General features: G+C 39.4%; 1 protein-coding gene and 1 long non-coding RNA gene across 3 annotated transcripts; both read left to right on the top strand.

The window, feature by feature from the left end:
• Positions 1-31,966: 31,966 nt before the first annotated feature.
• On the top strand, positions 31,967-70,519 carry LOC131255504 (uncharacterized). Of its 2 annotated transcripts, none has more exons than XM_058256245.1 (7): positions 31,967-32,206; positions 32,311-32,391; positions 32,635-32,811; positions 34,037-34,207; positions 66,996-67,208; positions 67,305-67,393; positions 69,617-70,519. In XM_058256245.1, exons 1-7 carry the CDS (start codon positions 32,113-32,115, stop codon positions 70,280-70,282), a joined length of 1,491 nt encoding a protein of 496 aa, XP_058112228.1. In that variant the 5' UTR covers positions 31,967-32,112; the 3' UTR covers positions 70,283-70,519. The 2 variants fall into 2 exon arrangements, with proteins under 2 accessions (XP_058112228.1, XP_058112227.1); XM_058256244.1 differs by having other exon boundaries at positions 32,308-32,391.
• LOC131255505 (uncharacterized) lies at positions 40,913-41,312 on the top strand. Its single transcript, XR_009176106.1, has 2 exons — positions 40,913-41,049; positions 41,117-41,312. It is a non-coding gene; the product is annotated as an uncharacterized LOC131255505 (long non-coding RNA).
• Positions 70,520-72,089: the final 1,570 nt, after the last annotated feature.

Below are 72,089 nucleotides of genomic sequence, written 5' to 3'. Positions count from 1 at the left end.
CATAAATTCCTCACAAACACCATAGTGGGCCCAGCCTAGCTTCTAGAGTAGAAACTTCTTTAGGCAATTCACGTCCAGGCCAAACATATATTCTAAATGTTTTTGATGTCTTAAATCTGTAAATAACAAGGTTTGACAGGCCACTGAATGCCATCAAATTTTTTTTTAAAAATCCATATTTTATTGCTAAAACGTTTTGATGTTTTACTCGATAACATCGAAGGTATTTGATGCCATTGAAGTCCCATCGAAGACGCCATTGAGCGTGCGCATAAAATTGTGTAAAGTACGGAATTTGTTTCGAATCGGTAACTCTCTGATCGGGTGTTGAAACTCCTTAGTGTTACACCCCAAACTCAGAAACCGGACTCACAAAATTTCTGATCGCCAAATCCGACACCAATAGCCTCCGTAATATCTCCATTCTTGGCTCCTAGCACCCATATACCAGGTTCCAATCGTGGGATCCAATAAGAAGGATTTCTGATGTAGATTTATCTCGTAAGAAGCATAACCATAAACATAACCCATAACAAACATCAAACAACATCACAAAATCCACTATAATAAAAAAAACTTTAAGTACAATGCATAAGGGAAATACAATATCAAATCAAAAACTCCAGAAAATAATTACACGCTCCAATCTCAATGTTGTTGCGGCGTCTTAATGTCACCTGCACGCAATGATCGTGCATACACTGCTACAAAGCTTTGAGGGTGGTGTAAGTGTGTGCGCAAGGTAAGTGTCAAGTTTGTAATATCAGAGCAATACGGAAACATGCTGGTAAGTCCATGAATGCTATCAGTTGTACCAAGGCTATGCGATGCAAGGCATAAATGCTATCGGTCATACCAAGGTCATGCGATGCGAGGCCTACGTAGCCAAATGTCATATGCGAGATGCAACGTAAGCATGTCGGCCCTCATCTGAATCTACATAACAGTACAACTCATCTCTAGAATATCACCGGGGTCTAGTACACTCCAAACCAGATTGTCGCCTCATCGCGCGCAATAAGGTGAGTGGAAGAGACCTCACTATCTGCCTACCAATATTGGGCCCGGTTCGTCGATAGCGGACTCATTCCTCGAGCTAGTCAAACTCAGCCTAGCTTTGCCGCCTCCTCTCAGGCAAGTAAGTTCCCCTTTAACCAACCACAACACAGTGGGAAGCGTGACCTCCTGGTATTCAGCACTCAGCGCTCATGCATCTACTCGGTCCGGACATTGAAGCAACCTCCTGGTACCATAAGGGTTTAAGAAATTTTACTCAGGGACATATATCGCGCCTCATGTAGAGAAAAAGATTTTTGGTGTCCAATCTTGTCATCCACGATATATTTGTGGAGGCTACAGCTCTACCGTCGCTAGGGCATGCAGTTGTCATGTCATATAATGCGACATGCATGAATCACACTATCCAGTCATACAGCAATCCTTCCCGTACCGCACGCTTATGTGGGGCAACTTCGCCTATCAGGGAGTCCCATAAACAATCTGCCCAATGACATATGCTATGATCAATCATTCCTCGTATCAAGCATACATATGATGCGTATGGGCATGTATTATGAAGTCATACTAAGCATGTTATACGATGATGAACTCTCCTTATAACAAGGATGAGCTTAGATGGCCTACTCATATTAAAAATGGGCCTAAAAATTATGAGGGCTCAATGATTTGGGTTAGCCCACTAAGGGAAGATGAGAATGGGCCTAACAACGGGCCTTACGGAGGGTTACAATGCAGACATTTAACCACAATTGCCCTTACAATATGGACATTTAACTATCATTGCTCCCAAGACATGACCCATTATAATATCAACTGGGAAGATAAATGAGCATCATGAGCATGATGGTGGAATCACATATCACAATTGGGCCTCATATACATCACATTGGGCCTCACACAAGAGCCTCACTGTAACATCCTGAATTTTCACTGTTTTGAAAATCCAAAATTCCTTAAATTTTTTTATTTAATTAACTTATAATATTACTTATTAACAATTAACACTCAATGTTAGTGCATATAGGGGTGGTACCAGTAAAGAACCGCACCAGTCCAATTAATCAGCCATAGGAAGCCCAGGAATCCGCCCGATCACTTGAACATCAGGTGTAGTGTAACGTCCCGCCCAACCAGAACAGTGTCCTGGGGCGTCCACGTAGGATTTGCCATAAGACCGTTCATTTAAGCTACTCGTAGTGAGGTATCACAAATAAATTAGACCAAGATTTGCCCAATTGATTAGGCCAGACAGGTCCTGATAGAACCTGGTGCGGGCCTCCAAGCCAGATGGCTGTTTACACCTAGCGACAGCCCATGCGGGCTGTACCGCGACGCGGGAAGGTCAGAAAAATCTAAAAATTTAGGGAACCATAGAGCTCACTGGGCTTGTGAACCATCGCGGACCACGGACCCAGTGGACACCCAGAAGTGGGATCTGGCACTGACTAAATGCACCTCACTTATGCAGGACCAAAATCTGGCGCTCGCAAATGAAGCTGAGATATAAAGCTATCCAGCCGTCGGATCTCTTCTACATTTTCAGAGGAGGTTTAATGAATTTTTCTACACCCGTCCACGAACTCTGGGACCCGATCGTGGAACGGTGACCATTGATCTCAAATCGGGCCCGTGCGACCAAACTCCAGATCCGATTATCTCCAAATTTTGCGTGGCCCTTCATCGGGCCATGGAGCACCCATCCTATTAGTTTCATGGCCAGAGGGCCACCAGAACTGCCCCGGTTATCCAAACAAGCTCTAGACCGCTCGTTGGTGGACCACTAGTTCCAAAACTATAGAATAATGTCCGTCTCATTGGGCTTGATGTCCATCGCGGGAATCGGACCTGGGTAGTGTCCAGAACCGCTCAACTTGAGCCGAAGGATGAGTGTATGAGAAGCGCAAATACCCTAAAGAAAGGAATTGGAACTTAAGTGAATTGAGTCATCCACTCTTATGCAAAGTTGAGAATTTCGGACCGTCGGTTTGCGACCAAACTTCACACGTGGAGTACGGATATTTCCCTGCTCATATCCGTATAGTCATGGCCCCGATCGACGATCGGTGACCGTTGAATAGATTTCTAATCATATCTGTCGATCGGCGCATCCAAATGGCGGGCCGATCGTGTTCATACGTAGATCATCATTAGGGCTAACTATCCTACGGTGTATATCAATATGTATACCCTATAATGGGCCCTAGATCTTGAAAAGACCCTCCCATAGGTCTAGTATAGTAAAAATCCAACACTTGGGCCCATTTCCACCAAATCTGACATTATAAAAGGGCCTCATTTGGGCTCTCTCTCCCCATACGATTTTGCCCTAGAGAAGGAAAGAGAGAAGAGAGAAAAAGGAAAAGAGAAAGAGGAGAAAGGAGGAGAAAGAGGGAGGAAGAAGAGAGTGAAGGAGGGTGTTGTTGATGGTGGGGCCCAAGGAAGCTCAACCTTGCAACTCTCTACCCTTTCTCCAAAGAAATCCCTCCACCACAACCACACATTCGCTCCGTTGATCGTTTAGGTAAAATCTCTCACCCCTTTTTCTTGAAATCCATGTATTGAGGAGAGATTAGCATGGATTCTAACATACAAATACTTGCTTTAGGGATTCCGGTCGTTCAACCCCAAAAATCCCCGCTCCTAGGTCGTTCCCAAGCCTCCAACTAATTCGAAGGTGCGGACTATTACTCTTAGGTGACCTAGCACCAATTTTAATACGAGATTAACGATTTTGATTGCTTGGATGTTATATTTGAAAGCCTAAGAAAATCTTAGGAATTGTATGTTGGTTGGAATGGTATGGATTTATATGTTTGGCTCTCTCTCTCATGATGTCATTTATGTTTCTCACATGATTTGATGTATGGTTGACAATATGCCCATAGTTGCTTGATTCTTTTCCTCACATGTGGTGTTGCTTTATGTGTATGATTCATGACCTTGTGCACATGATCTCTTGGGATGGAGGAAGTGTTTAACTTCCTCACACCCTCACACACTCACACACTCACACGCACCTTAGTTATTAACAATGTATATTTGCTTGCGAGGATGTCCGTATTGTATGGATGGAATGCATAAGTATAGGATACTATTATGCTTGATGATTTTTGGATAGTTGGCATGCTATGAATCCTCTCACCCTCCTTGGGTTGGTCAGGAATTTGAGAAGTGACGGTAGTCCCATCGGTTGGACTATGCTATGGCTAAACCCATGCGTATGGACGGGTGTGTTCGGGTGGCTGTAGTTCGACTACATGGGTCCTTTGTGCCCGATGTCACTCGCCTCATGCTCGCCCGACTCGGGTGGTCTAGCCTACTATCTGACTAACCTTGTTTGTTAACCCTGTTTGCTCACACATGTATGGAACCTGGAACACCCTACAACCGTTGTCGCTCATCAATAACCCACTTGAAATTTGGTCCACAGCCTCGTGAGCCGGGCATGGTGGAATGGGACACTATGTCCGAGCTGTCGGCCTATGCTGCGGTACCGCGCCTCCCCATAGTGATCGCGAGCGATCCCTTTCTCATGGCACTCCTCATGTGCTTGAAGTCGGGGATGAGGAACCCGACGAGATCACGGACCGCGAGGTCTCGGCCTCATGCATTGGGGAGTCTTGGCCTCGCAACCCGTTTAGGGCATTGATACGTGGGGTGTACCAGATTCTCAAATCTGCTGGATGAATGGACCTAACTAAACACACGGCTAACATGATCATTGCATCGCACTAGTTAGGTGGCGACTGGGCAGTCGAGGTCGCACTGAGGGAGTGTTGGCATTGGCGATCGTTAGATGGTGTCGCACGAGGGAGCGTTGTGGTGAGGGCATGCATCATGTCATACTGCATACATGCGCATTTATAAGATTACTTAGACGTATGTGATTGTCTGCTTTTCATTAAGATCATATTATAATTGATGCCTGTGATAACTTAAGACTAATAGCACCCACTGAGTTGATCACTCACTCCCACTCTGGGACGGTGTTTTAAAACACCAACCAGACCCATTCATAGATGCAGGTGACTCGGGACTGGAGGAGCCTGGCGAGACGAGCCTGGACGAGGAGGACGAGTTATCATACTTCCAGCTGATGGAGGGTTCTCCGCTAGCTTGATTGGCGGGATTAGGTCACTGAGCAGGGGGGCTCAGTCCTATTCTTTTGGTTACTATTCTTTTGCGATTTTGTTGGGTAGCATCTTATGCGACCCATGTATTCTTTTGGACATGTATATGTATATTTATATTTGTATTCAGTCTCTTTCATTTCAGTGGACTTGTGTGGATGTACTTCATGTTCCAGGAGATTCCAGGCTGCGCATTTAGACTGGATCGCATATTAATGAAAATTAGCTATAAGTGACCCCCGGGAACTCGGGAGTCGAGTATATGCACGACCCCCGATTTTTAGGGCGTTACACTCACATACATCTCAATGGGTCTCGCTCAAGGGCCTCATACACATCACAATGGGCCTCATATGTACATCACATTGGGCCACATCTCATGGGCCTCAAATATATCACAAGGGGCCACATCCCATGGGCCTCAAATACATCATAATGGTCACATCCATGGCCTCAAATACATCACAATGGGCCTCAAATACATCACAATGGGTCACATACAAGGGCCTCATATGCATCACATTGGGCCTCACCAAATGGGCCACATATACATCATGTTGGGCCTCATACAAGGGCCACAAATACATCATATTGGGCCTCACATAAGGGCCCATGGGCTAAGCACAAGGGATGGATGGTGAGTGCATCACATACATCATAGTGGGCCTGATGGGGCATCCCATATAGTCCAAAAATAAATGGGTAGCATGAGTATTAGAACACACACAACATAATGGCCTGTAAAATGGGCCTAAGTTGGGCAGCTTGGATACAACATACATCATGGTGGGCCTATTGCATCACAAAAATGGGCCCCACCACTGATTACCAACGTGGATATGGAACACATACATCGGGGTGAGTCCCACCACCCTGAGATGGTCAGACGGACAGTGTGGATGTACAATACATATATCATGGTGGCCACACGTCCTTCCTAGACGGTTTGGATTAAACACCTACATCAAGTGGGGTCCATGGGCGGACGGAGTGGATACAACACTTACATCATGTGGGTCCCACCATCCAGGGACTGGACGGTGCGGATACACACATATCATCAAGGTAGGCCCCACATATCACCGTCCAGGGATGGACGGTGTGAATATACAACACATACCTCAAGGTGGGCCCCACCCCCCACACATGCAGGGTGGATCCCATGTCCTGAAAACGGACAGATAGCGTGGCTAAAACACATACATGAGGTGGGTCCCACCATCAGGAGATTGGACGGTGTGGATATACACATATACATCATGGTGGGGTCCCATTGTCCTTGCTGGACGGTGCTGGACTCCACACGTGTATGTGGGTCCCACCGTTCAGTCAAGTGGACGATGCAGATATAACACATACCTCATGATCAGACCCACAGAACTTGTTGACGTCCATACAGCAGCTATATAGCCGCTGTAAGGTACACCAGCCAATCCGCTTCCACAGCATGGTGGGTCCCACGTGCTGGATGCAGCATGTCATTAAGGTGGGCCCCACATCCAGTGGACCACATGATCGGACAGTGTGGATCTAATCCATTCATCAATGTGGGCCGCAACAGGGAAAGAGAGAGAGAGAGAGAGAGACGGCGTGCGATGGAGGGGGAGGGGCTCCACCACAATGAGCCCTCCCTAAGTGGGCCATGTAAATACAATACATACATCAAAATGGGTCCCAAATCATGTGGGCCCTAAATCGTAAAAATCAACGGTGGAGATCTCTTTTCCACCAAAAATGCAAGATATAGATGACCTTTTCATAATGGGAAAAATAAACATCATGAAGGGGTCCATGGAGAATGGCTCCATCATGGGATGAACATATAAATCATGGTGGGCTATTGGCCACACCTAGAGTCTAAAGTGAGATCCATACCATCAATCGGTAGGCTTCACTTGGCTCATCATCAAAAATATAATCTAATCTTACAAATCACCCACCAATTCCACTTCTTCTAGGCTCCTTGGAATGCTAAGCTTCTTGGCTTCAACTCATACAGAGGATGATGAAGATTGAAGGGCTAGGATGAGAGGTTAGGGGATAGGAAGTGGGCCACACTTGGCTCTCCTTGGGGAAATGCTTGGACGTCCACTCCTTTGATAGCTTGGAATGGTAGAGAGAATGAGAGGGAGAGATAATGTGATGGGATGTGTGTAAGAAAAGGATGGGTGTGTATAAGAAAGGGATGGGTGGAGAGAGAGAGTTGACTTAGGGGATGGCTTGCGTAAGAGAGGGATGGGTTTGTACTTAACTAGTACTAGATTGATTGATGTGATGGATGGTAGAGATTCTTTCGAGATTCACAATGCGTGAGATTTTTCTCGAAATAAACACGGGCCCACAGCTCCTAACCTGGATATCGCATCGGTGTGCAAGTCGCTGTGTTGGAACGGCGGTGACGGCGCAGTCGCAATAGTAAAGGTCTCGGGTCGAGTTAACTTAGATTTACAGGAAGCGACTTAGGGTCGCATACAAATACTGATTATAGATCGCGGGTTGTCAGAATTCGACGGGAAGGATCGTGGAAGTCTAAGGAACGGTACGGACTAGGATACGGGCCTTACAGTTAAAGTCAACCACCAGTGCAAGAGTAAAGATCGATACATAAATTATCTAATTTTCACATAAATTAAAACATTCATAAAGGGGACCCATCAAATGCATAGTATTGATGTTCAGCCCCACTGTGATGTGTGTCGAACATATACTATATCAGTCAGATGCACCATTCAAAGGTGGGCCACAGGTTTAAAAATCAACTCAATCCATCACTTGGGTGGGCCACACCACATACAACAGTTGACAAGGGTTATCCTCCCATTAAAACATTTATAATTATTTATTAGGCTCACCTAGATGTGGTTCACAAATCCAACCCCATCCATTGTATGTGTCCCACTTGGATGAGGGGTCAGACCAAGTTTCAGCCGCATTCAAAACTCACCAAGTGCTTTTTATGTTTTAGGCATGTCTTCACATGGTTTTAAATGGTATGGCCCACCTGAGTTTTGTGTATGGTTGATTTTTGAGATATCCCAATACCTAAAGGGGACCTATAAAATTCACGGTGTTGATGTTAAACATACATCACGTGGTGCCCACAAAGCTCGACCTTAGAGGTCGAGCTTTGCGGGCCTACTGTGATGTGTGTCGAACATCTACCCCATCAACTAGATGCACCATTCCATGGTGGGCCACGAGCTTAAAAATCAAGTTAATTCATGACTTGGGTGGGCCACGTCACATACAACATTTGAGAGGAGTAACCCTCCCATTAAAACATTCATAATCATTTATTAGGCCCACTGAGATGTGGTTCACAAATCCAATCCATCCATTATGTGTGTCCCACTTGGATGAGGGGTCAAACCAAGTTTTAGCCGCATCCAAAACTAAGGTGAGCCCCACCAAGTGCTTTTATATGTTTTAGGCATGTCTTCATATGATTTTAGATGATATGGCCCATCTGAATTCCATATACGGCTGATTTTTAGGATATCCCATGACCTAAATGGGACCAATCAAATGCACGATGTTGATGTTCGACACACATCATGGATGGGTCCACACAGCTCGACCTTATGGGAACTTCCCATGAGGTCGACCTCTTATACCATTTCCCATTGGTGCATTGGGCCTCACTGGGCATGGGGCGGCCCTGACTGTGAGGCCCACCTTGATATATGTATGGTATATGAAAAGGCTGAGCTAAATGTCCTGGGGAGGCGGGGGGTGAATAGGACTATGCCAAATTAAAAAATAAATGCGGAATAAATAGAAAGATAGCACAATCAAATAATCAAGAAGTGCAAGTAAATAACAACCTCAAATGTACTAGTCTTAAGAGGTTAATACAAACTTAGTTCTAAGGACAACCTAATACTAAAAACCAAAGGCTTATGGCAAGACAACCTTACTAGAACGTTATGTTCAATGTCTAGTCTTACAGATGAAAATGTTCTAGTTCTAAATGATTTTTAATTAAATCAACCTGGGCTAGCTTGATTTGATTTTGATCTCAAGAAAGGAGAAAACACAAATCCCTTCTTAATATAAGATTGGAATAAAGATCACAAAATCAAATTACAAAAGCTAACAAAAGAGAATCTAAAATGAGCACAATATAGCTTAATAAATTCACAAACTTATCTCTCAGAGTGGTGTCTTGATTTCGCTTTTATGAATGAATAAACTTTAAAATTAGTGCTCTATTTATAAGTGAAAATATTGTTCACTCGACTGGTCTAAGAGTCGGTTCGACTGTTCGAAGGACCAACAAAATTTCAAATTTTCTGGCGCGATAAGATAAGGTCGTTACTCGACTGGTCGAGTGGCTTGCTTAACTATGCTCGAGCAATGCACTTGACTAGTCGAGTGGGACTAGATACTGTTGCTGGATTTTGAGTCGAGCCTGCTTAACTGGTCGAGCACTGTTCACTCGACTCATCGAGCAGTCTCCAGGACTGGTTGAGAGTCCAATAGAAAATTCCAAAAATTCATAACAAACCTTGGACTGGTCTTGAAAACTCTTTAGATTGGTCGAGCCAGTACTTGGACTATTCAAGTAAGGACTAAGACTAGTATAGAAAAAGACCTATAAACTTACGAAATGACCCACAAACAATATGCAAAGAATATGACACAACCTATGGTCAATCTAGGGCCATCCATACCTTGCTTGTGAGTTGGAACAATTAAAACATCATTTGCTTCAGAATCTTGATTACTTGTAATATGTAAAGCTTGAGTTCGATCTCTTAAACTTGAGCTTGAGTTACGCTTGAGTTCTTGAGTCTTTACCGTACAGTATTTGAACTTCAAACTTGAACTTGAGTTCTTGAGCCTTAGTTCTTGAATTTGAGCTTAAAACCATGAATTTAAGTAATCTTCACTTCAACTTGAAAATATAGACAAGTTCGACGAAGATACAGACAACTTTAAAATGCACGAACCTGATTAATTCAACTCAAAGCATGATACTAATTCTAAATGGTTTGGCACAACAAAATTTGACAACTCTTCGGGTGCTACATTTACACAATAGCATTTACAATCTCCCCCTTTGTCAAATTTGTGACGAAACCAAATAAAGAATTATGCACAAGTTATAAAAAAAAACATGCACAGTAAAGAATCATGCACCATATGAGCAATAAGGAATGAACAGTCACGTCTCTCCCTCATTCCATCTCCCCCTCATTCCATTACTCCCCCTCAATCTAAGAGAGGTGATTTGTAGAACCTGTGTAAAAAAATTTACATACTACTACTACTACCACAATCACACAATCATCTCCACAATTTCTCCCCCCTTTTTGTCACAACATGACAAAGGAAAGACATATAAAAATAAGAGAAGTACATGAAATAAGATAGGAAAGAGCATCACCATAATAATCATAATATCAACTGAAGGCATAATATCATGTCCACGTATCAAGAAGTAAAAGTATGTCCAAGAATTATCTAAATACACAGAGTAGAAAGAGTTAATACATGTCCAGAATAAAATAGAAAGCTAATCAAATCCAGATGATGGAGCAGGAATAGATGAATCTATCTGATGTAGTCCCTTGTTAATGCGGCTAAGATATTTGCGCATTTATTTGAATTGATTTTCCTGGGACACATGCAGACCTTCCACCTTTTCCTCAAGGGATCGCAATCGCTCATCAAAGTCAGAAGGCTAAAAGTTTGGATTAGCTGCAGAATCTGACTCAATCTCATCAAACAAGTCGTCCATATTAACATCAGCATAAGGCAAAGCATCTTCCTCTCCAGTTTCTTCAGCAGCTCCTCCAGCACCCACATCAACTTGGCCAGGAGCCAACCTCAGATTCATCTTATTTATGTTTGAATTGTTGAAGGAAAGATGGTGTATGGGAGCTTCTCCAACAGGCATAGCCACAAGATAATGGGTATCTAAGACAGTCATAAGATAGGCAAATCGAATATCACTATGACCCGATGGAGACGAAACTGAATGATAATGTAAAAAATAAATGATGGAAGACATATAGGAACACCAACAACAATAGAGTGAAGGATGCGAGCCACGAAAGAAATAAGCTCAGTCTTGTTATCAGACCTAGGATACACATTAGAGATGAAAATACGATGGAGAATCCTGTATTTGGATAACATATATTTGGAACTGAACGCAATACCAAAGTTCCAATCAGCATTCATGTTACATAACACTCTAGTTAGCATTCTTTTTTCAAACTCAGAAGGTCTTGCTACTAAAGTAAAAATAGGAATTCCGTCATCATTTACTGGAATATCCATTAGTCCAGATATCAAGCGATAGTCTACATCAATGAACCTTCTTTTATTGAAATAGTAAAAGTTAAATTCTCAAAAGAAAAGTCACTTATACAAGCAAACATAGCATGCGCAAATGGAACCGTATGCAAGACCGCCCCAATTTAATATGTTAGCCCATCCTACAGTTTGAAGGAGGGGAACAATGTCTAACAGTTCTAAATGATTTGAGTTGACCATCAGCTCAACAATCACGTTGCGGAGTCGAATATTCGTCATATATTCGGGATCTTCTTCGGGTGAACGAAGATGACGTACTGTGATTGAAGCGGAACGAGAAGAAGAGGGACCACGAGAGGTTCTCTTTTTATTTTTACCTTCCATAGCACAAAGAATACAAGAAATACAAACAATGCAAGAAAGGAAAGATGAGTTTCAAGGAAATCAGATTTTTAGCAAGAAAGCCTAATAAACCACCAAAACCTTGAAATAAACTACAAAATCAAGGAAATAGAAGTGTAAAGAACTTAAATCCACAAAGAAAATGAAAAAGATGCACTAACCATGAAGGAATCGAAGGTGGGTTCGACTGGTCGTGTTAAGGCTGGTCGGGGAAGATGAAAAAAATGGAGAAAAAGTGCTTTTTGCACAATAAAAAGCCTCAAACCCGAGTGGGTCAACTGGTCGAGTATATACTCGACTGGTCGTGCCACGACTGGTTGAGTATGCACTCGACAGGTTGTGCAACCCAAAGATTTTACAATTTTTCAATAATTTTTTAAATTTAATAATTTTATAAAAATAAATTAAATAAAAATATGCAATATAGTACAAATAAACATAAGCACTTCAAATCATATTGCATATACCCATATCCAATTTTAACTTAGCAAACCTGTTTCTGTCAAGCAATTTTATAAAAATGTCTGCATGTTGATTTTCAGTCTGAATATAATCCAAAGAAATAATCTTATCTTCTACTAATTCACGAATATAATGATATCTAATGTCAATATACTTAGTTCGTGAATGCTGAATTGGATTTTTTGAAATGTTAATTATGCTAGAATTGTCACAATACAATACCATAGAATTATGCGTAAATCCGTAATCACTTAATATCCTCTTCATTCACACGAGCTGGGTGCATGCATTACCAGCTGCAATATACTCAGCCTCAATTGTGGAAAGTGATACGGAACTCTATTTCTTACTATGCCAAGAAATTAGACAGTTCCCGATATAAAAACATTCACCGCTGGTAGACTTGCAGTCATCAATATTACCAGCCCAAATCAGCATCCGAATATTGGCTAATTGAACACTAGTATCATGTGGATACCAAAGGCCGAGTTTGGCCAAACTTGCGACATATCTCAAAATGTGCTTTACAGTAATTAGGTGAGACTCTTTAGGGTCCGATTGATATCTAGCACAAATTTCTACGCTAAATGCAATATCAGGTCGGCTCGTAGTTAAATATAATAAACTACCTATCATACTGTGATACAACTTAGGACCTACACTTTTACCTATCGAATCCTTAAAGAGTTTAAGTGTCGTACTCATAGGATTATCGAAATTTTTTCCGCTCCCAAAACCAAACTTTTTAACCAAATTTATAGCATATTTGGTTTAAGAGATAAAGAACCCATCAGCAAGCTGTTTTACTTGCAAACCTAAGAAATAGTTCAATTCTCCAATCATGCTCATTTCAAATTTGGACTTCATTAAATCTACAAACTCAACAGTCATGTTAGAACAGGTAGATCCATAGATAATGTTATCAACATATATCTGTAGTATCAGTATGTGATCATTATGTTTCTTTACAAAAAGTGTCTTATCAACACTCTCCATTATAAAGTTACGACTTAGTAAAAACTTATTCAATTTCTCGTATCATGCCTTGGGAGCTTGTTTTAATCCATAGAGTGTCTTTTTCAGGTGATAAACATGATCAGTATGTTTAAGGTCTTCAAAATCCTTACGTTGTTCAACATATACTTCCTCATGCAGATCACCATTCAAGAAAGCACTCTTAACATCCATTTGATAAATTTTTATTTAGTAATAAGCAATGGATATAAATAGTCTAATAGATTCAAGACGAGCAATTAAGACAAAGGTTTCATTATAATCGATGCCTTCTATCTGAGTGTACTCTTGTACAACCAGTCTAGCCTTATTTCTTATAATATTACCAAGTTCATCAGACTTATTTTTAAAGATACATTTAGTTTCAATAATGTATTTATCATTAGGTCTAAGAACTAAGTACCATATATCATTCCTTACGAATTGATTAAGTTCATCTTGCATAGCTACTATCTAGTTTTCATTAGCAAGAGCTTTTTTTACATTGGAGGGCTCAATCTGGGATGTGAAGCACACATAATTACAAATGTTTTCTAATTGTCTACGAGTGCGCACACCAATGAGAGGATTCCCAAGAATTTGATCAGTTAAATAGTCTTTAACTGACTGCAGTTAAGTGTTATTTTGACTGGATAAAGAGTCGGGTTTATTAAATAAAGAGACTTCATCATCTTCTGAACTTAAGACAGGTGTATTCAAGTGATCATATATAACAACATTAATGGATTCTTAAATTACACCGGTCCTTTTGTTAAGAACACGATACGCTCGACTCGACTATGTAGCGCATATCCTAAGAATATCCCTTCATCACTTTTAGTGTCGAATTTTCTCAGATTTTTCCGGTCATGCAGAATGTAACACTTGCCGCCAAAAACTCGAAAGTATTTGACAGTAGGCTTCTTATTGAACCATAGTTCATATGCAGTCTTATTATTAGATTTTCTAGTATAAACATGATTAGTGATATAACACGTTGTATTCACTGCTTCAATCCAAAAATTTTTAGAAAGTTTTATGCTATTTAACATCACATTAGCTATTTCTTGAAGTACCCGATTTTTTTCTTTTAACTACCCTATTCTGTTAAGGTGTCCTGGGTGTAGAATACTCATGAAATATTGCATGATCGCTACAGAACTTCTCAAAACTACTATTATCAAATTCACAACCATGATCACTTCAGATTTTAGAAACATGTGATTCCTTCTCAGTTTGGATACGCTTGAGTACCCTTTTTACTTCATCGAGAGTTTCAGATTTTCCTCTCATGAAAACTACCCATGCATACCTAGTAAAATCATCTACTATTACCAGTATATATTTCTTACCACATCGACTCTCTGTTCTAGTCGGTCCAACAAGATCCATGTGGAGGAGTTTAAGGGGTTTGAATGTGGCATTGGAGTTCACTTTCTTGTGAGCACTCCTAGTTTATTTTTCAATTTAACATTTGCCACAAATTTTATCCACTTTTTTTAACTTGGGTAAACCTCTTATTACTTCATTTTTGTTCAGTCTATAAAAATTATAGTAGTGTACATGTCCTAGGCATTTATGCTATAGTTCGGTCTCATCGGTTTGGACCGTCTAACACGATAACTTAAACGAGCTTTAATCACTCACTATATAGCAGTTCTCAGATATTTTGCGACCAGTTAATATTACAAAACCGTTCTCATTAGAAATCTCATACCCTTGGTTGGTGAATTTGACGCTATGTTTATTATCACAAATTTGAGAAATGTTTAAGAGATTATGCTTAAGGCTCCCTACAAACAACACATTCTCAAATGGAGGAAGATTATAGAGTTGAATCGTACCTTGGCCAATAATCCTGCAGTTGCTACGATCACCAAATGTGACTGAGCCATCAGTCATATCTTTAAGATTGGTGAACAAATCTTTATCACCTGTCATGTGTTTAGAACAACTACTATCTAGGTACCACTTTGATTGACTCGAAGCCTTGAAAGCGGTGTAGGCAACTACACAAGCAACCTTAATGACCCATTTCAATACCGTTTTGGGTTTTGGATTATAGTTGATTTTTCTACATTTATAATTGTTATATATTCTACCATTTGAGTTAGATTTTGGAAGCTCCTTGAGTAAATCCACAATTTTCTCAGCTAATGGGTTATGATTCTGATTAATATGGTTGCTTTTAGGTTTCATAGACTGAAAAGTTTTAGGATTTTTAAAACTATTTTGATTCAGACTTTTTCCTTTTGAGTTAGAGGACTCCCCTTTAACAAATTTAGGTGGAGTGGACTTATTTTTAGGAGGTGTATTCTTATCATAACCCATACCAGATCTATCACCACATTTTCTTGATCTGGTTAGTAGTCTTTCTAGTTTAGAATCACCCTGGGCATACCTCTAAGTATCCTTCAAACTCAAGAGAGAAGAGACTTCTAGTTTTAGTTTTTCATTTTCTGATTTAAGGTCTTCAACTTAGGATGTTTTGCAATCTAAATCACACTTAGCTTTTTCAAAATAATTAGAAAAATACAATTTTTCTAAAACTAAGTTATCAAAATTTTCTTTTAACTTTAAAAACTTTTCTTTTTGAAGTTTTAGTTTTACAATTATCTTGCAACTTTCCCTATAGAGGGCATTATAAGCATCTTGTAAATCATCATCATTTTCAGGGTCGCTTCTCAGATTTTCATCATAAGTTGAATTACAACTGTTTAAGGAAGTAACTCTGGCTAGAGTCATTAAGGCCTTGACCTCATTAGTAGACTCGGGTTCAGAATCATCTGACTTAGAAGAAGCTTCGGATTAAGACGATTCTTCCTATGTGGCTAACATGCCTTTCTTTTGAGATTTGTCCCTCTTTGGACATTTGTTTGCCAGATGCTCATATTTATGGTAGTTGAAACATTGACTGTCTTTAATAAATTTTCATAATTTACATCTAGTCCTTTTCTTTTCTGAAGGTTTTTGAAAATCTACCCTCTTTTTACTTTTGAAAAATTTATAAAACTTCTTAGCTAATAATGCAATATCATCTTCAAAGTTTTCATAATCAGAATTACTAGCATTTTCATGAGAAATATTTTTAGAAGACTTACGGGCGATGGACTTACCTTTAGGAGTCTTAAAGTTTAACTCGTAGGCTTGTAAAGAACTAACCAGCTCTTCAACCCTTATATTATCTGTATCACAAAGTTCCTAAATGACAGTGACCTTAGAAATGAACCTATCAGGCAATGAGCGCAACATCTTTGCACAATCTTTGCTTTCTGAGATACTATCACTAAGACCCCACATAGAGTTGACTATGTCATTTAACTTAGTATAGAAGTCCATGAAAGTTTTATTTTCTTCCGTATTTATTTTCTCAAACCGAGTGGTGAGGATTTGAAGTTTGAATTTCTTGATTATAGTCGTACCCTCGTGTGTCATTTCTAGAATGTCACAGGCTTGTTTTGCAGTATCACAAGATATAATTCTTTTGAATTCATTCGGTGATAGTACGCAAGTGATTGCATTTAAAGCATTTGCATTAGTACTACTCTCATTTTTTTAAAGTGTGATCCATGAAAAATAAGGTGTAACTTTCATAGTTTTAGTTCCATCAGTGCCTAGAATTTCAGTAGTAGAAGGGGTCCATCTAGTCACTGTGGCTTGTCACACACTCTCATCTATGGATCTTAAAAAGATCCCCATTCTGGCTTTCCAATAGGCATAATTGGAGCCATCAAAAGATGGAGGTCTAGTGATAGAGAGACTATCAAAATCTGACATCGTATAAGCTTAAATCGGTTAGCTCAGGAAATGAATCCAAATAAAAAGAAGCTATTAGGCTTTGATACCACTTGAAAAGGGCGAGCTAAACGTCCTAGAGGGGAGGGTGAATAGGACTATACCAAATTAAATAATAAATGCGAAATAGATAGAAAGATAGCACAATCAAATAATCAAGAAGCACAAGTAAATAACAACCTCAGATATACTAGTCTTGAGAGGTTGATACAAACTTAGTTCTAAGGACAACCTAACACCAAAAACCAAAGGCTTATGGTAGGACAACCTTACTAGAACGTTTGTAAGTATCAAACATTCAAACCAATAAAGAGGCAAAGGAAATAGTAAAGGAAATAAACTAAGTTATTACAACATTCCCACAAGTGCATAAAATAAATTACACCATTTACCACAAATGCTTAAAATAAATTATAAAGTGATACTAGATTGACTGAGTGGCTGCCACATCTACAAGTCAGTGGGCCCAACAGAATTGAGGTGTTTTAGCCTCTGCTTACAATAACCAAACTGGTCATGTTTCCTATCAATCATAACCATCAAAATTACGACTATCAAATAGGTGATTAATGATAAAAGATTGATTTGCTTTGATATAAAGGTTAAATTGGTCCATGAATCAGGTGGGGCACACTTGAGGGTTGGATATAAACCAAAGATCATTCTTTTTAAACTGTCCATTTGAATTTGAACTACAATTCCCTTTAAGTTTATAGCCCATCAAATACGTAAATTCTACCTGAATTTCAATTAGAAGTTGGTATGAAACAAAAACATATAATAGTGTATGTATAAGCACCAATTTCCTTTTAATACAATCATAAACAATATCAATAATTTATAAGCATCCAAAAACATGTTGAGGAAAAAGTAACCTTGTTAAATAGAGTTAGAATTAATGCATCATCAACTAAGTAAAACAAGGCACAAACAAAACAAAGAAAATTAAAACATTTCTCCAACTTAAACCCCAAATTCAAATTCCCAAATTAAAAATCCTAAACCATAACCCCAAATCAAATCCCGTATCTTTTTTTTTTTTTTTTTAATCCCCAATTCAACCAAGCTAGGTAAGGCTAAATGTTACTAATAAAGAACAAATGAGATTAAAAAATGCCACTGATTTATTTTTCATTATTTTAAATTACTTTTCAAAAACAGCAATAGACGGATAAAAAACAAAATAAATATTGTAATACTCCAAAATAAATCACATATTTAATATGCCATCAATTCATTAAATATAACAAGTTGGTTGCACACGTTCATATCTGCCGTTACCAACATAGCACATTATCATAGGCATTATAACAAACATCCTAACATCAATGCATAGAGCGATTTTAGTGTATAAAAACCTAAAATGATTAACACCATCATCATATTTCCTCCTCTCCTAGAAATATAGGATGGGTTTTAAATATAAGGTGATTTATAAATACATCGGCAGTATGCGTTGGCCGCCGCTTTACATAAAAGGGCTTTTTCAGTTTCCCCAACAATGCATGGGTACAGATTTCCATTAAAAAAAATAAAAATCCAAAGATTGTAAAATAGAGCAAATTCATATGTATTATTCTGAATTCCAAAATTGGGCACTTATGTATTGTACTGGCAAGGAGCTATTTCACATCCATGTGACAAACCATTGAAATACTTCAAAGATCCAAGTTCAGGCTTGAATCCTACTTTAAGTTCTTGAATATCATTGACAACAGATTAAGACCACATACAGTGAAGAGTAGAAACAAGAAACTATATGCAGAAAACTGTTTTGTGCTTTGTACAATTTACCAGTAAGAGACATATGCTCAGCTACAAATAGTAATCAATCAGTTCCTTCAATCAAGTCAAAGATAACCCCTCAATCTATTTCACAAAGCAAGGAGTGAGAGTGGGTGGGAGAGAGAGAGAGAGAGAGAGAGATGTGAAGAAGTGTGGAGAGGATTGAGGAAGAAGCAATGAGTGAGAGTGGGAGGGAGGGAGAGGGAGAGAGAGAGATGTGAAGAAGTGCGGAGAGGAGGGACGCAGAAGCAACTAGTGAGAGTGGGAGGGACGCAGGAAGTCGAAATCCTTGGGTTTTTTCTTCTCGTTTTCTTTTTCTGTTTTTTTTTTTCCTTTGGTTTTTTTCATAATAGTTTGGAGTCCAATTTCTTCTTTTAGCTTTTTTTTTTTAAAAGTGAGTGGTGACGTGGACGAATGAGGATTAGGCAATCAGGGAGTCCCTATTTACCGAATAACAGAGGATCCCGACTCGGAAAAAAAAAGAAGGATGGACAGTGTGGATAAAACACACATCATGGTGGCAGCCACACAACACCGTCTATTATTAGTAGGTAATATGCGTTCCCAAATCCACCGAGGTAGGTGGGACCCTGATTGTGGGGCCCACCATTATGTATGTGACTACTTCCACATTGTCCATCCACACTGAAAGCTCATTTTAAGGCATAATCCAAAAAATAAAGCATATACAAATCTCAAATGGACCATGGTACATGAAATAGTGGTAATTAATCATTAAAAAAAAATTTTGAAGGCCACAAAAGATTTAGATCAACATGATATTTGTATGGTCTCTCCGTATAGGGTTTACCCGTATAGGGTTTATGACCTTATGAAATGGTTGGATGGTGACAAAAGAAGAAGAAGACATTCCTTTGGAATCCTTGAAATTTTTAATGGTACGGATTTAATCATGGCTGTTTCGTGTGGAATGGGCAAATGTATCAAGTTAACAAATTTCAAGTAATTCATACTTTTATTAACAAATAGGTTCTTTGATATTCAATACTTAATTTTCAGATTTTATCATTTCTTTCATATGGTCATTAAATAGGGTTTTTTTTTTTCAACTTTAGATTTGTTATGGGGAAAATAGACCGACCAATAATGAGAGGGCAGGTTGGATCTTCGCGTACCACGCCAGGTCTAACAAACAATGAACTTAATTAAAAGTCTACCACTTGACCTCGGACCAAACAGGAAACGAGGTCGAGCTCGGTCTCTCACCAACAGGTCGGGAGACCCACTGATCTGCCTGACACTAAAGTAAGCCCGACTACTTGCTGAAGGAATCAGATTGGTGGGACCCCAGGTCAAGTCAACCAAGACCGCCTCGACCTCCCACTGCTCGACTCCAGGTAAATAGACCTTATCTAAGAAATATCCACCCGAGATCTTCTCCAAAGATCTCAGAGGATGTTTGCATGACGCTCAGGATCCCGAGATCTTCGCCAAGGATCTCGGGAGATCCCCCCACGCATTTGGGATTTGAATCCCTCTACAATACGTACCTACTAAACAGGAAGATCACCCCTTACACCATCTCCCCTCTTCAACTATAAATAGGAGTATCTCTAATGGTGAAAGGTACGCACAATCTCTCACCCAAAGCCCCAGATTCCTAGCCTGACTCAGGCATCGGAGGGTCCCCTGCTGTCACGCCCCAAACCCGAAAATCGGATTCATAGGAATCCCGATCGTCGAATCCGGTGCCGACAGCCTCCGTAGTACCCCATTCCCGGCTCCCAGCGTCCATACGCCAGATTCCGATCCTGGGATCCTACAAGGAGGATTTTTTTTTGTTTAACTCGCAATAAGCATAACCACAAGATTACCCAATTCACAAAGGCAACATCATCATCACATATCTACTAATATAATCAGTTGAGTACAATACTGGAAGGAAATACATAAATAAAAACTAAGCTCCAGAAGACGACCGCATGCTCCAAGCTCAACATTGCTGCAACGTAACATCACATGCACGCATTTATCGTGCATAAGCTTATAGAAAGCTTAGAGGGTGGTGTAAGTGTGTGTACAAGGTAAGTGCCAAGTATTCAACATAATGACATCATCATATAATACCAGAAATACCGGTAATCCATAAATCATACAATATCGGAATAAGCAGAAATATTGATCAGATCACGAATTATCAGAGTAAGCAGGAATATTGACAAGATCATACGATGACTGAGTAAGCGAAAATACGGACAAGTCCATGAGTCAATCAATGTCAGAATACGCAATATATAACAACTATGCAAATGAGGAATCATAGGTAGCCAAATATCAGATGCAGAGGACGCAATACAATAAACATTCTTGATGAGTAACACAAATAGCGTCAGCCATACCTAGACCATATAAATGCAGAGACACAATAGCCCAAAATGCCGTATGCCACGAATGTTATGCAATATGCGGTGCGAATGGAATGACCATACTAGAGTGTAAAGTCGGGATGATAGTACGTAGTATCGCAGGCTATGGGGTCTATCACAAGGGACTTCTATCCAAGCCAGTCCCATACCTAGATTTGGATAGTCAGACTCAATGTGGTAAACTCCTGATCTCAGGTTAGTCGCGCGCCCCAACCGAAATTCTGGCCATTGCGAAGGCACACGTAACAAATAGGTGCGCACCACCAACCCGAGTGGATAGTGAATGAATGAATGCATGAATGAGTATGCATTTCCTGCTCACTAAATCCATATATCAATACAGTTCATCTCTGGGATCATCACCGGGGTCTATTACACTACGCCAGCTTACCGCTCCTATCCGAGCGCACAACTGGGTAAGTGGAAGAGACCTCACTATCCGCCTGCCAAAATCGAGCCCGGCTCATCGATAGCGGACCCATTCCTCAAGCTGGTCAAACTCAACCTAGATATTGCCCCCTCATTGAGGCGAGTAAGGTCACACCCCCTCCCAACCGACCACGACACAGTGGGAGATGCGGCCTACTGGTATACGGCCCTCATACGCTCATATAAATCCACTCGGTCTCAACGTTGGGGCGTCTCTTGGCCACGGAGGTTTAGAAATTTTCACCTAGGGACATCTATGGTGCCCGTAGCTAGAACTAAATATTTTCGGTGTCCCATTTGACCATCCACGATATGCCTGTGGAGGCTACGGCCTTGGTGTCGCTAGGGCGTACAGTAATCATTATGCGAGATGTATGAGTCATACAATCCAGTCATGCATCAATCCTGCGCATACCGCGCGCTCATGTGAAATAACCTCCGCCTATCAGAGAGTCTCATAACAACATGCTTAATAACATATGCAATGATCAACCACATCTCATAACAAACATGCAGATGTTGCGTATGGGCATGTATCATGATGCTAAACTGTCACATACTCATAATCGATATCAACAACCGGCATCGACAATCGACCTCGACAATGTGGACATTTAACCAACATTGCCCCCAAGGAATGGCCCACATAAAGCCAAACATATAATGGGCCCACGGCCCCACACAAAGGCCTAATATATAACAGTGGGCCTTACTCAAGGTCCACATATACACAACAGGCGGGCCCTACTCATGGGCCTAACATACATCGTAATGGGCTCCATAGCCTGGTCCTCAAATGCATCCCAATGGGCCTCATCGCATAGGCCTCATGTACATCATATTAGGCCTTAAACAAGGCCTGAATGTACATCACAACGGTCCTCAAATACGGGCCGCATATACATCGCATTGGGCCTCAATGATCGGCCTCAATAATCGGTACCGATAATCAACATCTAAAATTAGCACTGACAATCAACATCGATAATCGGCACCGACAACCAGCATATATAAACAAGGCGGGGTCCATAAAACGACAACCAATCAACAATAATGTAAAGATCGGTTCTCGGCCGTGGTTATATCAATCCGATAGCATGAAGCCATCTGTTTATGACGAATGGGGCCACTTATTTGAGTTAACCCATGAAGAGAATGGTCTAACAAGGCCTAAGGGCATGTCACAATGAGGACATCTAACCATCATTGCCTATCAATGAGGCATCTAACCAACATTATTCCCAATGAGTGACCTACATAGGGCCAAACATATAGTGGGCCCATGGCCTCATATACAATCATGATGTGCCTCATTTACGTCACATCGGCCTCGTCATATGGGCCAACATACATCACTTGGGCCTCATACAGGCTACATACACATCACTACACATGGTCCTAATACACGTCACGGTGAGCTGCATCTCCTGGTCTGCACAATGGGCCAATATACATCAAGTGGATCGCATCAATGGGCCGCACTAATGGGCCAATATACATCAAGTGGGTCGCATCAATGGGCCGCACTAATGGGCCAATATACATCAAGTGGGTTGCATTAATGGGTCGCACTAATGAGCCAATATACATCAAGTGGGTTGCATCAATGGGCCGCACTAATGGGCTAATATACATCAAGTGGGTTGCATCGATGAGCCGCACCAATGGGCCTCATATACATTAAGTGGATTGCATCAATGAGCCGTACTAATGGGCCAATATACATCAAGTGGGTTACATCAATGGGCCGTACTAATGGGCCTCATACACATTAAGTGGGTTGCATCAATGGGCCACACTAATGGTGATCAGTACTGTCCAAACATTGTCCAGGTAATTCAGCACCATCCAAACATTGTTTATGTAAATCGGCACCATCTAAACATCATCTATATAAATCAACATCATTCAAACATTGTTTATGTAAATCAACACCATTCAAACATTATCCAGCACCATTCAAACATTTTACCAGCACCGTCCAACACAATCTGGACGGTGTGGATATAACAAATACATCACAATGGTGTCCACACATCCGCATGGACAGTGGATAAAACATGTACATCGCGGCTAGCCCCACCATCCAAGGTCTGGACAGTGGGCAATATGGATGAAACGAATGCATCAAGGTAGTCCCCACCGTATGTATCATTAGACGGTGTGATATAAGCCACGTAGATCACGTATGAAGGTGTGGGTCTCACCGTCCCATCTTCTGGACAGCGTGGGCACCATATGTGCCAAGGGGTCCCACGTTCCCCAACAATACATATGTTAAGGTGGCCCTACCGTCCAGCAGCTGCTGGACAGGACCCTTTATGAAAGAAAGCCCCACCTAGCTTGCTGACATCAACGTCCAGATGATGGACGGTTTGGATATAACAGTACCTCATGGTGGAGGCATGCAGGCATTGCTGACGTCAATCCAGTCAGCTATATGGCTGATGTGGGATACACCAGCCAATCAGGTTCCCACGTCAGGTGGGTCCACCATATATATATTGTTTATTATATAAATATACATACATTATGTATACTAACGCCCAGCCCTGGACGCCCGTTGATGGATGGTCTGGATGGACTACATTCAACGCTACAGGTGGGTCCCACGTAGACCCACCATCATATATATATATATATATATATATATATATATATATATTACAATAATATTATACTTTTTTATATTATATTATATGATATATGTGATATAATATATATTATATTATATAATAATATACGTTACTCTTTTTTTTAAAAAAATCATCCAGGCTCTGGATGTTCTCTGGAGGATGGATTGGACATACAATTCACGCATAAAGTGGGTCCCACTTGGGGCCCACCATAATGTTTATCTTCCATCCCAGCCGTTGACAAGGTCACACGGACCGTGACGAAGAGGGTAGATGAATTTCATAGTGATCTAAAACTTCTGTGATACGCATAAGGGTTTCAAAGGCAGACGTTCAATCACACCTTTTCCTGCCATGTGGGCCATCTGAGCCGTGTATATGGCCGATCTTTGGAGGGCCCACTTTCCCAAATGGGACTCAACAAATGCACGGTGTTGATGTTCGAAACGCATCATGGTGGGGGCCACAACTGGGGCTGTGAGGGCCTTAACAGGCCGTCCGCCCGCCCACTGACAACGGCAGCAGCAGGTGCTGCTGCCTTTGTTACTTTTTTTTTTAATGTGTAAATTTACGGTTTTTCTCCTATAAGGCCCACATCAGATGTATCCACTCCAACCATTGGATTCTACGGTCCAAGACCGACCAAATGAGTCCAATATGCGGCCTGTTTTTGGCGATTAGAAGGATCAAAGTAGGTTTCAATGGTAATACCACTATTCCTTATGGTATGGCCCACCAGAAAATGGGATCAGCTTCATTTTTCGGCTCCACGCCTAAAACGAGCTGAAGAATGGAATGGACGGCGTGGATCAGCCCCACACATCAAGGTGGAGCCTACATGGAAAGCCTATCCCAAAAGCAAAACTTGTTTTGTTAGCTTTATTAGTACACACCCATGTCAGTACATATACTCCATGTTAACCAACCACGCTGCCTCACGTCTAGCGTCCAGGGACGCTAGACGGCATGGATATACACAGCATCATGGTGGGCCCCACATGCACGTGACCCACATTTTAGTCAAGGTGGGTCCCACATAAACGTGGCCCACATGATTTGGATCAATCTGATACTTATGTTTTTCCTTCACTTGGTCCGCTAATGGGCTGGATGGTGTAGATCCAACACATTCATCCAATGGGTCCCACATGAAAACTATGATTCATGGTGGGCCACACTCACCCCTTCATCATCATTACCATTCAAAGAGAGAGAGAGAGAGGGAGAAAGAGAAGCACCCACCTTCTTTCCTTCTTTTTTTTTTCTCCGTAGTGTTCCAAAGCTCCAATAAGGCTCCTTCAATGGTGGAGATGGGCTTCTAATGGTTGGATTGAAGGTGATCTAAGGTGATTGTGGATGGAAATGGGAAGGTTGCCATAGACGTTTAGGAGTTCTCCTTGATGGAATGGGAAGAAAGAGAGGGAGAGAGAGATAAGAGAGAGAGGAGTTATTGCTTGTCATAATGATGGCCATCATAAATGCCTAGGTAAGGAGGTAAGGGGAGGTGTTAACTTAAGAGGATGAGCCATTATTACTTGTGTAAGGACATGACACCTAAGGAATGGTGCCATAGGGATAGGTAAGTCCCACAATGTGCGGTCCACAGTCATTATAATGCGTGGGCCACAACTTCTGATCTAAACGTCACTTTGACGCGCGAGATGCGGCATTGGAACCGCGGCGACAATGCGGTCATGACGGTACGAGTTTCGAGTCGAACCGGCTCAGATATACTGGACACGACTCAAGATTGCACGTAAATGCCAATAACAGATCGCGGGTCGCCAGAATTCGACCGGAAGGACCCCGGAAACCTGCAAAGCGATACAGTATAGGATACGGGTCTTACACCTGTTCTAGCCAGGGTCTCATTTGTCTTATCCTTGTGTAGGTACTCGAAGGTCTAAAGAGGATGAACCAGATTTCTGCATCAACGAGATTCAATCTATTGGAATTTGCATCAACATCAGTTTTAACAAAAAGGTCTCATTCTCTATAACTCCTAGGCTAAAAATTTATTAAAAGATTTTCAAATTTTGATTTTTTTATTCTCAAAATATTATAGAAAAAGTCTTGTCAAAAATTAAAATATTTATTTTAAATTAATTAAATAAATTCAAAGTTTAAACATATATTTATTTAACAAATTAGTTAACCTTTTTACTAACCTTCTAAGCGATATTGCAAGATTTTTAAAATACGGGGGTGCTATCTTTGGCTGTGTTTTCGGCTACATGATTTTCAAAATCTGGCCACCACCGAGACATATAGACCTGTGACCAGGAGAGATTCCTCACCTTTACCTTCTTTTCCTTTTTTTTTTTCCGGTGGGACCCATGTGATAAGTGTGGAGAGCTGGCATGAGTAGCTGATGCACTCAACAGGCGTGAAAGGGGGGCGTCCCTTTATCCCAAACCAAACCGTCCACATTGTGGGACCACTAAAACGGTTCATAGTTCATACCCCCGGAAGCCACAGATTTACCAAGCAAATGCCCTTAAAACACTCCCTGGCTCTCTACCCCATCTGCAGTCGATCCCATCAGGTTCTCCCAGTGCACCAAACCAACCCTCTGGCCCCCGGACGCGGATTGCGTACTACCCCCGCCTGTCGGACAGGTCTGCAGGTGGGCCCACCGCAATGTGTCTGTACATCCAAGCCATCAATCTCTTTTGTCAAATTATTTTAAGGGTTCAAAACAAAAATGAGGAAGATCCATCTATCAAGTAGACTACACCAAATAATAAACTTGGTTGCATTAAAATGCACAAAGCATTAAATGTCAATTACATTAAATGCAAGAGCTATCTTTGGTGTGGTCCACTTTATCGTTGGATCTGACTATTTTTGTTTTGATGCCTTAAAATAATAAAAATAATACGAGAGAAGGGATTGACAGCTTGGATGTACATATACATTAGGGTGGGCTGCCATAGACCTGCACATTCGGAGCTAGGGACGGGCGGGGTAGTACGCAATCCGCGTTCGGCCCACGTTATCATCTTTGGGCTGTCCAAGAGCGCTCAAAGTTTTGGTCCATCATGGCCCACAAATGGACGGCCAAAACAATTTGAATGGCAACAAATGTTAGACAGATGCGCGCGCAATCGATCGGACGCAGCTTCAGATCCATTGAGGCCAGTGTATCCCTGACTGTGGGGGCCACCATGACGTATGTCCCATACCTCCACGCTGTCAACAGTTTTGACAGCTTATTTAGTCATTTTAAGGCACAAAAACTAAGTAGATCCAAATCTCAGGTGGACCATAGCACACGGAATAATGGTGATTGACCATTAAAAACTTCTTGTCAGCCACAAAGATTTAGAATCAAGGTGATATTTGTATGGTCCATTCATCCAGGTCTTTGTGACCTTATCAACAGGTTGGATAGCAAATAAATATTCCGGTGGCCAGTAGGAAGTTTTTAATGGAGGGTATTCAATCAGCACTGTTTCCCGTGGTGGGGTCCACCTTAGATTTGGATCTCTTTCATTTTTGGGATCATGCCTACAATGAGCTGTCAAAATAGATGGACGGCGTGGATGTAAGGCACGTGCATCCAATTGGACCCCACAATCAGGATCCACGTACCGCGTCCCAATCCATCGCACTAGCATCCCCAGTAGCGGGGCCCACTGAGTGAGCCACACCTCTTTCCTTTTTCTGTACCAAAATCTACTTATCTCCTTTTTCAGTACCAAAGTATCTGCTGGTGGAAATCGGTTTGCGTACTGAGTACCTCAGTACGCTCTTATCGTACTGAGTAAACTCAGTTGGGGCCACCACGAATGCATGTGGTTTATCCACGCCGTCCATTCGTTTTTCCAGATCATTTTATGGGTTGAACCCAAAATTGATGCATATACAAAGCTCAAGTGGGTCATACCACTGGAAAAGGTGGAATTATTGATTTCAACCGTTGAAACATTTCTAAGGCCCCCAGTGATATTTATTTGTCATCCAACCTGTTTATAAGATCAGAAGGACATGGATGAAGGGAAAAAACAAATATCAGCCTGATCTAAAACCTCTGTTGTTCCCAAGAATTTTTCTACGGTAGATGTTCAATTCACACAGTTTCCGGTGGTGTGGTCCATTTGAGGATTTGATACTTATTTTTTGAGATAAAGCCGTAAAATTATGTGTTAAAAGAGATGAACGGAGTGGATACAATGCATGAATGACATAGGGGCCCACGGAGTTTACTCAGTACGCGTACTGTAATGAGTTACTCAGTACGCAATCCGCTTCCCTGCTGCTGTGGGTACCTTTTTGGGGGTGAAAGCACATTAGAAAACTGGAAAATACAGGTGCACTGCGGGAGCACTAATATTCTGTGACCAGGTGAGCATACAGGAGATCAAAACCATTCAAGAAGCAATTCCCATCAAGGATAGACAATGGGCAAAGTCCCTCTACCTGAAACAATACTAATAATTGTGAAAGAGGAATACCAATAGGCAGGGTCTGCTTAAAAGGTACTATGCAATTCCGTTGACAAGATAGAGGTGGCAAAAGTTCCTGGCGATCAGGACTGTTGATCTGTTGGACCACTGTGTGGATTGGATTTAGGTTTAAAATCTCATTGATTGGGCAACTACTATACCCAGTTGTTGTGATTTTCTCCATTGATGTTCATTTAGATAACTACGAGCATAGATACCCTTCCTTTTTTGCCATACGTCACATCCACGTAGTGGCGCACAGGAGAAAGCAACCAAATGGAGCTTAAAGAGTGGATCTTTTCATGTGGTAGTGTGGTGACGTGGTAACATTTGATTAAAATGTCTTACGATTCAGCTATAAATGGACTGGGCTTGCTCAGATTTTGAATTTGCCATGGGGCTGCGCCTATTAAAACTTCTAACTTGCAGCCCAAACCAAGCCCAAGCCCAGCCCATTAATTACCTTACTTGAGGTTAGAGCTGTACATGAGCCAACCTGAGTTGAGCTTCGCCCTCAGCCAGGCTACCCAGCTTGAACTCAGCTCAATCCTCAAGCATGATTGGCTAGCTCAACTCAACTTGGTTAACAACTTGGGATAGCTCGAGCCAAGTTCGCGTTGAACTTAAGCTCAATCTTTCGAGTCGATTTCAAATTAGAGTATATAAGCTAAGTTCCTGTTTAGATTTTAAAAATTTTAATATATGAAATATATATTATATATTATATATAAATATAATAATTTATTTAAATATATACCAGAACTTAGCTTATATATATAATATAATTTATTTAAATATAAATATTTATAAAATATTTATATTAAGTGAATCCGATCTGAGTTGAACCGATTCGAACCTAGACAAGTTTGAAGTTGAGTCGAGCTCGGACTCAGCTTGAAAATTTTTCAAGTTCAAAAAATATCAACTTGACCCAATTTCAAGCCAAGTCAAATCAAGCTTTTCCGAGCAAGGTGGAGCTTGTTAATTGGGCTGACTTAGTTAATGTACAGCTCTACTTATAATGTGGGAAATGAGCACATAAAAAAGCTTTACAAGATGGTAAATACTCTACCTCATTTGTGACAAGCATACAACTTACAAATCAAATCTCACCACAGGGTAGGTCACATCATAGAATATATATTTTATCCCATGTTATTCATCTATTTTGTTAGATTAAATTACATCATAAGCCCCAAAAAGCGATAGACCAAAGGTCTAAGTGGACCACACCATCAAAGGTAATGGGCATTGAACTTCTATCATTAAACTTTATAAGGTCCACATTAATGTTTATTTGCCATCCAACTTGTTTTAAAGGTCTTATGGACCTAGATGAAAGGGAAAGATAACTAATAGTTTGATCTAAAACTTGGACAGCCTCAACAAAATTTTCAATTGTAGGCTTTCAATCTACACTTCTTGTGGGCATTCAAGCTGCCTCTTTTTTTAAGTTTATGTTCTAAAATAGTCTTTAAAAATTGACGGAAGGCATTGATGACGCAGGGCCCACGCAGAACCCTTGGCAAGGCTGTCCCATTTTAGCTAGGTTCTGGTTCTGGTTCTGGATGCGCCCTACAAAATAAGCCCACTGTGTTCCGATCTATTGTAATTAGGTTACAGGCACAAGCTAAATGGTGCATTCTGATTCTTTGACACTTGTTTGTTAAAATATAATAATCTTTTAACTCCCTCTTCAAGGGTCCAATAAATGTTTAACCTAATATGGAGATTATCAAATAAATGTAAATTTTTTTTATTCATAATGCATGTAAACTGGGGCCCATTATTTTGGATAGTTTAATTTGATTAATTTATATGTAATATCTGTAAATTCTAAGTGCGTGACTATCATCCATCACCCTCTGTTAGAGTATAATTGTTTTTCTCCCACCGAAGCCACGTAATTAATTAAGGCCAGGGGATATTTTTAATTCGCAGGTGGACTATGACATTCGTACTCATGCAATTACTAACTGTACACTTAGCATATACACAACTCAACATAAACCTTTCAAATTGTGGGAACCATTGTAGATGGCCCATAATTTCAAAATCAAATTAATTGAAGCTTCCTGACCGTTGATAAATAAACATTTATGTGTCATATTAGGACCGTTGAATGCTTTGATTTCACCAATCAGCCATGTAGGAGATCAGTTCAGTATAATGTTTGTTTTTTATTTATTTAAAGTGGATTCCATGATTTGTAAGGATGGTATGGGTCATATATAGAAACGCATGTGTATGAAAAGTCACGCTCTGCCAGAGTATCAAGCCTTTCTCTCAGGTTTAACCACTAAATTAAGACATAATCAGAGCACATGATTCCCTGCCACTGTCCTTCTGTCCCATTCAAGCACAAGTGAAAAACTTTGATACTCCGACAGACTATGACTGTTGATACGCAGGTAGTAAGAAAATTTATACTTAGCATATATTTAATTCAATTTCAACCGTTCAAATCGTGGGCCTCTATTTAAACAGGTCATAAAACAAAAAATCAATCATTTAGGGAGATTAAGCGATATTTAACTAATTGTTGAGATATCAACTGCTAATGGTCAGATTTTCATCAAACACATATTACTTATCAGAAATTAGAATAATTTAATAAATATTATTGTCGAGTGGAGATCTATCCACGTGGATTAATTTTTTTTTTCAACGGTTTAATTAAGTCAATATATTTTATATATACAACTTATAAATGCCTGTGTATCAACCATTATAACCTGCTCGAGTATCAAATAACTCGACTAAGTAGAAAGCGCGGCGCAGCAATAGCGGCATTAAATGAACGCATGCGGAATAGTCTGATACTCTGGCAGAGATTAATAGTTCATACACCTCCACTCGTAATTTGGACAACTGGAACAAAGTAACTCAAATCAAACCGTATAAATCATAGAAATATATATATATATAGGTAATATCCCTAAATTTAGATAGATAAAATGATTTTAAATTCTAATAAATGGAAAATTTGTTTGGGTACGTAGATCAACGATTGAATTTCATTCTAACCATCCATTAGATGTCCACCGAGCTCGAGGAAAGGTGGTCGGTTTGGCTTATCTTTTCTTTTTTGTGACCAATGCATGCCAGATATCTAATTTCTGAGTGCATGAGTATGATCAATTTCTGAGTGCATGAGTATGATCACTACACTGCCAGAGTATGAAAATCTCTCTACTCTACTCTACTGGAGGGCATGGAAGAAGAAAAGAGCAAGAAATGGAAGTGGGTTCTTCTCATCATCTAATGCTGCTGCACAGATGATCATATCAGCTTTTGCTACAATGCACAGACATTGAACCCTCTCTCTCTCTCTCTCTCTCTCTCTAGTGAGTAGAACAGAATGAAAAGAAAAGGGTATGTTGTGCTTTTCATCATCTTCATGTGCTTCCTTGCTAGCTTTTCATCAGTTTCAGCAGCTACATCTTCTCCAGCAAGTGAGTTTCAAAACCCCTTTTCCCATTTCTTTTCTTTTTCACCTTTTTTCTTGGGTATTCTTCCAGCTGAAATCTCTCCTTCTTTTTTTGTTCCCTTTTAGCAGGATTTGTAAGTGGGTTTTTCTCCAATGCATTTTCTGCTTTCTTGAAATGGATCTGGTCATTATCTGCTACAACAAAAACAGGTAGAAAAATCAGTTAATATCTACAACAACCAACCTCTTTGATTGGATACACCCATTATCCATTTTGGAAGTTGGGATCGTACATTTTTGTACTGTTTTTACTGTTTCGTTTCCAAAATGGGAGATGGGAGTATGCAAACTGAAGAGGGTGGGTATAATAGTGGCTACCTAGAAGTATCATTAACTTGAAATGGTTTGATTTTTTTCTGGGTTTTTTTTTTTGGTTTTGTTTTGTTTTTTCAGCGGTTTCGGGCCGTCCTGTGTTGAAGTTCGAGAGCGGATACACTGTAGAGACAGTGTTCGATGGAAGCAAGCTTGGGATTGAGCCTTTCACTGTTGAGGTGTCTCCGAGCGGTGAGCTTCTGCTGTTGGACTCTGCCAATAGTAATATTTACAAGATCACTCCTCCACTATCGCGATGTAAGTGTTCTTTTTCTTTTTTTCTTTTTTTTTCTTATTTATTGCTGGTTCTTTTCTTCTTCTTATTATTTTTTTCTTTTTTCCTGATTGGTTACATTTCTGCAAAAAACCCAAAACCCACTTCCATTTCTGCAAATGCCAATACCCAAAATTCACTGTTTCGATTGATTTTTTCTTTTTATGATTTCTGCAAATACCCAAAACTCATATAGCAGAGGTTGTTCCTTTCCTTTTTGTTCTGGGACTGATAGGCCTTTTTCTCAATGTCATCCACATTATATCTAAATAGGTATTATATAATACTCTGGCTGGAAGTTTGTAGAGTACCCATTTGGGTTTTCAGTTTCTACAAGCAGGGCCCGTGGTTTGGGGACCCAGACAATTGATATTATGGGCCCCAACGTGGGTGGCCATATGCACTGAAAATCTCCCAGATTGCAAAGTCACAACATTCAATAAGGTGGCCAACAAATAGACGGTTAGGAGAGAAATGGTAGCAATGACTCACATTCAACCAAAACATGGGTGATTTTTGACATACTGATGTCTATATGTCAATGTTCTTGATCACTGAACCATGCACTCAGTTCATAAAAAATGACAACCCAGACATAATATACATGCTCTTGTGTGGGGCATTGTATGATAGGTTATATCTAAAATCTATGATTTTTTGCTTCCCTGCATCCCTCACATTATTTAATACGTTGTATCTGAAATCTCTGGCATTCCGTCTCTGAATTTACCAAACATTCTATAATACCTCTGCAATTTATGCCTGTTCAAGTATTCTGCAGAAAATCTAAATCCATTTCTGCGGCCTTTAGATAATCTTTTCTGCAAAAATAAAAAAATAAAAAAAAATCTGAGAAGTTTTGGAACAAATGGCCCTTATTAAGCTCTTCTATGCACACCAGGCTCCATCCTCTCAGAATTTTATGTCTTAGTTTAGGAAACATTTGGAATACCTCGGATATTGGGTCCACTGGAACACTTTACAATATTATTATTATTATTTTATCTGTATCCAAATAGAACTTAAAACGAGTGAAATAATTGTTTGGGTATCTTTTTCCACCATTGCCCCAAATGACTCCCCATTGCCATATTCAACCAAGTGTCCATTTCAGTGTATTTTCAAACTCACACATAATTTCTCTTCTCATTTTATTATTTTGGTTTCCAATGAGCTCAGCCCTTTTCCAAATACATGGAAAAAATGCAGATAGCAAAACAAAGCTGGTAGCCGGTTCGGCAGAAGGGTACTCTGGACATGTTGATGGGAAGCCAAGAGAAGCAAGGATGAATCACCCAAAAGGGTTTACGGTGGATGACCGTGGAAATATTTATGTTGCGGACACCATGAACATGGCAATTCGGAAGATCAGCGATACAGGTAAATTTAATGGGCTTACTCAAAACCATGGAAATTACCATTACAAGGCTTGCTCTCAATCCAACTTCACCATCTCAATCCCAAATGGATAGGGTGTATGCAAATCAAAATGGTGGTGTAGATATCAATTCCTCAACATGATTCGGCTGGGTCCCATTTTTGGCTGATCACTCTCCACAAATCACTTGGAGTGGATGATCCCACCCATCTGATGGATTTGCCTTCCCTGTTCAATGCTGATCATTGCCAATATTCATTTCTATTGTCCATTTATAGGTCAATGATGGGACACTGTCTGATTATATAGGGTTTTCTACTATGACTGACTGATTGTCAGAATCATTCAATGAGCTGGCCTAATCATGGAGTGTTTTGTCTGCTATCCCATTACTGTGGGAGCTCATGGCAGTTGAGATAAACGGATGAAGAGAGTTTAGGGATTGAAATTAAGTATGAAAAGAAGAATAAAGAAGGAAAGAGGGAAGAAATAGAAGAAAGGAGACGTAATGAGGGCATAATTGATTGTATTAGTCTCACTATTCTTTTATATATATATATATATTTGATTTTTGGATTATTAGTTTCACTGGACTAGTACTATCTTATTAATGTAAGAGTATGTTTCTCCACATGAGTACACAATAGGCATGGTACAGGGAGAAGATCAAATAAAAACGATATGTTACTCTGCATGACTACATGACTCCATATTCCATTTCTCTACACTCCCCCTCAAGCTGGAGCATAAAAATCAGTTATGCCCACTTGTGACATGTTTGATGGAGCCGATGAAGTGAAGGCCAATTCCTTGGTTAGTAAATCTGGCGTTTGGTCTTCTGACTTCTAATACAACATCTCCTTTGAAATCCCCTTTTCAGGAACCATTTTCACGAAGGAAATGGCCTAAATTGACTAATTAAACTCATGTTTTTATTTTAAAAAAAAACGAATCTCCCAATCCAATGTGGGGAAAACACCTATGAGAAGATCTTTGGACTTGTACCAACCTGACCTTACCCCCAAGAAACATCGAGATATTTAACTAGAGTTAGAAGTTTTGACAGAGCATTCCGTTTTAGACCAGTTTCTCAGACTAGGGATTGTGATTTGGAATGACTCGAAATACTTGTTAATCTAATATCTACTTAGACCAATCTGCTTCAATATGCATTAAACGTTCATGATATGTTGGATTGGGGAAAATATGAATTGCAGCCAGGGTTGTCAAAGTAGTAGCATTTACAATTTGAATCGTATCGTATACATATATGATGCAAATCATAGCCCCAAATAGGAAATCAACATGAGCTGCACGATTTACGTAGGAACTGTATAGAATTGTACGACTATCATGATCGGCAAAAAGGGAGCCCAAAATTACTTCAAATATCAATTTATTCATATTTTTCCTTTACACTTTGCTCTTGAAATATGGAAAAAGCTCTCCCTACAAGCACCTTCACCACAAGGAGTGGTATAGAGCTTATAAATTTATTTAATGCATCCAAGTGCTGAAAATGTCATGTAAAAGTTTCTTTGTGGTGTAAACTTGTGTAGCCTGTCGGTGATCAGTTATGAAAAAAATAAAAATAAAATCTCATTTTGGTTTTGAGAGAGATTTGGGGATTTAAAAATCGGCCAGTAACACTCGTTTTTCCATAACGGCCGTTACATAACCATTTTTGCATACCATGAGTGGTACCGGGTCTTTGGGTCAATCTTAAAAGGAGTGCAATGGCAAGAGTGGCAATAGAGGAAGAGAGAGCGAAGGTGTTGGCAAGAAGGTTTGAGGTGAAAACATATAGAATGTTCATGCACACATTTAGGGCTTCCTCTTGGAGGCAAGCCTAATGTCATGGGATTTTTTTTTTTTGTAAATAAAAATTTAAATCCAATTATTAAAAAAAATAGAAAAATAGCTAGCAATGGAAAGGATTTGCCCCGTCTCTTAGAGGGAGAATCATCCTTACCAAGGCCACCCTATGAAATCTTCTTGCATATTTTGTCTCTTCAAAACGGCAACGGTAGCAGCATCTAAGATAGAGAAATTGCAAAGAAACTTCCAATGGAAAGGAAAAGAAGGGAGGAACTTTCACGTTGTAAATTAGAAAGTCCAAAGCCTGTAAAGGAAGGGGGATTAGGAATATATAAGATGAAAGATCAAAATTAGGCCTCGTTAAGCAAGTGATGGTGAAGGTTTGGGGAAGAACTTGAGGTGTTATGGAGGAATAACATAGCTGGGAAATATGGGATGGAAGTGAGGAAGATCAATGACTGGAAAAGACCAAGATTGGCTTTGTTGAGGAAGAGAAGATCATATGAATGGAGGCCATTCAAATCATCAATAGAAAAGTCACTAGAGATCATCAAACAAACTGGAGTCTCCTTTGATGGATCCCCTAGTGAGGCTTGCAAATACTCCAAAGACTCGGAGGAAAGAGATTAAATGAAAGCACTGTTTTAAATAACGGTAGCATGTTGCGTTGGGTTCAACTCTCTGTAGTGTGCAACATAAATAGCATAGTGTATAGCTTAAGTTACACGATACTTTCATTTTATTTTTTAATTTAAATATAGGAAAAATATGATAAATAGTAAGAAAAAAGCAAACAATATAAAAATGCCTAAAGATGATTCATTTTTTCAAGTATAAGCCTATTCAAATAAGTTATTAATTATCATTTATCAAAAGGCAATCCACATATAAAGTCATATACCAAATCAAATAACTATTACATCAACAACTTCCTAAGTAAACCGCTTTAATTTTTTTTGAATCAAACCACTATTCAAATCACAAATCGCAACTCACAAGTATGAAAAGAAATAAAAATCCCGCAGATTAAAGAGTATTAAGTACAATATAGATGTCATCTATACAAATAGGGGTTTTTGAAACCCTTTTTCTTTTAAGTTTAGTTTTGAAGGGTTTTTAAGTGTGTGAGTTTCACACCAATTTTAACAAAGAATCATCACCATTATAAGTGAAAGTACACAAAGAAAGGTTTGATTTTAATTTTACAATTTAAGTTTTTATATATAGAGAAATGCTCACACAAAACTAGTTGGACCGTGAGTTTTGGTCCAACTAGCTGTGCATTAAATCTCAAAATTCCTATTTTCATACACATGTAATGCACCACATGTTAGGATATGTGACTCTGAGTTTTACATTAGTCTGTTGGGAATTGTGTGTCATAGATCCAAGCCATCTATCAAATAGAGCACACTAATGAAATTTTATGTACCGAAAGTAAGGTATCCCGTATCAGTATCGGTTAGTGTAATGGTGCCCTCTGATACCAATACAGGTACGGGGGCGTAACGGTGCAAATTTTTTTTTTTTTGCCAAAAAAATATGGATTAAATCCGGAATATTCTAAGCATTCCAAATATGCATTCATTTATAAATTGGAACATGCTTATGGTGGTGTAACGGTCAACTCTTTGGTGATAAGTTGTATCGGACTGTCTGATGAATTTATGAACCAGATAACCTGAAATTGACTACAAAATTCATATATTTAATTTTCTGACCATCTATTATCAATGATAGATATATTAGAATGAATGTAATATGAAAGTATCTTACATGTGTAGGTGTTTACAATTATTTTTGAGGAATTTTTGGAACATACTTGTGGCTTTGACTGTGATTCTTGTGTGTGACCTGCCATTCTACTATGATTAACACATCATATTTTACCATTAAAACAGTAAAACATTCAATAAAAAATGATTTTTCGAATTAAAAAAAGTTGAAAATAGTGCGTAAATAGAAAAAAATTATAAAAAATATAAAATGAAAATAACAATCTATAAAATGCACATTAACATGTTCTACTATGATTAACACATCATATTCTACCATTAAAACAGCAAAACATTCAATAAGAATTGATTTTTCAAATTTTTTAAAAAAGGGCCGAAAATAGTGCGTAAATAGAAAAAAATTATAAAAAAATATAAAATGACATCAACAATCTGTGAAATGCACATTAACATGTTCTACTATGATTAACACATCATATTCTATTATTAAAACAACAAAACATTCTATAAAAATTGATTTTTTGAATAAAAAAGGGTCGAAAATAGTGCGTAAATAGAAAAAAATTATAAAGAAATATAAAATGACATCAACAATCTGTAAAATGCACATTAACATGTTCTATTATGATTAACACATTATATTCTACCATTAAAACAACAACTATTCAATAAAAAATGATTTTTCAAAATTTTAAAAAAAGGCCCAAAAATAGTGCGTAAATAGAAAAAAATTATAAAGAATATAAAATGACATCAACAATCTGTAAAATGGACATTAATATCTTCTATTATGATTAACACATCATATTCTACCATTAAAACAGTAAAACATTCAATAACAAGTATAAATGCCTATTTTTGAGGAATTTTTGAAAAATGGCCCACGGAGCTTCGAATCAAGAAAATCCTTAATATAAGTTGTTTTTATCTAAAATATCAAGCTAAGATTGGTCGAAAATAGCAATAGAATGATTTTGGAAGGGTTTGGAAGAAAGAAGTTAAAAAAAAAGGTGAAAAAACGGACCTTAAAAAGTAAAAAAAAAAGTAACTATTTTCTGACCGTTACGCCCTGACCGTTATTGGGCAGTAACGGCCGTTATGCCCTGTAACGGCTGTTATGGGTCCGTTACGGCTATAAAATTGGCGGGGTGCCCGTTACGGCCCCGTATTGCGTAACGGACACAGCCATTACCGATACGTAACGGCCGATACGCCTGTATCGTAACTGATACGGGACACCCTGACCGAAAGTTAGTAAATTGTTGTCACCACTAGAACCACACATGTAACTTGAATATGGACTGTTGGAGTAGATTTCTAACAGTTCACTTTTTTTTATAGATGATATCATGCTATCGATAAAAAAAAAATATTTTTTTCCCATATGTTTACAATGGACCATACCCAATTAACGGACCAGATTTGCAAGATACATTGCGCATCACCGAAGTATATCATATGTGTACATATTCTTTAGTGGTCCTTTGTAAACATTCACCCTCCTCTTTTCTCTCTCCCCATTTAAACTATTTTTTCCTTATTTAATGCTCTCTATTCCCTGTACGTTTGGGAAGGAGTCATGAGCGGAGTGACATGTTGAGTCGCTACTCAATTCATGTCACTAAGCTATGTGGGCCCACCATGATATATGTGTTGCATCCATACCACATCTATTCGTAGAGATCATTTTGGGACGTGGTTTAAAAGAATGAGGCAGATCCAAAACTGGAGTGGACCCCACCACAGAAAACAGTGGGGAGAGTGATGCCCACTGTTGAAACCTTCCTAAGGTCCACCATGATATTTATTTGAGATCCAACCTGTTCACAATATAACATGACATCAAAGAAGGGAAAACACAAATATCAGCTCGATCGAGAACTTTTGTGGCCCTTAGAAGTTTTTAATGGTGGGCGTCACCCTCTCCACTGTTTTTTGTGGTGGGTTCCATTCTAGCTTTGGATCTGACTCATTCTTTGGCTCATGCCATAAAATAATCTCTCCAAATGGATGGACGGTGTGGATACAAAACATACATCATGGTGGGACCCTAAGAACTGGGTGATGTTACTTTAGTGCTTGCTGCAAATCCCTGTCCAAACCACGCTAATTTCCTACGAAAGACTTTGGCAGGAAGTTCCTGTGCTGGGAACCCATGTGGTGCCCATTGTGATGTTTGTGAGAAATCCTACCCGTCCATCTGTTTTTTGAGTTCAATTAAGGACATGAAGCCAAAAATGAACCGTTTCCAGGGCTCAAGTGGGCTGAAAACGTGATAATTGAATGTCCACAGTGGAAATATTTGTAGGCCATAGAAGTTTTAAATGTGTGGATTTTATCCACATAGTCCATTCATTTCCCCATGCCACTTTATAGTATAGGACCAAAAGTTAGGTAGATCAAAGGCTCGAGTGGACCACACCATATCAAGCAGTGGTAAAAATATGCTCACCACTGAAACTTTCCTAGAGCTCACTTTGATGTTTATTTTCAATCCAATGTATTCATAAAGTCCCATAGACCTGGATGAATGGAAAACAAAAATATCAGCTCAATCCAAAACTTTGTGGCCTCCGAGAAGTTTTCAACGGTAAAAGTTTAGTCCCCGATGTGTGGTCCATTTGTCTTGGATCCGCATCTGTTCTGGAGGCGCCTATATACTAAAATGATATGGCAAAGTAGATGGACGCTATAGATAAATCCCATACATCAGGGTGGCAACCCATAACCCCTACACATTCCAAGCTCATGACCAAGGGTAGTACCCAGTCGACATTCCTTGTGAAGTGATTTTTTCACACCTCTTTCAAACGAGAATCTATGGAAATCTAAGCGCTATATAATACCCTGGCAAAGTACGGTGCTTAATACACATGTACTAAGAGGTTTACATATGACCTAGGCAAATTTCAAGTACCTGCATTTCATGGATCACACTACCAAAGTACTAAAGTGTTCCTCATTGGAATAATGACAACTGGTCATGTACATGATTGATGAGCTCATTAATCAATTTGATCCATCCACTAAGATTGGCTATCAAAAGCCAATCTATAAAATCACAAGCAATTGATAATCATCCTAGGTAAACAACATATATCTATATCTATATCTATATATATATATATATATATATTAAAAAAAAAGATTATAGTCACCCACATTGAGAAGATACTATTAAATCCGATTCTTTCTACCATTCAAAATTTAAAAGATTATAGTCACCATTGGTTTGATCCTTCTAATTTGGACCAACACTATACTTGTAACAACCCATTTGATAACCACATGTCTCAAAAAAAAAAAAAAAAAAAACCCCTCAAATGAACAATCTCAACCACTCCTCATCTTTCAAAGATAAAAAATAAAAAATCTCAACCACACTCTTCAAAAATCAATCTAATGTTTTCACAAATTAGAAGCAATACACTTTCCACAGCATTAATCCCGATCACCGCCCAGTCAATATCCATGTAATCCTGCAATGTATCCTAGATGAATACACACGAAAGAAAAGGAACAATTAATAATGAGTAGAAATATAATATTAAGAGAATAATATGTAAAAATAAATAAATAAACTAAAGAGGGATAACAAAAGAAATTGGTAAAAAAAAAAGTACCTGACCATGATAATTGAGAGCAAAATAAGACCGAAAGTACAAAAAAAAAAATGCCTGAAATTTCACGTCAAATATGTGAATCAAGAAAAATCGAAATCACTTATTCAAGAAAGCACAAATAACATAATAAGATGCATATTTATATACCGGTTGTCATTATGTTTCACCAATTGATTTGTTGTAAGCCCCATTACCACCACCTTTGCCATTGCCCATGCCCATAAGAACAATATTATCCCTACAAATTTATACAAATTAGTGCATGAATATAAGATAGTTTTAATCTAAAAATGAAATTAATTAGAAAAACATGTGTAAGTAAAATAATTTTATACCCTTACCTATCTTTCCGCAATGGACAATTACGCGAATCATGCCCACTTCCCCAACAAGTGTGGCATGCTCTACCAACTCCTTTGTTAAGTTCCTTTCCAGATTTTATTCTCTTATTTACACCCCGACCTTTTGTTGAAACGATGTTTGGATCACGCAACACAATGTGGCTTTACAATAGTGCGTGATTGCTTCCACCAACAGTAATGGCTTCAAGTGGAGGTTCAACATTGATGTTAACTTGATCCGTTAGGATTTCATTATGTATAACATCTTCATTATGTTCTGTGTTTTCCATTTGCTCGAGCTCATTACCCAACTTATCAATTTGTCCCTTCGCATATTCATAATTCAATTCAGACTTTATTGCAAGAGATGATACCCTTTTCCAACTACGATTGAGTTCGCTCATTTGTATGAAATCCAACTTATCCCCAACTATTGGTGGTTGTAAGATGTCTGTATCAATAAAATATCCTTTCTTTGCATATCGTGTCCACCTTTTTAAGATGTATTTTTCTGGCATTTTCTGAATATTCCTTGCATTAAAAACTGCCAAAGAATGTTGACAAACAATACCTACAAATTCAAAGAGATGACATCCACATGTAATTGTTATTGCTTCTTCATCAAACTTGACAATGTACATACTATTTTTATATGAGACATTGTATGTGCTGACGGGTCCACTTTTCTCAACCAAATTCACACATTGTGGAGATGTCCAAAATAATTCCTTTTGAATCTTTCGAAAAATTGCTCTTGTATAAATCTATCCTAACTCAATATCCATATCAAAAGCGGTTATTGATACAGGATCTCCATAAGTGCGACCATCTTCCTCTAATTCCATTGTACGACAATCTTTCATTGCTTTCTCGTAGCCCAATACAAATTCAAGAAGGGACGATCGATGATTTACATATCTATCGAATAATGCATTCATACTTTCGCTTCTTTGCATAGTCGACATTCCAGCGAAGAAGGTCGTCTTAAGGAAAGTAGGAATCCACATGTGACGAATACTATACATCTGATTGAGCCAATCAATATTTTGAAGTCCGAACTGATTCATTATATTTGCCTATGCCTTTTCAAACTCTTCAATTGTATCCGTCTTATGTATACATGCATCCCATTCACTACCGAATGTACAACTACCACGGTATAATTGCCCTAGCTTCTCAGGTACTTTTTGTAATATATGCCACATACAAAACCTATGCACTGTATTTGGAAATACATTTGCAACTACAGCTGTAATCGCAGGATCTTGATCGGTAATTATGGCATTTGGATGCTTTCCACCCATTGCCTTCAACCAAGTTTGGAATAACCATGTGAAATCTTCTATAGTTTCTCCAAATAATAGCCCAGCAACAAATAATATTGATTGGCTATGGTGGTTCACTCCTGTGAAAGGAGTGAATGGTATATCATATTGGTTGGTCTTGTATGTGGTATCAAAGCATATCACATCTCCAAATGCTTGATAATCTAACTTAGAAATACCATCAATCCAAAAACAGGATGTCACCCTTGCTTTCTTATCAACTTGAATTTCATAGAAAAAAGAAGGATCCTTTTCTTTTGCTTGAAAAAAGTATTGACAAACGGCATACGCGTCTTTTCCATATGTCTTAATTCTCTTTCTTAAAGCATTTCTAGCATCCTTAGGTAAGTAACCAACATTGTTATATCCCTCCAAATTATTCGCAATATATTCAACTGATTTAGAAGGACCAACACCAACATCATTTAAATCAGATATGAAATCTAAATGTTGGCTTGGCACTTTTCGATGAGAACGAAGAACATGAGATTTACTAGGGGTCAAACACTAATGAGAATGCTTCTCAACAAACTTTGTAACAATCCATTTTTCTTCTCCTTTCATAGTGATTTGAAGTTTTGCACCACAACCCACTCTAGTACATCGTTTATGAGCTCTCTTATGATCCATATTCTCTAAGAACTTCTTTTGTCGCTCTCCCTCTTGAGAACAAGAGAACCCTCGAAAATATATAACACCATTGGGATGTTTTCGTATTTGGTTCTTTCGAATACTAAATCCACATATTTTTGCATATGCATTATAAAAATCTATAGCTTCATTTTGTGATATGAATTGCTTCCCAACATAGGGTTTGTTTCCTTCAGGAGCTACTGGCATGAAATCTGTTACAAGAATTTCAGCTTCAGTTAATATATTGTTGGTAGGTCTTATTGAAGATATTGGATTTATGTCACATGTAGTTTCTACGAACTCTACCACTAACGTACCTTGTAGAAATTCTCGAAGGTTATATGCTTTAATTTCACCGATCACTTCATCTAAGTCTTTCTCGGAAGATGATGTTGACCACTCTATAATTAGACTATTTTCTTGATTATGCAAGCTCTCATAATTTTCCATGGTTCATGTCACTACCTAAAGAAATTTAAATCATATATCAAATATCATGAAATTTTATTAATATTTTGCACAAAATTAAACAATTTAACTTGCTTAAAAAGTCCAACTAGCTGTGTATTACCTTCTTGCTCAAACAATCTAACTTGCTCAAAAAGCCCAAAATTTTGAAATAAATAGAAAAAAAAAGGAAGAAATTTTAATTGGCTACTAATGAAAAAACTAAACAAATAACTTACCTCGTAATACCTTCTTCCTCTTTGTTCTTTTTATTTTTGTTTCTTCGTGACTTATGCCAAACAAGAGAAGGAAAGACAAATTCAAATGTGATGTTGATGTTTGTATGTGGGTGGAGAAGTGAGAGAGAGAAAGAAAGATTAAGCTCCATGGAAGAATGTAATCGTTGGGTGTAGGAGAGCATTAAAGAATGTAATCGTTGGGCCAAGGAAGACTTATTGGTTTGGGGACGCGGATTTCCTGCGGAAGGCTTTCGCAGGAAGTTCTTGCATTGGGAACCCAGGTGGGGCCCACTGTGATGTTTGTGAGAAATCCTTCCCTTCCATCCGTTTTTTGAGTTCATTTTAGGACATGGTGCCAAAAATGAACTGTATCCAAAGTTCAAGTGGACTGTACTAAAGGAAAATGTGGTTAGGGAAATTCCTACCGTTAAAACCTACCTGGGTTCGATAGTGATGTTTACAAGCCATCCATACCGTTAATAACTTCATTCCTACTGGGATGAACTGAAATCACAAATATTAGCATGATTCAAAACTTCTATGGCCTACAAATATTTCAACTGTGGACGTTCAATTATCACGTTTTCAGCCCACTTGAGCCCCGAAAACAGTTCATTTTTGGCTTCATGTCCTTAATTGAACTCAAAAAATGGATGGACGGGTAGGATTTCTCACAAACATCACAGTGGGCCCCACCTAGGTTCCTAGCGCAGGAACTTCCTGCCAAAGTCTTTCGCAGGAAATCAGCGTGGTTTGGACGCGGATTTGCAGCCGGCACTGAAGTGACGTCACCTAGTTCTTAGGGTCCCACCATGATGTATGTTTTGTATTCACACCGTCCATCCATTTGGAGAGATTATTTTATGGCATGAGCCAAAGAATGAGTCAGATCCAAAGCTGGAATGGATCCCGCCATAGAAAACAGTGGAGAGGGTGACGCCCACCATTAAAAACTTCTAAGGGCCACAAAAGTTCTCGATCGAGCTGATATTTGTGTTTTCCCTTCTTTAATGTCTATGTTATATTGTGAACAGGTTGGATCTCAAATAAATATCATGGTGGACCTTAGGAAGGTTTCAACGGTAGGCGTCACTCTCCCCACTGTTTTCTGTGGTGGGGTCCACTCCAGTTTTGGATCTGCCTCATTCTTTTGAACCACGTCCTAAAATGATCTCTTCAAATAGATGTGTGGTATGGATACAACACATATATCATGGTGGGGCCCACATAACTTAGTGACGTGATTTGAACAGCGACTTAACATGTCACTCCGCTCATGACTCCTTCCCAAATGTACAGGGAATGGAGAGCATTAAATAAGGAAAAAATAGTTTAAATGAGGAGAGAGAAAAGAGGAGGGTGAATGTTTACAAAGGACCACTAAAGAATGTGTACACACATGATATACTTGGGTGATGCGCAATGTATCTTGCAAATCCGGTCCGTTAATTGGGTAGGGTCCATTGTAAGTATATGGAAAAAATATATATATTTTTAATCGATAGCATGATATCATCTATAAGAAAAGTGAACTGTTAGAAATCTACTCCAACAGTCCATATTCAAGTTACATGTGTGGTTCTAGTGGTGACAACAATTTACTAGCTTTCGGTATATAAAATTTCGTTAGCGTGCTCTATTTGATAGATGGCTTGGATCTATGACACATAATTCCCAACATACTAATGTAAAACTCAGAGTCACATATCCTCACATGTGGTGCATTACATGTGTATGAAAATAGGAATTTTGAGATTTAATACACAGCTAGTTGGACCAAAACTCACGGTCCAACTAGTTGTGTGTGAGCATTTCTCATATATATATAATATGAGTTTTACACCATTTTTAACAAACAAAACTAAAAAAATAATAAAATAATAAAAAATGTTCTCATCACTCTTTAAAATAAAAAAATTACACTGTAGTGTATGCTACAGACGCTATACGCTACGTAGTTGGAGCATACTCTATAGGGGATTTGCGCTATTTAGCTACACTGTAGCGTATGGTTCGCTACCGGGGATTTATGCTATTTAGCTATGCTACGTTGCGTACGGTACGCTACAAGGGATTTACGCTATTTAGCTACGCTATGTAGCATACATTACCGTTACACTACAAGCACTATTTGAAACATTGAAAGATAGGGAGATTCCAAAAGATAGAATGGAAATAGCCAAAAGAAATTAAGAGGGCAACATTAGAAAGGCCTAGAAGTTGGAATGGGTGGTGAACAGAAAGAAGGTGCCATGAAGATCTTGTCTTGAAATGTCAGAGATTTACAGTCCTAAAAGAGAAGATTGGTAGTTAGAAATATGATTGGAAGATATGGTGTGGATATGATTTTCATTCAAGAATCTAAAAGGGACGAGGCAATTGAGTTCATGTCTGTGAAATTTGGGGACGAAGGAAATTGGATTGGGCAATTATTCCTGTCTCAGGTTCTGTTGTTTTGTCAGCCCATTTGGGACAGGGACTGCTTCCCCCTCCTTTGGTTGCAAATATGCAAGCACTCTCTGTTAAACCTCAACATCGGGTGGAATGACATGCATGGACTACAACTAATGTTGTTGGGCTGAAGGAGAACTCAAAGCCGGAATATTAGGAAGAGCTCAGCAACACCAAGCACTTCAACCAAGGTATTCCAAAATGGTTAGGTAATGGCCATAATGTGACAGTAACAGTGATAACCATGTTACGGGGTCATAATGGCCATAATGACCGTTAACAGAAAAATGGAGTTGAAACAGCCCCGTAACAGGGAAGCGGATTGCGTTCGACCCCCGGTCGGACCTTTAAGTGTCCAACCAAATTTATGTGGGGGCCCACTGTGATGTATCTGTTTATCCATGCTGTTCATCCCTTTTCTAAGATCATGTTAAGGTATGGGCCCAAAAATGAGTCAGATACAATACTCTAGTGGACCACACCAAATATTAAGCTTGGGTTGCATTAAATGCAAGAGTCATCTCTAGTGTGATCCACTAGAGTGTTGTATTTGCCTCATTTTTGGGCCCATATCTTAACATGATCTTAGAAAAGTGATGGACGATGTGGATAAATAGATATATCATGGTGGGCCCTTGCATAGATCTAGTTGGATGCTTAAAGGTCCGACCGGGGGTGCGGACGCAATCCGCTTCCCTTGTAACGGCTCGTTACAACGTCAAAATACTTTTTTTTTTTTCAAAAATAAAGAATAAAAGCTATAATGGTCCGTATCTTAACGGTAATGGCGGTGGCCATTATGGCCACTGTTACTATTATGGAATACCTTGACTTCAACGCCATCAGATTCAGAGAGGAGAAAAAACAGGAGGGCCTTGAAGGATTTGTGGAAGCAAGAAATTCTCTGACTTTGTGGGCCGTAATGAATTAATTGACATCCCATGTAGTGGCAGGCCATTTATGTGGCCCAAAAATCAACACCCTCCAACTTTAAGCAGATTGGACTGATTCTTAATTGACAAGGAGTTGGATGTGCAACTCCTTTCATTGAGACAGATGACCCTTCCGAAGCCCGCTTCCGATTACTGGCCAATCTTGCTCTAGACCATGATGAATCTTGGGGTCCAAGACCCTTTTAAGTTTGAGAACAAATGGCTACAGATTAGTTGACACCTGGTTGAAAGAAGCAAGCTTTCAAGGTTGAGCCTGGGACATTCTCCAAGAAGCTTCAACATATCAAGGCTAAATTGAAAGCATGGAGCGCTTTAATGAATCAGCTGGAAAAGAGCAGGATTCAGGCCTTGAGCTGTTGGACAAAAAGGAGAGAGAAACAAGTCTATCTGCTGAAGAAGAAGTTAGAAGAGTTGCTCAGCAGAAAGAAGTTTAGTGGCCTCATGATCCATGAAGAGATTGCATAGCATTGAAAGCCATCTGGTTGAAGGAGACAGAAACACCACATTCTTCCATCGCATTGCAAACTGCAGAAGAAGATCCAATGTGATAAGCGGTTTATATGCTGACGGAATTTTCACGAAAGACAAGGAAGAAATCATATTAGAGGCGGTCAGACACTTCAAAAGTTTTTGCTATAGTGACAGTAACACCAATTTGCATTTGGTCAGAATCCAATTTTCAATCAGTCTCTTAGACGAAAGCAGAGCACATTGATGCTGGATTTAACAAAGAAGAGATTTTGCAAGTGATCTCGAGTTTGGGTATTGAAATCTGGATGGTTTTACTATGGAGTTCTTCCAACATTTCTGGGAATCATTGGGGAGGACTGGCTGGAATTCTTCAAAGAATTTCAGAGGATGGAAACTCTTAACAAGAGTATTGGCGCTTCCTTCATTCACCTCATCCAAAAAAGTGCGGGGCCATAAGTTTCTCCGACTTTAGGCCTATCAGCGTAGTCAAAAGCATTTACAAGGTGTTAGTAAAGGTCTTGTCCAATAGGTCTCATGCACGCAATCATTTCTTTGTTTTAGGGGGCCCTTCATATTTGAGTGATAAATCCATGACGACATTTTGGTGACTAATGAATGTTTGCACTCCAGGAGGAAAACTATGAAGGGTATCTTTTGTAAACTAGACATGGAAAAAGCATTTGACCATGACATTGGAACTTCCACATCTACACGTTAAAGCAGATGGGCTTCAACAAAAGATGGTGTGGGTGTATCAAGGAATGTATTTCCTTAGCCTTTTTATTGATTCTAATTAAGGGTTCCCTGATTGGCGGGGTTGCTATCTCAAGAGGCCTCTGGCAAGGGGAGCCCCTATCCCTGTTCCTTTTTACAATTGTGAGCAGAATGTTAGCAAAGGCAGAAGAGGTAGGGCTGATCAAGGGTTTCCAAATGAGAAAAATGATATCCATTACACATCACCACAACACTTTAATTATGTGCGATGCAAGTGCTCGACAGATGCATAACCTCAAAGGCATTCATAGATGTTTCGAGGGAGTGTCAAAGGCTAAAGTTAAATCTTAACAAAAGCTTGTTGGTAGGCGCGGAGACTCCTAAAAACTGGGTAGATCTGTGTTATGATCAAGGATTGTAATGGAGCAAAATTTAAAATAAAGAAGAAAAAAAGAGATAAATTTCAAAGAGAATGATTTTTCCTTAGATTTTCCAACTTGAGCTACATAATTTATAGATTATTTCCTAACAATTCGAACTCAAATGAGGCTACTAATCCTCCTAAATATTAGCAAAGTAGGCATGGAGACTCCTAAAATATGGGTAGATCTATGTTATGATCAAGGATTGTAATGTAGCAAAATTTAAAATAAAGAATAAAAGAGGAGCTAAATTTCAAAGAGAATGATTTTTCCTTAGATTTTCCAACTAGAGCTACAGAATTTATAGATTATTTCCTAACAATTCGAATTCAAATGAGGCTACTAATCCTCCTAAATATAAGCAAATGAAATTCAGTTTATTTAAATGAAATTCAACTTATTTAAATGAAATTCTAATGCAACCAACAAGATATGTTGGAGAGGTACTAGTTATGGTGTGCTGAAATGTATGGTCATGCATGTAACATTTCCTCCCCCAATGAAGACCCTTGTCCTCAATGGTGGAAGCCCGACCCATTCGTGGCATAAGCGAACACTTGTAGTTGTTTGCCTCCTTCGAAAGGTTCACCATTTACCTCGTCGAACTCGATGATGATGGCGAGTTGGGCTTGGCATTGATGATCAGGAGTGAACTGCTCCTCACAATTGTAACGTAAGCCCTTCTTCCATTGTTCAATCATTTATGCCAGTGTTAGCTGCTTAGGTACAGGCAGTGTTCGAAATATCGGTATCACGCAATGTATCGCACCCATGGGATACAAATACGTATCGGTTATTGCGCGGGATATATCATTTGTATCGCGTAATTTATCGCACTTTTTGGGAAACATGGGGAAACATCGGGAAAATGGTTGAATTTTTCAATGAAACTTCAAGGATTATTAAAAAAGACCTTATACACACTTTTAAATCACAGAATCTCAAGAAAGAAGTGCATATAATAGGTTTCCTTTGTATAGGGTCATAAATTATGCGTTGTCCGATTGAACTAAGACCACTATGTTCAAATATGATGTAAAACATTTATAAATTAAGACATGTATGAAAATACAACCAATTGATAAGGTCATATAAATTTGGATGAAAGACGAACAAATATCACCTTGATGTAAAACTTTTGTGGCCCATAAAAGGTTTTCAATGGTTATTAACTACTCTTTCATGTAGTGCGGTCCACCTGACAATTTTATCTTATTCATTTCTGGACCATGGTCTAAAATAAGTTGAAAAAGCATAAGAATGGCATGAATATACAATTCGTATAGTGGCCCACTTAGTCAGGGTTCCCACCCACATTGTTGGTTCAAAGGTCTCACCCAAGCTGGGCTTTACTGCGCAAGAGATGGACAGACCTAACCTATCAGAGACTGTATGGGGCTCGCTATATTGTATATGTTTTATCCACGTCGTCCATACATTTTGACAGGTCGTTTTAAGGCATGATGCTAAAATAGAGGTAGATTTAAGGCTCAAGTGGACCACACCACATTAAATAGTGGTGATTGAGTTATTTGTCGTCCAATCTATTCGAAACGTTGTAGGGCACATCTTGATGTTTATTTGGCTATCCAACCTGTTCATAAGGTCATATAGACCTAAATGAAGGTAAAAAATAAATATCGGCTTGATCCAAAACTTGTCCTTATCGAAAAGTTATCAATTGTAAGCATTCAATTTCCACTGCTTCCTGTGGTGTGGTCCACTTGAGCCTTAAAAAGGTCCCATTTTTTTTTTTAATTTATTTATTTATGATTGATGCCTTAAAATGATCTTCTAGATTGAATGGATAGATTGGATAAAACATATATATCCAGTGGACCCCACAGCCCGCAGGAGAGTTCGTCTCTAGCTAACGTCGTTGTAAAGGGGAGAAGCAAATTGGCGGGTGTAGCAGACACCATTGACCTGCTTGGTGTGTTAACGTCACCAAGTTCTGTGGGTCCCATCATGAGGTATGTGTTATATTCTAACCATCTGTCCATTAGGTGAGCTTGTCATAAGGCTCGAGCCTCAAAATAAGACAGATCGAATGATCAAGTGGACCATACTGTAAAAAGCAGTGGGGGATTGAACGTCTACCATTGATACCCTTTTAGGGGTCACAAAAGGTTTGGATCAATATGATATTTGTTTTTCCTTTTCATCCAGGTCTGTGTGACCTTATTAACAGATTGGATGGAAAATAAACGTTATGATGGGCCCTACAAATGTTTTAATCGTGAGAATAATTGTCCCCACTTCTGTTTGTGGTGTGGTCCACTTGAGCTTTGGGTATGACTCATTTTTGGGCTGATGCTCTAAAATGATCTTGGAAAATGGATGAACGGTGTGGATATAATAAATACATCATTTTGGGGGCCATGTTATGTTGATCTCCTTTGGAACATACAACCTGGGATGAGGAGCGTCAGTGCGCAGGACACATACCACGCCAGTTGAGTAGCCATTGGCTACTAAAGTGATGTCACCAAGTTCTGTGGGCTCACCATAATGTATGTGTTATATTCACACCGTCCATCATTTTGGAGAGATCATTTTAGGGCATTAGTCAAAGAATGAGGCAAATCCAAAACTTGAGTGGACCCACCATAGAAAACAATGGGGATTGAACGCCCACCATTAAAAAACTTCTTGAGGGCCACAGAAGTTTTCGATCAAGTTGATATTTATGTTTTCCCTTCGTTCATGTCCGTGTTAACTTATTAACAGGTTAGATCACAAAAAAAATCTCATAATGGCCCTAGGAAGGTTTCAATGGTGGACATCACTGTCTCTACTGTTTTATGTGGTGGGGTCCACTCGAGATTTGTGATTGCCTCATTCTTTGTCTCATTCCCTAAAATGATGGACGGTGTGGATACAACACATACATCATGGTGGGGCCCACAAAACTTGACAACGTCACTTTATTTGCGCCACTCTACCTGTTAGTAGCTAATCCGCACCCATTTTAGAAACAGAAAGGGTTCCGGAAGTATCGGAACCTAAAATCTCTCAAAAATCCCGAAATTCCCTCGTTCAAACCCAAATCTATAGTTTTTTTTTTTTTTACAGATTTCTCGCCAAAACCTCGTGCGCAATTTGAGTCTTTCTTCTATTCGAAGCAAAAAGGTAAGAAATCGAGATTGTTGAATTCAAAGCTCTTTCCTGTTTCTTCTTCCTTTTTTTTCTTTTTTCGATTTTTTTTGGTAATTATGCAAGCCAAAAGGAAATCTACAGATAATATCTTCGATATTGCAAAAAATGGTGCGATACGTGCAATATATTACACGATACGTAGAAATCTGCTTTATTTATTTATAAATATTTCTGAGAGATTTCCGCCTGATATCGTGTCGCTGGCCAGCGATAATGATAATATTGGTCGATATATCGGCCGATAGTATCGATATTGCGAACACTGGGTACAGGCTTGCTTTGGCTCGGGGTATTATGATTCATGTTTGATTTTACTATTGAAGGTGGGGCTTTGAAGACACATCGTTGCACTGCAAGTTTTGTCTTCCTCGAACAATGCCAACTGGCAAGTATGCACCAAGTTATTTTGGTTGCAACATCTAGACTCCTACTCGGATCTCATCCTGTAACCCGGAGATGAAGAAACGAATCAAATAAGATTGGGTAATTGTCCCAACTGGTTCAAAAGCTGTTCGAACTAAGCTTGATAGTTGTAGAATGTATTTGTTTGTCGTAGTTTAGAGAGTGTGCCACTCGGATCATCACAATCCAACAAACCAAATCGGAGACAGATGTCTCAAATGAATGGACTCAGCGATAAGGTGAGTTGCACCATTTCGTCATCGGAATGTTATTGTAGCATTGAAATTGCTTGGCCACACAAACCCTACTTGTTGGATCTAGGTCATCAAATTTCGGAAACTTGAGATGGACCTGCTATCCTTGGATAATAGTGGGGATCTTGCGGGATGTGCACCATCATTGGAATTCCAATGTTTGGAATGGCTGCCTTTATTATTTTTAAGGGTATCGATTTCTCGGCTTTATTGTTCATTGGATGATTTCACTAAGAGGGCGATCTCATCCAACTTTGCATCAGGTTTGCTAGAAGGGCCTTTAAGTCACCGATCTTAGCTTCAAGCTCGCGCAATTGCCGTCTCTGGTACCAAACGTATTATGATGAAGGATCATAATGTGTAGCAAAATTTAAAATAAAGAAGAAAAGAAGAGAAATCTCAAAGAGAATGATTTGTCCTTATATTTTCCAACTGGAGCTACATAATTTATAGATTATTTCCTAGCAAATGAGGCTACTTATCCTCCTAAATATAAGCAACTAAAATTTAATTTATTCAAATGAGATTCTAATGCAACCAACAGGATAACCTTGGAGAGTGGTGCTTATGGTGTGGGTGTGTACGGCCGTGCGTGTAACAATCTGTTGGCCTCTTGCCTTAAATGCAAGCATGGGATCTCCCCATCACGTACGCGGGCCTCCCCTTGAGCCAAGGTTGTGTTGTGAGCAGACACCCCTTGTTGGGTGCTGAAGCAACCTAGATTTGAATCAAACAAGCAATAAAGAAACAGAATTCCAAGCAAACACAGAGAACACAGATTTTTACGTGAAAAACCCTTGCGGGAAAAAACTAAGGCACCAAGCAATGATCAATCCACTATATTCAGAAAGTTACAAGAGATGGAACAACTTATAGATGAAAAACCCTAGCTTTTCCCCTTTAAAACCCTTGATTTGGCTCTTACATTCTAACCCTAATCATAATTAGAAGGTTACTTATATAGCCCCATACAAGATTAGGAAACAAAACCCGCACTTATGCATTCCGATCGGTCGGACCGGATATAACCTTCAGTCGGACCCATGGAATTCTGTATCAGTAACGACAATGTTTTAAATATCGTTATCGCGTTATGTATCGCACCCTTGGGATATGGATACATATCGGTTATCGCATGGGATATATCGGTTATATCGCTGTTGTTGGGAAACATGGGAACATTGAGAAATTGGTAAAAATTTTCAATGAAACTTCAGGGATTGTTGAAAAAGACATCAATACACACTTAGAAATCAAAACATTACCAAAAAAGTTCACATAATAGGGGTTTCCTTTATATGGGGTCCTAATATATGCGCTTTCCAATTGAACTGATGCAAGTATATTCAAAGTTTATTCATATAATTTATAAACTTAAGAAGACGTATGGAAACACAAGCAATACATTCAAAAGAAAAAGAAGAATCACCAGATCAGGTTACATACAAGTTCAATTGTGTTTGGATACAAATATTGCAACTGATTTGTGAGAAATTGAGAAATTTTGATTTTTCTCAAATTTCCGCAAACTTGACCCATCTCCCCTAAATCTCGAAATCGAAGTTCCAAATCCATGATTTTTCATGGAAAATATGAAGAATCATACATTTGTAACCATTTGACACTGGTTTAACGTGATTTACAACTAAAACATGTATCAAAAATAAAAAATGCTTATTAGATCAAATAGGTGGGATATATCGGCACTACCTATGCGTTTTGTATCGCACAAGCGGGATACAAGATATATCGTGGGATATATCGGCTGATATCGTTGATATTTAAAACACTGGGTAGTGGTGGCCAACGGTCATCACCATTAACAATACGAGTATCGGCTATAACGGCCGATATGGAGGCGTAATGACAGTTACGACCACCGTAACGGTTGAAAGTTTTCTTTTGCCCGAAAAATTCTGAAAAAATATTTAGAAAATCAAGAATAATGTAAATATTCCAAATATGTATTCGTTTTTTGTTTTGAACATGTTTATGGTAGTGTAACGGTCCGCTCCTTGGTGAGAGTGTTGTATCAGGCTGTCTAGTGAATTTTTTAACATGATTATATGTATCTAGTGTTTACACATCAAAATCAAGCATCAAAACTAGAAATTAAAAACATTGCATAAATATTACTTTTTCATTTTTTATTTTTTATTTTTTATTTTTAAGAGGCCATCGGAGCTTCTATTTGCTCATATCACTTCAATCTATGATTTTAATATTAAAAACTATAGTAAGAGTGGTTGAAATCTATTATAAAATGATCTAGGAGAGTTTTTGGAATGAGAAAGGTATAAAAAGGGGCGAAAAATGGATTTAAATAGAAAAAAAAGTGGTTGTTTTTCCATCGTTACGGGGGTAACGGTTGTTATGCCCCGTAACGGTCGATATGGTCCCAAAAAATCAACTCCCCCATTTCACCTCCGTATCGCGTAATGATCATAGCCATTACCTATACGTATCATCCTATACGGGCGTGTCGTAACGAATGCGGAACACCTTGGTTAGACCGAACAAAATCGACATTTCTTGTTCGGACCGAGCATCGAACCGAAATTGTGCAAAACATCACAGCGAACAAAGGGTTTAATTTGGGAATTTTCTGTCGAATTGGCTGAGGCTGAGGCTCCAATTGAACCGGAAACATCCAAAAGTGGACTGCATGCAATTCGAGATTTCACCCCTAATTCGGTTGAACTGATATAGGACATCTTTGCACACCAGATTAAAGGCACTCGATCAACAATCTCCATCGTGGCTTTAATCTCTAGCTCCACTCTTCCAAGTTGCTATCACTATCTCTAAACTTCAATATGACACCACCATCGCTTCTTGTGCACAGTTTGTCTTCATTTCTTTGCCAAGCCTAGAGAAGTAGAGTAAAACCTGAACTTTTTTGTAGGAACAACTTTCGTAATCATATACATCGGATTCTCGCCGGTGTGAATCTTCTCTAGAGTAACACCGCTTTCCTCCAGCATCTACTTGATAAAATGATGATGCACATCAATATATTTAGTTTGGGAATGATACACCGAGTTCTTCGCCAAATTGATTGTGCTTTCGCTATCATAATGCACAGACACAACTTCCTACTAAAATCCCAACTCATTCATTTCAACCAAACCGCTTCCTTGAATGCTTTTGTCACTGCCATATATTCAGCTTTGGTTGTGGAAAGAGTAACTACAAACTTAAGCTTCGACATCCAACTAATAGCTCCACTCGCTAACACAAACGAGTAATCGGAAGTTGATCTTTTGTTATCCACATTCCCTGCATAATCAACATCCACATAGCCTACCATTTTCTCCTCAGAATTACCGAAAGCGAAGACGTAGTTAGTCGTACCTTGTATGTGACGAAGTAACCATTTCATTGCTTCTCACTGTTGCTTGTCAGGGTTTGACATATATCTGCTCACAAGACCCCCACTGCATGTAAAATATTCGATCTAGTATAGACCATGGCGTACATAAGATTGTCGATTGTGCTTGAGTGGGGCACACGATACATATACCGCTTATCTTCATCTGACAGAGGACATAACTTCGAAGAAAGCCGAAAGTGAGTAGTGTGAGGTGTGTTAACTAATTTAGCCTTTTCCAATCCAAACTTAACTAAGACCTTCTCAAAATATTCCTCCTGAGACAATCATAGCCTGCTCCTTTCCTTATTCCTGTGTAAATTAATGTTGAGAATCCTCTTTGCAGCCCTGAGATCTTTTATCTCAAATGTCTTGGGTAACTAAGCCTTCAATATGTTAATTTCAGATATGCTATGACTGGCGATAAGAATATCATAAACATACAACGCCGGAATAGTGAATTCCTCGTTACTTAGTTATATGAAATAAACATAATGATTGAATTCGCTTATGATAAACCGCCGACTCAACATGAAAGAGTCAAACTTCTTGAACCACTGCATAGACGACTGTTCCAAGCCGTACAACAACCTCTTTAACCTGCAAACCATATTCTTCTTTACCTGTACCTCGAACCCTTTAGGTTGCTTCATGTAGATTCGCTCTTCTAGTTTCCCATGTAGAAAGTAGTCTTCACATCCAATTGTTCAAATTCCAAATTGTATTGGGCAACCAAAGTCAATATGAATCTGATAGCTACTTGCCTTACTACTGGTGCAAATATCTCACCGAAGTTGACGCCCTCCTTCTGAGCATAACTCTTCGCTACCAATCTAGCCTTGTACCTATCTAGTTTTTTCTGAAAAATTCACTTACGACTGATGGCTTTTCGACCAACAGGCAGTTTCATTCTTGTACAGAAGGTCTATCTCATCATGCATTGTTGCTATCCACTTCTTTGCATCTCTGTCTTCCAATGCTTCCTGAAAAGTAAACAGATCCCCCTCATTTGTAATGAGAGCAAACACAGTGGTGATTGGTCCACCTCTTCATGTGAGTCGTCCCTATATCTCAATGGTGCCCTGCGATCCCTTGGTGGATTTCTCCTGACAGGCCATTGGTCCACGTCTTCATGTACCTCTATCTACGGCCTAGGTTCTCCAAGTGTTTCAGCTTTTCTGTTTCAATATCAACTATCGATTTTTCCGTTTCCTTGTACTCATCCTTTCGAAACAAGGAACCTGCATTAAATTCGACGTCCTGACTAAAAATGATTTTCCATGAAACCCGAACATACAATATGTATCCTTTCACACTATCACCATAGTTGACAAAAGTACACTTCTTAGTCCTTTGGTCTAGCTTATCTTTCTCATTTAACGGTACATGAGAGTAGGCATCAAAACCAAATATGCGCAACCCTGAGTAATCAACTGCCTAACCACTCCATACTTCATCTGGAATTTTGCAATCAATGGGTGTAGATGGGGATTGATTTACTAAATAGCAAGTTGTAAAGACGACCTCAACCCATAGCTTCTTGTACAACCCAGAGTTACTATACTTTGGGCTCTTTCTAAAATAGTTTGGTTCATACATTCAGCCACACCATTATGCTCTGTATTGTGCCTCACTATTCCCTCATTCTTACGATATTGATTAAATTCTTTCAAAGCATATTAACTGCCCTTATCTGCCCTCAGAATTTTCACCTTCAGCTCTGTCTGATTTTTCAACCATTACCTTCCAGACTTTGAAAGTGGAGAAAACATTGGATTTATGTTTCATGAAATAAAACTTTTTTAGAGATGTTTTCAATAAATGTAACAAAATGCCCTTTACTAACATGTTTCTCGGTTTTAAAGCTTAACCTTGATTGTAAAAAGGTTTTTGCTCCACTGTGCTTTCATAACAATGACTGCTCCCTTTGAAACTTCCAGCCAGGACACCTTCATAACCGGCGAATTTGCACCCGAGTGCATCTAGAGCTCCTAGAGAGATTGAATTCTTCTTCATATTCGGAACATGTCTCACATCGGTAAGAGTATGCTTCACCCCATCAAACATTCTGATGCGAACCGATTCAATTTCAATCATTGTACAGGCATGATCATTGCCCATAAGAATCAGGCCATAATCATATTCGTTATATAGTGAACCAACTTCGATGAGGACACATATGGTACGATGCCCCCGTATCTAAAATCCACTTGTGATAGAAGTGACCAACCTTGGACACTGACAACACGTCACCACCACCCGATCATGCACTAGATTCCGCTAAATTGGTTTCCTTCGGCGAATCATTTGGTGTTTTTCTCCTTCTGGGTTTTGGGATATGGACAGTCCTTCATATGTCCCATCCTCTGACAGTTCCAACACTTCAACTTGCCCTTGCCCTTTGACTTGGATCTAAATCACGATTTGCCCTTCTCTCGCACAGACTGTCTTCCTCGAGCAAACAATGTGTCCATAGAGGTACCTTCACCTCCGCTCTTTTTTCTTCTTAATTGCTTCGACTGAAGGGCTGAGATAATGGTACCGACGTCCAATGTATTCCTACCATAGCATAGAGTATCAATTAGGGTTTTGTCTTCTTCATCGATTTTCACCTACACGCTTGTCAACTTGCACAACAATTTACTGAAGAAGTTAATGTGCTTAGAGAGATCCGACCCTTCCGCTCTCTTCAGAATATAAAGTTGTCTCTTTAGAAATACACGATTGGAGAGCGACTTCGTCATGTAGATGCTCTCCATCTTCGACCATAACCTTGCGGTAGTCGTTTCATTGATGACATTATAAAGGACTTCATTGGCCAAGCACAATTGTATTGTGCTATTTGCCCTTTGATCAAGTTCATCCCAATTCTCTTCCTTCATAGTATCAGGACGATGCGCTTTCCCAAGGAGTGTCTGCTACAACCCTTGCTGAATTAGAAGGGCTTTCATCTTCAACCTTCATAATTTAAAATTGTTTTTACTTGTGAACTTCTCTGTCTTGAACTTCACATTCGATGCCATGTCTACAGATTCAATCTAATACCCCAACAAAAGTCCATGCTCTGATACCACTTGTTGTGTGTAGACAACCCCTTGTTGGGCGCGGAAGCAACCTAGATTCAAATCAAATAAGCAATAAAGAAACAAAAATTTAAGCAAACATAGATAACACAGAGATTTTTATGTGGAAAACTCATGTGAGAAAAAACCACGGCGCCAAGCGATGATCAATCCACTATTCAGAAAGTTACAAGAGATGGAACAACTTACAAATGAAAAATCCTAGCTTTTCCCCTTCAATACCCTTGATTTGGCTCTTCCATTCTAACCCTAATTGTAATTACAAGGTTACTTATATAGCCTCGTACAAGATTAGGAAACAAAACCCACACGCAGTCCGATTGGTTGGATCGACATTCCTCGATTGGACTGAGTGTCAAACCGAAATCACGCAAAACATCACAACAAGCAAAGGGTCTAATTTGAGAATTTTCAGTTGAACCGACTAAGGCTCCAGCGTATCGAAAATGTCCAAAAGTGGGCAACATGCAATCTGAGATTTCACCCGTAACTCAGTCGAACCGATGATTAATTCAGTTGAACCTGTAAACATAGCAAAAACAATGAAGGCTTTGAGGAAAATGATTCTCCTTTACTTTTCTGTATTTGAGACAACCTTGAAGGGTTGAATTTATGGAGTTCTACAATGACTATACAAGGTAAAATGATAAATACAAAATCTTCTATTTATACATTGTCTATCTATAGAATCGGCTATACAAGGCAAAGCATGTGGCTTGTCTAAAAGAACCAATGCAGGACATCTCTGCGCACCAAATTAAAGGCACTTGATCAATAGGTGGCAGCACCTACAACACGGAGGCCCCTGATTGAGAAGCTTAAGAGGAGATTATTGGGATGCGGCCCCCCAAAGATAGACCAACGCAGGGCCAGACAACAGGGTCGGATGCAACAGACAGTAGGGCCTGACAGGGTTGTGCGCAGCAGACAGCAGGGCCGGACGCAGGGCCAGATGCAGGGCCCGACGCAGCAGATAGCAGGGTCGGACAGGGCTGTGCGCAGCCTGGGGATGATCGAACGAGCCTGGGGTGCGATCGGACGGGCCTGGGGGTGGTTGGATGGAGCTGTTGACGCAGCAGGATTGTATGCAGGGACGTGTAGCAGGTGCGTGCACGGGATCGTGCGCAAGGGACGTGTAGCAGCGGCGTGCGGACAGGCCTCGGACAGAGCTTGGTGCGGACAGAGCTTGGGACGATCGGACGAGCTTCTTGAGGGCCGGATCTGACAGAGGAGGAGCTGGATCTAACAGGGGAGTGCTGGATCTGACAGATGGTGGTGCCGGTGATGAAGAAGATGCTAGATTAGGATCGGTATTGCTCTGATACCATGTAAACAAAGCAAAAACAATGAAGGCTTTAAGGAAAATGATTCTCCTTTGCTTTTTTGTATTTGAGACAACCCTGAAGGGTTGAATTTATAGAGTTCTACAACGACTATACAAGGTAAAATGATAAATACAAAATCTTCTATTTATACATTGTCTATCTATAGAATTGGCTATACAAGGCAAAGCATGTGGCCTGTCTAAAAGAACCAATGCAGGACATCTCTGCGCACCAAATTAAAGGCACTTGATCAATAGGTGGCAGCACCTACAACATGGAGGCCCCTGATTGAGAAGCTTAAGAGGAGATTAGCTGTGTGGAAAAAGAATTATCTATCTTTTGGGGCTCGCATGCCAATAATCAAGGCTGCATTGTCCAACCTTCCTGTTTATTTCCTCTTCCTTGTTCAAAATCCCTTCAATTGTTGCCAGGAAGAAAGAAAAGATGCAAAGAGATTTTCCTTGGGAGGGTAGAAGTGAACAGAAAAAAGTAAGTCTGGTGAAATGGAGAGGTCTAGAAGCACAAATAAAATGGTGGGTTAGGATGCATTAGAGAAAGAAACTGGAGTTTCTTTGCAAATGGTGGTGGTGCTTTGATTCTGAAGAAGAGTTTTTGTGGGAAAAATTATAGAAGATAATATATCCTCGATAATACGGGATGGGTCCATGCTACTCAACTAGAAGGGCAAAGTCCGAGATTTGGAGTGCCATTTCCAATATGGTAGGCTGCAACAAGGTGTATGGAAGCCTGCTAAGGGATGAAACTAGCTTCAAAGTCAGTTGCAGCAACAGGGATAGGCTTTGCAAAGACACTTGTGTGGGGGCAAACCTCCCTTGTTGAGAAGCACTAGGATCTTTACATGGTGGCAGTGCACAAAAATATCTGTAAAAGACAACATTGCGATGATAGGCGGCAAGCTCATTTGGGACATCAAATTTTGGAAGAAATTTGAAACACAAGGAAATTCCTGGTTTCGTTGAGCTCATAAATACCTTGGATCAGTTCATGGCCCTTGGTAAAGGTGAAAACTCAAAAGTATGGAAGTGGTAGCCCTCAGGCAAGTTCATAGCAAAACCTTTCTTTTAGAAGCTAATGAAGTCTATGGAGGACCATTTTTCTGGCTTCTTTTGGTCCAATACTAATCAATGTTGTCAAATGGCATAAGGGATCCTGTGCGATCGCTTATCCTATCGCATAAGCGATCGCACAGTTTTTTTTTTTTTTCCTGAAAATTTTAAAAGTAAATAAAAATAAATATATAAATCAAGAAAAATGTGCGATCACTTTCGACAACATTGCTCCTGATCCCCCGTGTGTTGCAACATTCATATGGACAATGGCCAAAGGTAAAATCCTCACAATGAACAATCTCCAAAAGAGAGGGATCTGAACAGATGCATGATGTGTAAAAAGGATGGGGAATCAGTGAATCTAATGCAGGGGCATTTTCACACCGGGCTCGAGTGGGATTGCCTGTAGGATGCAGGGACACACTCGGGGTGGGTGACCCATGTGATTTAGGGCCCACGGGGGAGGTCTCGTGTTTGAAACTCCTGACTTGGGGTGATTAATGCGCATTTCGAAAGGGCTCGAGTGGGGTAACTTGTGGGATGTGGGGACACACTTGGGGTGGGCGGCCCATGTGATTTGGGGCCCACGAAGGGGGTTTGGCTGAGGTCCTAACCCATGAGATGTGGGGCCTGGGCTATGAGATAAAGGGATTAATTCGCCATACTCTAACAGTTCGAACTTTTAGAGCAAGTGCTTAATTGTCCTGCATCAGAATCACTTGCTGATACACCTGTCTCTTTTCAAGCTCTCCGTGGTATGGATTTTTCAACTTTTGGAATTGCTTGGCCCCTAGGAGGTTGGCTTCTTGACCTCCCTGCTAGCTGGAAGGCCCCCCTATTCAAGCAGAGAGGAAGACTTCTTTGGAATCTCCTTTTGATGGCTTTATGTTGGGCAGTTGATTGGAGCATAATAGGTGCATTTTCAATGATATAGAAGGGTCCCTGAGCACCATAGCAGGAAGTATAAAAGGGAAACTTCTCACATGGGCCTCTAACCATAAGCATTTAACAGCATTGCTATTGAGGATATCGTTAGCAACTGGAATTGGATTCAGTGGAGCAAGCCTAGGAAAATGTCTGTAGCAAAGTCGAAGATCAAGGAAGGTACCACTATCAGAAGATGATGTCTTGTAGTGTCATATGTTGAAGGTTGAGCTTGAAAAGAATATGAAATAAGAAGAAACTAAATGGTGTCAGAGATCTAGGTAAGTTCGGTTAACTAAAGGCAGAAAAAATTTTCTTCCATGACATCCTTGGAAATGCTTAAATAAGGCTGGTGGGGAGAGCAACCTCACAAAAATCTACACCGATTCTTGAATACTCCATGGAATTTCATTATTTAACTTCCTAGAGTTCTCAAATTGTCGTCTGGATCATATAGTTAGTACAACAAATGACCTCAAAAGAACCTGCTTGATCCATCGAAACTAGAAAATGAAAATGAATTTTTTATTTTTTTATTTTTTGAAATTTTCTCTAGATCTGGTTTTAAAAAATAGCATAAGAAACTTATAAAAAAAATCTTCAAAAATCACCATTATGCTTCTAAAATCATGATCTAATCAGAAGCCATGGTTGTTTTTTCCTTTAATGTGACCGCCAGTCATACAATGCTTATGTCATCCATACAGCTGATGATGTCAACAGTGGCCCACACCTTGCGTGCCTTAGAATAAGCTCTGATACTGAGTTGAGACAAGTGGATGGGGAGATTTTAGGGATTAAGATTAGGTAGGAATAGGAGAAAGAAGCAAAAAAGAAGCAAGAAAGAGGAGAAAGGAGATATTAGGATTATATTAGTCTTGTTACGCTGGTAATAAATCTTATTAATAATAAAAGGAGTATAATACTCCACAAGACTACACAATATACATGATCAAGGTATTCCATAATGGTCACAGTGGCTATAACGGCGACCACTGTCACCTTTACAATATAGGTCGTAATGGCTGTTACGGCCCCCTTAACGGCCGTTACGGTCTCTTTTTTAATTGAAACAAAAAAAAACCTGAAAAACCTATATATACCGTGTAATGTTGAAAACAAAATTCGAAAAACCTGTATCTAGCGTGTAATAGACCATTACGGGGTTGTTACGGCCTTTACAAGGGGTGTAATGGGCCTTTAACAACGGTTACAAGTTATTATTATTATTTTTTCATAACGGCTGTTACGGCTGTTATGACCCTGTAATGTGTAATGGTTGCCACCGTCACCTTTACGGCACACCATGTACATGATATATAAAGGAGAATAAATGAAAATGATATGATATTCCATGACTACATAAATATTTGTACGATGACAAGGAGCACCAGTGGACAATCACCGAGTAGATAACGCCTTTATCTTATTATTTTCATATGGGCCTTGATGTTACATGAGTAATGCATCGAACAAAACAGCACTCTTGCAATGAATATGCCTGTTAATTGTTTAAGTATGACATTCACAATTGCCTATGCCAAGTATAAAAGCTGAGTTTGAGAGCACTAAACTATCCGCATTGTTTTTCGTGGATTTTTTTTTTTTCCCTCAAATATTCGGCTGACTGTCAGCTATGCGAGTGGTACCTATTTTTGAGTTCCAATAACCATGCGGAACTTATTATTTCCTTTTGTCATGTAGTCAGTCGGATTGCCTCTATTTCTGTGATCATTAGAAGATTTCAAATTTGAGATCTATTTCCACTGCAGATTTCAAAAGCTATTTGAAGTTACATCCAATCAAAGAACTTCCATGCTGATGCTTCAAATCTTTTGTTTCTTGTCAACACTTCTATGCTTAATAATATGAACATATCGGATGCAGTTTCTAGACTGCTTATAATTTTAAATCACATACAAGCTGAACTTCAAGAAACATGAAAGCTCTAATTTAGTCTTTTCTCATACAAGACCAATCAGTTCAGGTTTTCTTTTTATTAATTTATCAGGAGATATTTTTTTTTGTCTTTTTTATTTTTTATTTTTTTTAAAGGTAACAGAAATGTTATTAAGATGAGATATAAAAGAGGGAAAAGCCCAAGAAACAGGGGAAAGGGTTGGGGAGGAGCCATCCCAAAGCCCGCACATACACCCAATTACATCAGAGATAACTAATCACTCAACACATCCTCCCTCTTACATAAATTGAGCTCAGCCACCCAGAGGTAACTTTTACCCTTGGTTCAGGAAGGAACGGTCTCACTATACTCTGCTTTGGTGTTAAAGGTATGGTTATTCCACTCTTTCTACAATGACCATAAATTGAGCAAAAAAGAGAGACAATAAAACCTTATTACTTCGACCGGCATTTCCCTTGACCCAAGCATCAATCAAATCTCTCATAGTACTAGACATCACCTGACCCGTGACAAAGAGATTTAGAAAATCTGTCCAAAAGTTCAGGTTAATCATTCTTCTTTTCCACAAATTGTCAATGGTTAGAATCATGTTCGTCACCACTAGCCATCCAAACGCAAGTATGCAACCACCCCAGGATGGCCGTGCCAAACAAGACTCTCTGGCCTCTAGGAAGAAATAAGGGAGGATTCACCACAGAGATCCATAGAAAGATTTGACAGAGAACATCTCAGAAGTATGATTGCAGCACCTTTTTTGCTGAGAAGAAGAGGGGGGGAATTCCCCGTTTGATTGGCCAGGGAAAAAATTTCCATCATTTCATTTCCCTTTGGATTGCCGTGGAATTGAGGAGACCATGCCAAGCTGCCACTCATCAAACTGAAGCACTGGGCCATCATTGGCCAATGATAGGAGACCAATGCAAAAGAACTGGTATAGTACTACTGACAGAGACGAGTTCCAACTCCAATTTCTTCCCAAAATCTAATTATGATGCCATCTTCCACCTCTAACACCATCCTACCCACAACACCATTGATCCTGCTGGTCTTAGCCTTCCGAATCCCTGATGCCTCATAAAGCAAGGAAAGAAGTGTAAGCCATCCTCCAGGGTGAACCCCGTATTTGGAGGCAATCCACTTCCGGAAAACTGTTGTCTTCTGCACTGAAATTCCAAAGCTACTTACGTTGCAATGCTTAACTCATGATTCTTAGATCTTTGATACCCATACCTCCAATACTGCTGAGATTGGCAAACTTCAGGCCACCCCACCAGATGAATCTTTTTCGTTTCTACCTTACCACACCACAGAAAGTCCCTTTGACATTTTTCCAGTAGGATTAATGACCTCAACAAGACATTCGAGATGGAACATGAAATAGTGTCAAATTTGTGAGAGTGGCTTTGATGAGAGTTATATGACTTCTCAAAGATATTCTTACAATTCTGCACATTATGAAGCAAACTAACTTTCCCACCTTTAGTTTGCAAAATGGTAATTTGTAGGAATGTTAATCTTATTTCTTTATAATAATTTCTATACTGTAGACCGTTGCCTACCATATAAAAGCAAACTTATTTTCAGAGGTCTGGTAGTCATAAACACGTGTAGAAGGCAGCCATCTGCATGCAACCACGTGCCAACATGACATGCTGGATTGATACCTAGGCCTTCCATCCATCAGGTGGGTCCCACTCCTACCATGTAGATGCCCTAGCCCAAAAATCAGAGCAGTCCAATCATCAGGTATATCTACAGTTATGAAATTGATGGATGCCTAAGAAACTTTGCCAACTTTTATGTAGTCGTCTGTATTAATCTAATACTGTGGGGTGACATGATGAATGGACTGGCCTTCTTTGTGCCAAGGTTTCTACACTGTGGAACCCACCTAATGAACACTTCGGATTTTGCACCCACATGTAGATGGGCTACCTTATACACATGTATAGGATTAGCAAAGACCTAATTATCGGGCTGGGGACTGAAAAAGTACCTTGATGACTCTATCAGTTTCTCTGAAGCTTAAGAAAGACAACCATGAATGGAAAAATAAAATCCCAGAAGGGAGAAATCTTGGTCATAGTATGAGTTGAATTGTCTTTGTAGGGGTTACAACGATTGCAGGAGGGAAGTGGAGCAGAGTAGGGGGACATGTTGATGGACCGAGTGAAGATGCGAAATTTTCTAACGATTTTGAGGTGGTTTACATTGGAAGCAGCTGCTCTCTTCTGATTGTAGACAGAGGAAACCAAGCAATACGTGAGATTCAGCTCCATTTTGATGACTGTGCCTACCAATATGGATCTGGTTTTCCTCTAGGTATTCCATAACTGATTTTGTTAGACATGATTTCTTAATATCTATTTTTGTTGGGATTGGAGATGACAAAGTGGTATGTCTAAACTGCTTTTGCAGGGATTGCAGTGCTTGTTGCAGCGGGGTTCTTTGGTTACATGCTTGCATTGCTGCAACGGAGAGTGGGTACCATTGTTTCATCTCAAAATGTGAGTACTCTATGCTCCGTTCTTGTTTGGGTTTGACTGTGAGGCCATTTTCCAACATTTCTTTGTTGGTGTTCACTCGTACATGTGCCATATGCTCATCCTTACCTTGAATTAGTAGCCATCAAATGCAAAATTGGACAGAAGAAGGATTGCGATTCAAAGTCGATGATTATCATTCATCATCATCATAGTCTTGTCTCCATTTGATGCAAATTTATATATAGTAGCAGAGGGAGTTTTGGATCTGTATTAGGACACATGCTGAAAGAGGAACTCCTAAGGGGAACTCATATGGTGCCCTAAGAGAGCTTTCTGCACAAGTCTTAGGTGTCCCATTCACTAGGTTTTGCACCAGTAGGCCCCACGGTGATCCATGTCCAACTATCTGTACCTTTTTTTAAAGTTCTTTCAAGTTGCAACTAGGGTTTACGATGGAATGGTCTCTGATATGCAGGGAATTCCTGACAATGGTTAAGAGTGAAGAATCCCATCCTGCACCTAGCTTGGTAGCTGAGCTGGTTAGTGTACCCGTGGTTGGTATGACCTGAGATCGAGTCTTTCCTTCGATATTTTGTAAGGCCGTGGCCCCAGCACCCTATCAGAATAGTGGCATTGAAATTTAGACAAAATATAGAAACCACCTTCTAAAGGGCTTTTGGGGAAGTTCTTGATCCAACCGCCGGGTTCGGTGAAGTGGGTTGTGTTAGCCAATCACAATAAATTTTTTTTTTTTTGGTGGGGGGGGGGGGGGAGAGAGGGTGTTTAAAATGCTTATGGGGTCAGTGGAAACTCAAGCAAAGAAGAGAACACATGCTTTATTGAAGGATTTTTAAGATTCTTCTAACACTATAAGATGCTGGCATAAGGATGGCTTTTCATATAGTTGAGCGGATATAAGATGTACATGAGATATTGACGAGTGTGCTATCTCTTTTGATCTTGTTCACGGGAACCCAACAGTTTCATCTTCTTCAAAGCATGGGTTAAAAACTTGAAACTTGAAATCTCTACTTGATTTGATGGTCTGAGGAGTTGAATATGTCAGTTTATGTATTCTCTAGTTTAATACTGTCTCAATAATGCTTAATATTCGACATATATAAATATTCAACTTCCATTGTGTTTTTTCAAGTTTTCCTGGGTTTTGTTGAGTTGACCAAGTAGACCGAGTCATGCTCAAATCAAGGGCTTTTTTTTTTTAAAAATTAACCCTCTGTGTGAACTCTGCCACAGAGGATCTATGTTTTGGACGTATACTTTTGGCTGGTGCTTCCGTTCGCCTCGTGTATTTTTTAATGTAAAGTACTAAAGCTACCATTGCCTCAACCCTGGTTGTAAACTTGGAATTTGCATGTCTCCATTCATCAGGGCTAGTTCAAAATTTTTGGATTAGTAATAATACCTCCACAAAACAGAAATGGAAGACAAGTCCTTTCTTATGATCCTAAACCTATGAGCTAATCTTTTGATGCAATGCAATGTCTTCTACACTATCCTTATTTACATCTAAGCCATAACTCTTATGGGGCCCATGATGTGGACAGTCTGGAGAGTCGCCATCATCTAAGAAGTCGTAGAAGCTCACGTAGTTGTCTAGCCCTTGTTTTCATCTCCTTCCAAAGATGAAAGATATTTGATTCTAAAATCTGTATCTGATTCATTAAACAAGAAAATAAAAAAGAAAAAGAAAAGAATCGCTGCAGAATCTTCATGCTGATTGAAGTTCTTTTCTGTTTTTGCTTATCTTCTGTCAGTATACATGTTCTTCATGACCCATGGTCTTCTTCATAATGAATCAAATTTCACAAAATCTTCATATACTTCGTTCTTAAGCGACAAAATCATCAATGTTTATTGTAGACAGAATCATGGCATTTGAGAATTCTGTATTCTAAGTCTCTGTTTGGATAGAAAATCTTCTGCCATCAAATTTTCTTATAATCAGGTTTGGACAGGAAATCTTCTGCAATCAGATTTCCTTATAATCAGTTTTGGACAGACCCTGCCACTGCATCAGATTTGGTTTGTTGATATGCAGAGCTTTCCCCTGCAAATCACAAGCTGAATCTCATGTGGCCGATGAGGGGGCCATCAAAATCCTGATAATAAGGAAATCTTAATTACAGAAGATCACTTGTCTGAACAAAGCCTTACTTGCAAGGACACAAGTCATGAATGACCCCTCCATTTTTATTTTATTTTTCCTGTTTTGCTCTCTTACAGGAACCTGTAACTCCTGCAAAGCAAAACATCCCTCCCAGTCCATATCAAAAGCCACCAAAATCATCAGTCCGACCGCCACTAATTCCGACCGATGACAAACTGTTGAAACAAGAAGAAGGATTTTTTGCATCCCTCGGGAGGCCTTTTGCCAACGCCGGTTCATCCATAATGGCTATTGTCGGTGGATTTTTTTCAAGTTTCAGAAAGCTGCAGAACAATCAACATGAGCACCAGTATCAGCATCAGCGATGGCCAAATGATTGGCCGATGCAAGACAGTTTCGTCATACCAGACGAGGATGAGCCGCCCTCTCTGGAGACAAGGACTCCAACCCCACGGAAAACGTATGCATTCATGTCCAAGGACTCTGAGAAAACCAGCCAATTCCGGCTTGGGCGGTCCTACTATAACGGGTGGGACAGTGATTCTCAAAAGCAGCAACCATATCAGCAACAGCATCATCGTCGACATTACTCGACTGGGCCGCACACATACTATGAGCAGAGCTGTGAGACGACCAACGAAATTGTGTTTGGAGCAGTTCAAGAGCAGGATGGGAGACGGGGGAAGGTGGAGATTAAGCCTTTGGATTATGGAGATCCTGTATATGATCATCACAACATGCAAACTGGCATAAATTACATGGGTTTCACCCATCAGTATTGATTACTACATGAAAAAGAACAAAAAGAAAAGAAAATTGTTGGGTGCGGGATATATCTTTTTTTTTGCGCCTTGGAAATTCAGGTAAAAGAAGCATCAATATGGTTTACTTGAGGAAAGGAATGGAATGTATGCATTAGGAAAAGCAGCTTATGCTTTGATCCCTCTTGGCTTTGTGTGAGGATTTTGTGTTTTGAAATTTACTGCAGTTTTGATTTAATGAGCTCATTTCTTCCTTAAGCTCCACAGCATTCTTTCTTGCAATCTTTCCATGCAATAAAATCAGTAGTTGTACTTGCAAAACGAAAAGATTAAAAGAAGAAGAAGAAAAGATAGAAAGACTGGAAAGTTGCTCCATGAAAACATAATCAATATCTTGTCTTCTTGGGTATGGGTCCCTGGAAATACATAGAAATAGTTTCATATTGAAAACTAATTCAAGCAAGAGAGACTTTTCTAATTTGTTTGTAAAAGCTAGCGTGCAAATTCAAGGATTGCTCTGCGGAATAAGATCATTGTGCTTATGACTAGTTCTGCATCAAAGGTCGAAAGGCCTTGGTGCAGTGACTCTTCAGTGGAATGTGCCTGTGATATGGCTGACAAAGTGAATGTGCCTGTGATATGGCTGAAAAGGTTCACTTTGTACAGAACTACCTGCAAGATGTTCGTGGGAAATCCACCCCGTCCATCCATATAGGTCATAAGGTCATTCCTACTGGGATGAACTGGAAAAAAAAAAGATATTAGCCTGATGCAAAACTTCTGTGGCTCAAGGAATGTTTCAACAGCGGACATTCAATCCTCACTGTTTCTTGTTTTGGATGTGTCATTTTTGGGCCCATGTCCCTACATGATAGGGCAAAATGGATAAAAGGGGTAGATTTCTCACATAGATGGAACAATCAATCATATTACAGTTTCAGGTCTATCTAGTGACTCAGGCCAAAGCCAGGTTGTCTGCTAAATTAGGAAGAGACTCGCAATGGAAGGGAGGTTTCTCTGCATGTTTGGAAAAAAAAGAAGAAGAAGAAGAAGAAGGAAAACTAGCATATATAAACTTCAAAACAGACCAAATCTATAAGTAACCTGTAATCAAGGAATTTGAATGGTGGCAAGACGGCTTAAGCTAATGGTAGGGGGAAAAACATAGTGGGAGGAGGCCAACAAACCCATCATGCCTAGGCTCAGTTCCGCATGCACACGTCTCATACTTCCCATGCTCTTACATGCATAGTTCTGTCAAACTGATGCAAGGAGATAACTACTCCGAATCCATGAAACTTCTCCGGACTCCTCACAGAGATTCCTCGAATTTACGAAAGATGAAATAGAAATAATTTGTAATAATTTGAAATAAATTGATTGATGATAAAAAATGAAACTACAATTCTTTAAATAGGGAACTCAAACCTAGGACGGAGTTTCAGACACAAACTCCAACTCAAAACTCCCTAAAAATGCAACTTACTATAAATAGTAAACTTACTATTTATAAACAGTCATGATTTCTATTAGACTTCATGGTTTTTGAGCAAAAATAGTAAGTGTCCAATTTGGCCCAACCACGTTATTCTCCTAATTTTTCTAAGCCCTTTTCATGTTGGGCATGACTCCTAAAATTCAAAGGATAATAAGTTATGATCGAATTAGAACTTACTATTTATAGTAAAAAGAGAAATAAAATAGACTTTCAACCATCGATCCGATGGAATCTCGCAAATGCGGTGTGGGCAACCCAGCATAGTGTGTTGGTTGGCTAAAATTGTTTCTCCTACCCCAAAATCATATATGATATGTCAAAAAACTCATT

Source organism: Magnolia sinica, chromosome 9, assembly GCF_029962835.1.
Source record: "Magnolia sinica isolate HGM2019 chromosome 9, MsV1, whole genome shotgun sequence".
Taxonomy (NCBI): Eukaryota; Viridiplantae; Streptophyta; class Magnoliopsida; order Magnoliales; family Magnoliaceae; genus Magnolia; species Magnolia sinica.
This window is presented reverse-complemented; position numbering and strand designations above follow the sequence as displayed.

Bases quoted from the DNA above. Each gene is read 5' to 3' on its own strand.
- LOC131255504 (XM_058256244.1), top strand. From the start codon at position 32,113: ATGAAAAGAAAAGGGTATGTTGTGCTTTTCATCATCTTCATGTGCTTC. The intron at 32,392-32,634 runs GTAGAAAAATCA...TTGTTTTTTCAG, and splicing joins ATCTGCTACAACAAAAACAG to CGGTTTCGGGCCGTCCTGTG. The intron at 67,394-69,616 runs GTGAGTACTCTA...GCTCTCTTACAG, and splicing joins CCATTGTTTCATCTCAAAAT to GAACCTGTAACTCCTGCAAA.